The sequence below is a fragment of the Mus caroli genome, unplaced genomic scaffold (assembly GCF_978045245.1).
Source record: "Mus caroli unplaced genomic scaffold, Mus_caroli_1 scaffold_19, whole genome shotgun sequence".
Lineage (NCBI taxonomy): Eukaryota > Metazoa > Chordata > Mammalia > Rodentia > Muridae > Mus > Mus caroli.
In genome coordinates, this window is record NW_028227274.1 from 83035359 (window position 1) to 83106981 (window position 71623).

At 42.7% G+C, this 71623-nt stretch overlaps 2 protein-coding genes across 3 annotated transcripts; one reads left to right on the plus strand and one right to left on the minus strand.

The window, feature by feature from the left end:
• Window positions 1–16352: 16352 nt before the first annotated feature.
• Window positions 16353–22175, minus strand: Timm21 (translocase of inner mitochondrial membrane 21). Of its 2 annotated transcripts, XR_002376974.3 has the most exons (7): window positions 21610–22175; window positions 20017–20079; window positions 19821–19918; window positions 18481–18554; window positions 18290–18395; window positions 17976–18201; window positions 16353–16810 (listed from the first exon to the last, which is right to left on the minus strand). XR_002376974.3 is itself a non-coding variant. In XM_021150522.2 (6 exons), exons 1-6 carry the CDS (start codon window positions 21902–21904, stop codon window positions 18103–18105), a joined length of 735 nt encoding a protein of 244 aa, XP_021006181.1. In that variant the 5' UTR covers window positions 21905–22175; the 3' UTR covers window positions 16353–18102. The 2 variants fall into 2 exon arrangements, 1 of the variants encoding a protein (XP_021006181.1); XM_021150522.2 differs by having other exon boundaries at window positions 16353–18201.
• Window positions 22176–22293: 118 nt separating this feature from the next.
• Fbxo15 (F-box protein 15) lies at window positions 22294–50232 on the plus strand. Its single transcript, XM_085833420.1, has 10 exons — window positions 22294–22851; window positions 27384–27500; window positions 28312–28416; window positions 29058–29300; window positions 29788–29997; window positions 32268–32394; window positions 34582–34664; window positions 35921–36078; window positions 46020–46144; window positions 49836–50232. Exons 1-10 carry the CDS (start codon window positions 22727–22729, stop codon window positions 50088–50090), a joined length of 1548 nt encoding a protein of 515 aa, XP_085689546.1. The 5' UTR covers window positions 22294–22726; the 3' UTR covers window positions 50091–50232.
• Window positions 50233–71623: the final 21391 nt, after the last annotated feature.

Below are 71623 nucleotides of genomic sequence, written 5' to 3' on the forward strand. Positions count from 1 at the left end.
TAAAGGCGTGCGCCACCACGCCCGGCCACTTCTGCATTTCTTTAGAGAACAGTAAGTAAAGTAGTGAAGAAGACAAAACAAATTGTCCTTCCAAGCCCACCAGCTGTTCACACCCAGCACTTGCTCCCTCACTCCCTCTCTGGGATTTCCCCTGTCACTTCTAAGGATCAAAGCTCATTTGCTTCTAGGTCGTGCTAAAGAGCAGCCTGGCAAGCTGAAAAAGATCTTGCAAGCTCCCATCCCTAACCCAGAAGCTATCTCCACTTGACAACTGCTTGCAAAGGAAAAACTCAGTTTTCTCCAATTGAGTCTACAAACCACACACTTAAGGGCGGGCCCCCTGCCCAGTGGTAAATGGCCAACATAAAATGAACTCCACTGTAGTACTGTGTCCAATTTTCTGAGGAACCGCCAGACTGATTTCCAGAGTGGTTGTACAAGCTTGCAATCCCACCAACAATGGTGGAGTGTTCCTCTTTCTCCACATCCTCGCCAGGATCTGCTGTCACCTGAGTTTTTGATTTTAGCCATTCTGACTGGTGTGAGGTAGAATCTCAGGGTTGTTTTGATTTGCATTTCCCTGATGATTAAGAATGTTGAACATTTTTTTCAGGTGCTTCTCAGCCATTTGGTATTCCTCAGGTGAGAATTCTTTATTTAGCTCTGAGCCCCATTTTTTAATAGGATTATTTGATTTTCTGGAGTCCATCTTCTATATTGGATGTTAGTCCCCTATCTGATTTAGGATTGGTAAAGATCCTTTCCCAATCTGTTGGTGGCCTTTTTGTCTTATTGACAGTGTCTTTTGCTTTACAGAAGCTTTGCAATTTTATGAGGTCCCATTTGTCGATTCTCGATCGATCTTACAGCACAAGCCACTGCTGTTCTGTTCAGGAATTTTTCCCCTGTGCCTATATCTTCGAGGTTTTTCCCCACTATGAGTTTCCTCTATGAGTTTCAGAGTCTCTGGCTTTATGTGGAGGTCCTTGATCCACTTACACTTGAGCTTTATACAAGGAGATAAGAATGGATCAATTTGCATTCTTCTACATGCTAACCACCAGTTGACCCAGCACCTCATCCATCTATTGGATGGAACACAGGGCTCCTAAAGCAGGAGCTAGAGAAAGCACCCAAGGAGCTAAAGGGGTCTGCAACCCTATAGGAGGAACAACAATATGAACTAACCAGTACCCCCCAGAACTGTGTCTCTAGTTGCATATGTAGTCGGCTATCAATGGGAGGAGAGGCCCTTGGTCTTGGGAAGATCATATGCCCCAGTACAGGGGAATGCCAGGGCTAGGAAGTGGGAGTGTGTGGGTTGGGGGAGGGTATAAGGGACTTTCGAAATATCATTTGAAATGTAAATGAAGAAAATATCTAATAAAAACAATGGGAAAAAAATGAGCTCCATGCTATTAGTGGAGGTGTTTGCTTGTTTTTGTTGTTGTTTTTACCTTACAGGTTTTTTTGCTTACATATTATGGTTTCTGATTTTGTGGTTTTATAGGATTTCCTTTTTCTTTCTTTTTTTTTTTTTTTTTTATCCGAGATAGGGTTTCTCCGTGTAGCCCTGGCTGTCCTGGAACTCTGAAATCTGCCTGTCTCTACCTCCCAAGTGCTGGGATTAAAGGCGTGCGCCCAAAACACCCAGCTTTATGGGATTTCTGTTTGTTTTGTTCAACTCTGTTTTGTTGCAGTTGTTGGTTGTTTTTTTTCTGAGAGAGAAAAAAAAAAAGGGTTGGGTGGGTGGGGAGAATCTGGGAGGAGTTAGGGGAGGGGAAACTGTGATCAGAATATATTGTATTAAAAAATTCTTTTTCGCCGGGCATGGTGGCGCACGCCTTTAATCCCAGCACTCGGGAGGCAGAGGCAGGCGGATTTCTGAGTTCGAGGCCAGCCTGGTCTACAAAGCGAGTTCCAGGACAACCAGAGCTATACAGAGAAACCCTGTCTCGAAAAACTCAAAAAAAAAAAAAATTCATTTTCAATTAAACAACAAGAATAAAATCTCACAACTACTCCAGGGCACATCTAGGAGCTGCATTGCTGAGGACCCACAAGCCTTTAATGTCATTCCCTTCCTAAAAACACAGGCAAGGCGGGGCGTGCTGGCACACACCCTTAATCCCAGCACTTGGGAGGCAGAGGCAGACGGATATCTGAGTTCAAGGCCAGCCTGGCCTACAAAGTGAGTTCCAGGACAGCCAGGGCTACACAGAGAAACCCTGTCTCGAAAAACCGAAAACAAAACAAAACAAAACACAGGCACGCTGAAACCTGCATATGGACTCTCCAGAAATCAGAGCAGCCTCTGTCTGTTCTCACCATGGCAACACTGAGGCTCTGGGGGACTCTGGGGCTGCCTGAAGTGGAAAGAGCAAGGGGAGGAGTCTGGTCTGAATGCCTTGGAGAAATGAGGAGAGCATGTTCTTCCTACCCCACTGTCCTCTGTCAGCCAGGGTCTTGTGCCTTATATCCAGAGCTTAAACTTTAATTCTTTGATCGAAGATATTTCTCAAACACACACTATCACACTATGTTTTTTTTTTTTCATAATGGTGGGTAATAAGGAACATGGGTGTTATTAAAAGAATGAGAAGAATAATTTTAGCTTTGAGGATATTTCAAAATGAACAAGCATCAGAGGGAATAACAGAATATTTAAAAATTAATTTAAGCGAGTTTAAATAGTTACAATTGCAATAGTAACTTATTTAATTCAATTTTAATGCAATTATCTTTTAATTAATTTAACACCATAACTTTAAGAGACATTTTTGCACAGTTTATTCTGAAAAAAATGGCCTCCTTGGGCCAGCAGGGGCATTAAAGTTGTAAAGCATTATAGGTTATCTTTGCTTCTTAGAGACATCAGCTTTTGCTGGAAACAATGACAGGGACAGAGAAGGAAAGATGTCCATGCCTTCCTCTTAGGACCAAGAGCACTGAGCATAGTCTGTAATTTCTTCCAGGGACCATTTAAGAAGCAGACAAGCAGGCCAGGGGGTGGTGGCGCATGCCTTTAATCCCAGCACTCGGGAGGCAGAGACAGGTGGATTTCTGAGTTCGAGGCCAGCCTGGTCTACAAAGTGAGTTCCAGGACAGTCAGGGTTAAACAGAAAAACCCTGTCTTGAAAAAACACAAACACTAAAATCAAAAATTCAGGTGACAGCAGATGCTGGCGAGGATGTGGAGAAAGAGGAACACTCCTCCATTGTTGGTGGGATTGCAAGCTTGTACAACCACTCTGGAAATCAGTCTGGCGGTTCCTCAGAAAATTGGACATAGTACTACCGGAGGATCTAGCAATACCTCTCCTGGGCATATATCCAGAAGATGTCCCAACCGGTAAAAAGGACACATGCTCCACTATGTTCATAGCAGCCCTATTTATAATAGCCAGAAGCTGGAAAGAACCCAGATGTCCCTCAACAGAGGAATGGATACAGAAATTATGGTACATTTACACAATGGAGTACTACTCAGCTATTAAAAAGAATGAATTTATGAAATTCCTAGCCAAATGGATGGACCTGGAGGGCATCATCTTGAGTGAAGTAACACAATCACAAAAGAACTCACACAATATGTATTCACTGATAAGTGCATATTAGCCCAAAACTTAGGATACCCAAGATATAAGATACAATTTGATAAACGCATGAAACTCAAGAAGAATGAAGACCAAAGTGTGGACACTGTGCCCCTTCTTAGAATTGGGAACAAAACACCCAGGGAAGGAGTTACAGAGACAAAGTTCGTAGCTGTGATGAAAGGATGGACCATTTAGAGACTGCCGTATCCAGGGATCCATCCCATAATCAGCTTCTAAACGCTGACACCATTGCATACACTAGCAAGATTTTGCTGAAAGGACCCAAATATAGCTGTCTCTTGTGAGACGATGCCGGGGCCTAGCAAACACAGGAGTGGATGTTCACAGTCAGCTATTGGATGTATCACAGGGCTCCCAATGGAGAAGCTAGAGAAAGTACCCAAGGAGCTAAAGGGATCTGCAACCCTATTGTTGGAACAACATGATGTACTAACCAGAACCCCGGAGCTCTTGTCTCTAGCTGCATATGTATCGAAAGATGGCCTAGTTGGCCATCAATGGAAAGAGAGGCCCATTGGACTTGCAAACTTTATATGCCCCAATATAGGGGAATGCCAGGGCCAAAAGAATGGGAATGGGTGGGTAGGGAAGTGGGGGGCGCTATGGGGGACTTTTGGGATAGCATTGGAAATGTAATTGAGGAAAATATGTAATAAAAATATTAAAAATTAAAAAAAAGAAAAAGCACAAACAAACAAACAAACAAACAAAAAGAAGCAGACAGGCTTGACCCTCCCTGTTTTTCTATCCCAACACTTCATCTTTATTGGTGGTCCTTGGATTAACCCCTAAATAACCTAGGGCTTGCTTATATAGTTTTGTGACAAGGAACAGTCTGCTGCCAACTTGGGTTTGGACAATGGCTAGGCCCTCTGTTGTTGCTGTGTGGGGCTGATGTTTCCAGGCCCTTGTTCAAAGGTGTATTATTCAAAAGAATTGAATAGTGTGTGAAAATAGCAAAGCAGCAGGGATGTCATCCAAAGTCAAGGCAAAGAACAGAGCAGGGCATGGAAAGATGGGGTCACTGGCAAAGTGTTTACTGTGCTGTCAAGAGGAATGCAGTGTTCAGCCCTCAGGTAAAAATCACATGGTAGTGTATTTGTATAACAAATACAAGGGCTTAGAAGGCAGAGACAGGTGGCTCATGGGAGCTTGCTGTTCAGTCAGTCTTGACAAATTGGTGAGATCCATGTTCAGTAAAAACCTGTCTCAAAAGAAAAAAAAAATACAAGGTGGAAAGAGATAGAGGAAGGCATCCTCGTTGACCTCTGTCCTTCAGGCAAACATGCACACACACACACACACACACACACACGCACACGCACTCATTACTACACACTTAAGAACAGATTGAGGATATTGCAAAGGGAAGATCAGCCTGAGCAAGACTTGCTCAAGAGCCCCAAGTTCCTTTACAAGGCTCTCCATGGATCCGGGAGGAGGCAGAGTTGGTTGTTAGGGGAAAGAAGTGGGCGGTTTTCTGTTATGATTGAAAGGTTTGGGTTCTATTAGCCCTTGTTTACTGCACGTGCCATTTCCTGTGTTGTTTCTGATTTAAATCATAGGTATGACCAATCCTGCATAAGGAGAAGACACTTAGTATGAATTTCCCTCTGTAAATTCACTCAGAGGATACAGTTTGACTTACTGCACTGCCCCCTCCCCCCTTCCAAAACAAACCAGACTAGGCTAAAATGTCACGCTGCCTTTAGTTCCCAGATGTGCTTTATCATAACAATGGAATTACTACGGCCTAGCTAGATAACTGTTAGGGTGGTCCAACCAGCTAGCTAGTTTGGAAAGAGGTGTGTATAGCTCAAAGACAAGAATCCCTGGCTGCTAAGCAAACTGCCTCACCCTACTTTGAGGACTTGTAAGGTAAGTGGCCCTGCGAAGTCTCATACTTTGGGTCTGAGCAAGGGTGGTGTGATGGCTATTCTTGGTTGTCAATTTGACTATATCTGGAATGAACTACAAGTCAGAATTGGAGGGCTCACCTGTGATCCAGATCTTGAGGCTGAAAGGCACAAGTTTCTGATCTGGATCTTGGTTTGGAGATCTTGAGGCATAGTGGCTATGAAAAGCTTAGCCCCAGGCAAGGTAGTACACGCCTTTAATTCCGGGAGTCTAAGGCAAGGAGATCTCTGAGTTCAAGGTCATCCTGGAACAGAACAAATCCCAGATCAAGGTGTGGTTGTAACACCTTTAATCTGGGCCCTAGCTTCTTTTGGAGACTATATAAGGACATCTTCGCCTGCTTCCACTTACTTGCCTGCCCAAGATCTGTTGGGATCTGCTTCTACAGGAGACCAGCTGAAACAAATAGCTTCGTGGGACTGAGCACAACTACTAGATTCTTGGACTTCCATTACAGCGGACAATTGTTGGGAGTACAATGGAGAAGGAGTTGGAAGTGGAGATGTAAGTCATTATAACAAATTCCCTTACTGTATTGAGACTATCCATAAGTTTTGTGACTCTAGAGAAACCCTGACTACTACTGGTGGGATCTTTTGACCTAAAATCTTTTTTTTTTAATGGTTTTAGAGCTTTATTGTAAAAGAGCAGGGGGGAAGAGAAGTTAGAAAGAGGGAAAGAGGCCAGCCATGGCCACACGGAGAGACGGGGGAAGAGAGAGAGAGAGAGAAGGAGGGCTACAGATGAGAGTAAGGAAATTGAGAGCTTAAAGAGCTTGACATAAATTCTAAGGTAGAAAACTTATCATCGTCAGTTCAGCTGCAATTAAAGCAGAAGGCCTCCGATGGGCTGTGATCATTTCTAGAGTAGGATAGGAAGGTAGAAGGGTGTTCAGTGTCACAGCAACACAGCACCCCTGTCCTGTGGCCCCATGATGGGATGGATGTTCCATGAGGTTTTCTTGTGAGAATGAGTGGAGGCAGGGAGTAGGTCTACATGAGTTGAAGAGCAACAAGGGGTGGAAGCTGAGTGAGGGTCACAGTCCGAGATACTTGCTCTGGTGGGCGTCATGCCCAGTCCTGCCTTCCCACTCCTCAGTCTCTTTACAGTCCTCACCATCTGTCCCCCAAAGCCAAAGAACATTCACGTGCAAGCGGGGATCTCCCCCTGGTGAGGCAGAACAGACAGCAGGCTATAAATATTTTATGCTTTCCAGGATCATTTCCTTTCTGAATATTAAGAATTCATGCCAACGTTTCACAATAGATCATGCAAATACTGATTTGTGTAGTGAACCATTTACTTTGGAGAAGGGTGACAGGCTCTGAGTCAATTCAGAGCAGAGATTTCAAACAGCAGCTGCATCATTTGACTATAACAAACTTAACTAACCAGGGACAAAAATGGAAGAGATGTCCCTGAATGTCTGCTTTCCTGTAACAGGTTTTTGGAACAAACTCCTTATAGCAAAAATTGCAAGAGCCATGAGAGGCTTTTTTTTTTTTTTTCCCCAGTGACATCTGGAAACAGGCTTTGTTATAATCAGTGACACTGGCTCCCCTGTCAATGTGGATTTCCTACAAACTAAGATGCTCCTGTTTTTAGCAGGACTAAAGTTAGGACTCCTTCGATCCACCACGTTCAAGTGTGCAGTCTGAACTTTCTTTTTTTTTTTTTTTTTCAAGACAGGGTTTCTCTGTGTAGCCCTGGCTGTCCTGGAACTCACTCTGTAGACCAGGCTGGCCTTGAACTCAGAAATCCCCCTGCCTCTGCCTTCCGAGTGCTGGGATTAAAGGCGTGCGCCACCAACGCCCGGCTCCAGTCTGAACTTTCAAACCCTCACAAAATGAACATGTGTGGAGTCTATGCCTTCAAAGATAAGACATTATGAGGGACTTTTTAGCTCAGTATGGTTGGTGTTCGTACAAGAAAAAGTCATCCGGGTACATAGAGAAGCATAGTGATGGGAAGGTACAGTGAGCACTTAACTGTGTATAAGCCAGGGAGAGGGGCCTTTCACCTCCATCCAACTTCTAGTCTGTAAGTCTCTAGTGTGTCAGACACACACTTTGTGTTATTATTACAGCAGTTCTGGCAAACTAAACTACACCTATATGCTTACATTTCAGTTGCTAGAATCAGGGAACTGAAACTGACTGCCTCCAGTTTCACTGGTGGCTCCCACGTTATGTCTCAAAACAACCCTGCTCAGAATCTGGGTTGATGTTTGGTCGTCATGTCTCTCCTGCCTCTTTCTGTTGGAACACGGTCTCAGTTTTGTGTTCCTTGGACTTTTAGGACCTTTATACTGCAGACCACAGGCTTGTTATATTTCATAGCAGAGAATGGAGTTGGGAGGCCCAAGGGCTGCGAATAGCCCCAGGGTTGGAGGTGGGGGAGGTGTGGAGGAAAGGGAATCTCTGGCTTGTCCTAGTGGGTATAGTCCTTGACTTGATGTTGGTTTGGTCGTATTTGTGGCTGGGAGCTCAGAGATCCTTCTATAGGAGATTAGGCTGCAGCTCTGTCACAGAATGCCTTCATGGCTCCCCATGGTGGATCTTGAGGAAGAGAGAAGGTCCATGGTTCTAAACAGCTATTGTCATGGTAGAAAGTGAAACCATACCCTCCTCCTTCTCTGGGTGGGCCTGAGATTAAATTCCTTTTGCCCAGAGGAATGTCTGGGAAGGGGAGCTTATTGGCAATGCCCTCCACGCCTCTAACACGGAGAACTGTTTTGAGCCTTTTCTCCTTCAGAGATAACCTCATCCTAGGAGACTTTTGCTTCCATTCCAGGCCACATTTCACATCATCTGCTCATGGCTGGGCGGCAGTGGTGGTGTACACCTTTAATCCTAGCATTTGTGTAGAAGCAGGTGGATTTCAGAGGCCAGCCAGGGCTATACAGAGAAACCCCAAGAACCCTACACAGAGAATGTAGTCTCATATCTTCTGTGGAGGGGCTTGGCATTGCCCTTACATGACTGATGGCCACAAATCTACTTGACAGGGGCTTGGTGCTGGGAGCAGATGAAGCTCCTACCATCCCTTCATGGTCTCCCTCCCGGGCTTCTAACCTTTACCAGAATTCCTCTCATGGTCCACCGCCCCACAATCCAGTGTTGTGTAGTCTTATGTTGTGACTCTTGTAAAAGTTCTCCCAAGATTTGGCTGACTTTCTTGAGTAGCTTCTTGTGTTTGACATGATCTTAGCTTAGTCTTCCCCAGTCTTAGTGGGAACCCTGATATGTACACATTGTCAGTGATATGTCTACAACTATTTGTATGCATCGAGAGCTATGAGTTCTCATTAATATTTCAACTCAAATCCAGAAATCTAGAGTTAAAATTGTTTTGCCCTTTTCATATTTACAGCTCTTCTCCAACAATGAGAGGAATGGATTCTCCTATTTCTCACAGACTTAACTATTCTATAACATCTGCCATGTTTAGTCAATGTTCCTGTAGCCCCTCTGCAACCACCTGAACTCCAGCATGTCCTATAGTCACTTCCGATTTCAATCTCTTTCCTTGTCTGTCCAGCCTATGAGAACACATCCCGCTTGAGTTTTTCACCCCTTTTCTCCTTCAGAGATAACCTCATCCTAGGAGACTTTTGCTTCCATTCCAGGCCACATTTCACATCATCTGCTCATGGTCACTCTTCTCTGAGACACAATTCTCCCCCCTTTTCTAAGTTACAGGCATACCTGTCTCCTTTGGTCAAAATAATAGCTCTCCTTTCTTCATTTTGTTGATTTGAATGAATGAATAAGACTTGTACAATAACTCATAAAATGTCATGTTTCCAGATCTCACTTAAAACGAGAGTCTAGTGGGATCTAGCCAGTGGTTTGAGTGGTTTCTTAGCATGTGTAAACTCAGCTTGATCACTAGCACCACAAACAAAATAGACAAAAGCCCAGCAATAATAATTCCAAAGTAAACCAAAACAATCCACAAGGGAGGTTGGTGAGATGGCTCAGCGGTTAAGAGCACTGGGAGCTCTTCCAGAGGTCATGAATTCAATTCCCAGCAAACACATGGTGGCCTACAACCATCTTATAAGGGGATATGATGGCCTCTTCAGGCAGGCTGATATATATGCAGCAGAGCTCTCTTACATTAAATAAAGTTTAAGAAAAATCCAAGGGTATTTTGAGCATATGAAGTTGCTGGAAATATATGTACAGAGTGTACTAGCTGTCATGTATTCTGAGGCTCCTTCCTGTGGTAATAGAAATAAGCTCAGTTCTATGATTCAGTAACCACAGTTCCAAGAAAGAGCCAGCCATAATTGCTAGTGGCACCATCAGCCCACACGGTCTTACCCCTAGGTGAGAGCTATTAGCTACTGATAGCTGCTGAGGGAGGAAGAGACAGTTTTCTTCAGGTGCATAGCTTCTGGAAGGTTGTCCATGCTTTGCTGGACAGTATTACACCATATACTTATGGATGGCTCTAAGCGAACTCAGTGGGTTATAAAGAAAAGGAGAGGAGGATATGAAGTTGTTGGAAGGGAGCATGGAAGGGCCTGGAGAAACTGGAGGGTGTCTGTAGGGTGGTAGGTAAGATCAAGACACATTATGTGCATGTCTGAAATTCTCAATGGATGGATTTCAAAAACCTGTTCTTGACGCTTCTAACTCCTGTGTTCTCACCATGGTGGTTTGTCCTCAGAGTTGCCTACTTATCAAGAAAACCTCTGTGTGTCAATTGCTTCATCTGGTGCCCACCTTCCATCACTGTAATATCCTCCACGAACATAGTTCCCAGATGGCCTGCAGCTCTGTCTCCCTCGTTCTTTTCTCAACTCTTGTGAAGCACGAGCTTCTCTCCTGCTTGAGATTTCACCTGTGCTTCCTTGTTAGTTTCTTGGGGGCCACCATAGATGGTTTAAAGCTAGGGGAACTTATTCTCTTGCAGTTCTGGAGGTCAGAAGTACAAAGCTAAGCTTAGCCTTACAAGGCTTTGTTCCCTAGGAAGACTTCTCTTGGTTTGTGGCTGCATTTTAGAATTTTATTTTCTTTTATGAGTATAGATGTTTTGCCTGCATGTATGACTGTGCACCTCTTGTATGTCTGTGGGGGTTAGAAGAAGCCATTGGATCCCCTGGAGCTGTAGTTACATGTGTGGTTTGAGCTGTTAAGTATGTATGTATGTATGTATGTATGTATGTATGTATGTGATAGGAACAGAACTCAGTTAGCCAGTGCTCCTAACCACTATACAACCTTTCTAGTGCCCACATGGTTTTCTTCTATGTGTGTTCTATACCCTGTCTTAAAGACACTGTCACCGATGTAGTGCCATGGAATTCAGTATAATTTTCATTACCATTCTTATTTTAATTGCCCCTGGACAGGTCCAATTTACACTTGAGCTCACAATCTGCTGTCCTCTGTGAATCTGAATGTTGAGAGCACATGACCATAGCACCTGTGGAGGCTTGTCTCCTGCTTCAAGACATCACTATCCACTGTTGATTGGGTGACAGCTAACAGTGTTCTCTCTCTCTCCCCACCCCACCCTTCCTCTCCCTTTCTCCCCCCTCCCTTCCTCCCTCTGTTCCCCCACCCCTCTCTGCTCCCTATGCTGGAACTGAGGAATTGCTTTGTTTTGTCATTCCCTTCTGCCATCATGAACTGAAATGTTTGAAACCACGAGCCAACTCCATCTTCCCTTCTTTCCATTCTGCACTCCGGTTCTGTATCAATGGCGAGAACCCGGGCCAACACAGTAATCTGTCTGTTCAAGGCAGTCAAGATTTCTGAGAAAGGGGCATGGAAGGGGAATGGGAGAGTATTATGACCTAAATACATAAGAATAAAGGATGAAATAAACAATTTGAAAGGGTAAAAAGGCTTCTCAGAAGAGCTCCCTTCCTAAGGAATGGGAATGGATGTTACTTAATAACTGAATCTTATTTTCAAGATTTAGAATTTGTTTAGTTTGTGTGAGTGTGTGTGTGTGTGTGTTTGCATGTGTGCGTGTGCACGCACTCGTGCCAAGTGTGTGAAGGCTTCCTGGAAGCCAGAAGAGGATGTTGGATCTTCTGGAGTGGTAGTTACTGGTGGTTCTGAGCCACATTGTGGGTGCTGGCAACCAAAGTTCTCCACAGGAACAGTGCATGCTCTTAACCTCTGAGCCATCTCTTCACTCCTTAATGGATCCTTTAATGTTCATGCTGCTATGCACAGACAAAAACATAGGTTAGCATCTCCCTCCCTCGGCCCAGCAACCCTCTGACATTCAAGGAGGCTGAGTACACATGTCAACAGACTCTAGAGCAGAAGTCCTTCCAGAAAAATCCTAGTGATCCACAAGGGCAGTGGGATCAGAAAATTACCAAAGGGGAAAAAGCTACCTGGATGAGAAAAGGTTCTGGAGCAGAAAGAGTTTCTCCTTTCCAGTGACAAAAATTCAGAACATAACTTTTAAGACACAGTTAAACTCTGGCAGTTTTAAAAAGGCAAGGGAGTTTTGTTGTTGTTGTTTTTTTAAGTTTTTTCAGACAGGGTTTCTCTATAGTCCTGGCTGTCCTAGAACTCACTCTGTAGACCAGGCTGGCCTCTGACTCAAATCCCCCTGCCTCAGCCTGTTGGGATTAAAGGTGTGTGCCACCACACCTGGCAGGCAAGGAAGTTTTAACACCCTGCAAATAGTTCTGCACAATAGAATCTGAACAAGGCATTGGGATGACATACTAAAATTCCTCAGAGCTGAGAATCCATTTCCTTCTTGCTATCTAAATTATTTCAACCGAAAGACAGAATCTAATTAAGCTAAATCCTTTAAGCACATTAAACAATTCAATCTTTTTGTTCTGAAACTTTGCCCAAATTTTAAAACTGGTCTCCTGTGAATTGTAATGAACAGTTAGTTTCTATGAATACTTCTTCATAATGCTGTAATTTCCATAAAGAATCAAAGGGTATTTCCAAAATCCATTTCAGGTAAGCAGAAAAATCACATCTGGGATTTTCCTCTGGCACTGGTGTCAAAAACACTTCATAGCGACACCTGTCAAAAGTGTTAAGGTGAACAGAGATCCAATTTATATTTTTAAATAGGAAACTCAGAGTGCACTTTAGCAACCTGGCCATTTGGGCTGATTTGCTGACTTCTAACTTAGGCTATGTCTGGTCAGCCATGTCATCTTGTAGAGCACAATATCCCAGTATTATCATTCCTGGTTCTGTGGGTTATGGTAGGAAATGAGCAGTGCTATGAATGTCAAATTTGGGGGATGGCCTTTTAAAATTGCTTATGCTTTTGTGAAGTCTTGTTTGTTTTTGGTTTTTGCTTGTTTTTTTGGTTTTTCAAGATAGGGTTTCTCTGTATAGCCCTGGTTGTCCTGGAATTCACTTTGTAGACCAGGCTGGCCTTAGAAATCCGCCTGCCTCTGCCTCCTGAGTGCTGGGATTAAAGGTGTGCGCCACCACGCCCGGTTTTGCTTGTTTTTTACAGGGGTCATAAGCCATCAGAACACATTCTCTTAGATGTAGGATGTGCCCCTGGGGCTTGTGTTTGCTTGAACACATTTCCAGCTGTTGCTGGAGGGATTGTGAAACATTTAGGGGTGGGGACCTTACTGGAGGAAGAGGGCTACTTTGGGCAGATTTGCTTTTAGCTGGACCAAAGCTAGGCTCAGTTTTCCCTTGTCTTTCCCTGCTTCTCTCCTCCCTGCTCCTCTCTTCCTCTTTTCTAGGCATGTACACACTCACTTTCTTTCCCCTATCTGCTTTTCCCTTATTGTCCTTCCATACTGTGAAGAGATGAGGCATCCCAGCCGCAGGATCCTTCTGCCTTGGAGCCATCTGACTCTGAGTTCCCTGGTATGATGCCATATGTCCCCTTAAACCATCAGCCAGAATAAAGTCTTTCACCCTTAAGTTGCGTTGACAGGTATTCTTCCCTCACAGCTTCCAGAAAAGCAGCTAACATTCATTCTTTCTACATGTCAACACTAAGAACACTGTTAGTGTTTTGGCCTGGAGCACAGAGCTGCTCACCTGGAGGAAGGTGAGCCTGGAGTCCTTGGCCTCATCTTTTTCTCCATTTCCCTTTAGGCAAGGAGCCTGGTAAAGCTGTATTAAGGACATCTTTCTTTGCTCTCACCAAGGACAATCAAACAACTTGTCACTTCAGCAGGTTAAATGTGTCAGTTTTTATTAAGTGACGACAGATGTGTGTGCACAGGTGGAGGGAGAACAGTAGACCCGATCCGGGAACTGAATGCACTTGCAGCTTTGCAGAAAGCTTTTTGGTGCAGCGTTCAGCTGCAGAGGTCAGACATGGCTCTCAGAGTATCTACTGGCTCTGGTCCCTAGAGCACAGCCCATTTTCATGGCAGAAACAAACTGCAAGAAAGAATGTGGGAGCAATGACCTTGAACTGTTCGTGAAAGCACTCTTGCTCAGTAGCTCTCCATCATCCGCCTTACTGGAGAATTCCATTATAGAGCATAGATCCTTCTGTACTCTCAAGGATGGAACAGTTGGCCCTTTCCAGAACATGTGGCTGCACTCCCATTATTTTGTACTGCGTGAATGAATGTAAATGTAATCTGGAGACATCTTTGTGATGTAATTAAGGTTTTGAGATTAGGGATCATCATGGATCATGTGTGTGGACCCTAAATTCAATGGCAGGTGTTACTACAAGGGAAGAGTCGAGAATACCAAGGGCAGAAGGACCTAGATATGGAGGCCAAGGGGGCAGTGAGGCAGCTATACTAAGGCTCACTTGGAGCAATGAAGAGGTAGCAGGGACAGAAAAGATTCCCTGTGAGCACCTTGAGTGAGCAGTATCCTGTGAACACCCTGGCTTCACTGGTCTCTGGGGTGTAGGAGAATACCTCTTTGTTATGGGCCAGTTAGTGGACATTTTGGCAGCTGCTGAGGATAAAAATGAATGCAGCCCCAGGCCTCCTGGAGCCCAAGTTTAAGAAGGTTTAAAGTGATTTGACAGACAGGCTGTTCTGTTCACTGAAATGAAAGAGATGGGAATAGCTGAGAATGAAAATAAGAGAAAGGGGAGGCTGGGAATGAATTGAGGCCCCACGTCGACACTAGAAAGACCAGCAGGCTTCTCTGATACACTCAGCTGGCTTCATAAAAGGGCTTGTTTCTCATTCTATGCTTCTTCCAATGGGTATTCCAATTTTGGGTCCTAGTTAAGAATGGTTCTGAGCATTTCATACAAGTCTAGGTAGGACTTACCAGTTTTACAGTTAAGCTCCCTGTGACGTGTCATTGAGGCCAAATTCACGTTTGGTGTCATTTATTATTGAGGGTTTTCACTAATATATTCAGTCCTCAAATACCACAACATCTGTTAGGACTTGTGTTTAAGTTTCTCACTAGTGAGGGTGTAGGCAGCTATAGCACTCTTCTTGTGGTAGAATGGAGGCTGTGCAGCTGAGGGAAGAAGCAGACATCATAATTGCATCTGTGGTGGTTTGAATATGCTTAGCCCAGGGAGTGACACTATTTGGAGGTGGCCTTGTTGGAGGAAGTGTGTCACTGAGTGTGGGCTTTAAGACCCTTGTCCTCGCTGCCTGGAAACTATTCTTCCCATAGCTGCTTTCAGAACAAAAGCTGGAACACTTTCAGCCCCTCCAGCCCCACGTATGCCTGGATGCTGTCATGCTCCCACCTTGATAATGGACTGAATCTCTGAATTAAATTTATAAGAGTTGCCTTGCTCATAGTATCTGTTCACAGCATCCAACCTTTGAGCTATTGATTTAGCTTCCTGAGGACAATCTCCCTTGGAGAAGAAACATGGTACATCTTGGTTTCCCCCTATGCGAAGGGGTGAAATCTGACAGGTTTGGAGTGGTTGTAGAAACCTCATATGCTTTTATAGAGAGCGGTTGGGGTTAGAGGCCTTCAGGGTGTCTGTCTCACTATGAGGGTGATGAGAAGAAGTGAGGTGGCTTGTTCAGAAGAGTGACTTGGTACAGCAGTCTAAAGCAGGTTCCTGGATCAAAAAGCAAAGTAGCTCTGCAAGTGTTTTCCCGGGAGCTTGTGGAACAGGGCAAAAGAGGATGCATGGCAGACACTGGCGGTGTGGGATATGGAGAAGCTGGAAGTTTCAGAAGGGAGAGTCCCATCTAAAGGCTGGACTTAGAGGGGGCTGTTCTTGAGGACCCGACCCTTCTGGTCCCAGACAGATGTGGACAGTGTGGACCCTGAACCAGGATTGATGCCTTGGATCCAGACTCGCTGTTGTGGCCTTTCAAACTAGGACAGAGTTGGTAAATTTCACTTCTTCTATTAGATATATGATGAATCAGTTTTATAAAAGTTTATTTCTTGAGACATTTGCACATACACACACACATGTACATACCTACACACACTCACAACTTCAATAGTGACACCTTAAGCTCCCAAAGGATTTCTATTATCATTGATGGAAGTAGCTCTAAATTTTATGTGTAAACAGCTAATATTAGCTGAAATCTTTCTGAAAAGGAGTAGCAAGCAAGGATGGCTCTTAGACATTTACTGTGATGTGACTGAAGGGTGTGCTGCTGGAATTAGCATATGTTAGTTGAATGAATTGAACGACTTGTACATGCAGGAGGTATGCATGTGGAAAGGGCGAACTGGGAACAAAGGCTAGTCATCTGGAAAGGAGGCTGCCAAATGTCTCCCTTCAAGATGGAGTGTAGTTCTGCTCATATAGTTTTCTATTTCCTTACCAAATGTCTTTAGCATCAGTTATTCCACAGGTTCTTGTCTTGAGTTTACCTTGTGTCATTGTTAGGGTTTTACTGCTGTGAACAGACACCATGACCAAGGCAAGTCTTTTAAGGACAACATTTAATTGGGGCTGGTTTACAGGTTTAAAAGTTGTCTATTATCAAGGTGGGAACAAGATGAGCAGCATCCAGGCAGACATGGTGCAGGAAGAGCTGAGAGTTCTACATTTTTTTTTTTAAAGATTTATTTATTGATTATATGTAAATACACTGTAGCTGTCTTCAGACACTCCAGAAGAGGGCGCCAGATGGTTGTGAGCCACCATGTGGTTGCTGGGATTTGAACTCTGGACCTTCGGAAGAGCAGTCGGGTGCTCTTACCCACTGAGCCATCTCACCAGCCCGAGTTCTACATTTTCATCTGAAGGCTGGTAGCAGAATACTGGCCTCCAGGCAGTTAGGACAAAGGCATTAAATCCCATGCCAACAAGGCCACATCCACTCCAGTAAGGCCATTCCCTGGGCCAAACATATACAAATCTTGTCACTTAAAATGTGGTACCTGGAAGACAAAAGCTCTGCTGATATTTTCCATACTCCCTAAGTATGAAAATTTTCAGATAAGTCATTTAAACATGGGAGTGGTGATTCATGCTTGTAAATATAGCACCAGAGAGACTAAGGCAAGCAGATCAAGAGTTTACGGCTAGCCAGGACTATTTATTTAGCAAGAAACCAAAGTAGTTAAAAGTAAACAAACAAAGCAAGATCAACTAAGCTGAGTGGAGAGATGTCCAGGGGTTTGGGTGTGGGGTAGACAGACTTCTTTTCCTCAATAGGCTACCATATCAAGAATCCATCTGAAACCTCTCCACCCATTCCAAAGAAGGAATCCTACATTTAAGCTCCTCAGGATAAAGAAAGTTTTCTAGACCTTTCTAAATGGATAGAACACTTGTATGATCAAAACTTCCAAGAGGAAGGCCAAGTTTAACAAATGTTCAGAAAACACTTCCAAAAGAACAGATTATATATTATGTTTTGTTATGTTTGGACAAGCCAAATTAGTTTTTCTTGTGAAATGTTCTCGCAGATATGTAAAATTACAGCTTTGTCCAAACACATTAAAACAGTTAAATGAGCCTCCTATACATTTACTCAATACCACCAGGTCCATTCTTCTGAGAGCTGGGACATCCATGGTCCACCAACAGTTCTGGGTGTCTCCTGTAACTCTGGCAGCCACAGAATGGGGAGGTCTGACACGCTAATGACCGTGAGGGCACAGGCAAAGGTGGAGTGAGCCATGCCCTGCTTAGGCAGTGTGCTTTCTCCCTTACTTAGCTCATGGGGCCATGATCAGGATGACCAGTATATGCAGCCCTTCCCACATTTATCGTTTGGCTTACTCTCCTTAAATATTTCACATGCTTATCTCAAATTAGATTCCAAAGTAAATAAAAATGCTTTTAACATCTTCTAGTTAGTTTTCTTTATTCTGTAGATTGTATAAAAGCCACACAACATTAAACAGCAAAAATACTTAAAACTTTACTTATGTGTGTATATAAATTTTAGTAACAAAAGTTTATCATGAATGAAGGTAGAGCTGAAATACTGTCATGATTGGCAATTGAATATAATGTAAAAGTTGCTATAATATTTCATGATTTTTTTTTTTTTTTTACAAGAAAGACCTCAGTTGGTCCAAACTCATGAACACTCACACTGCACTTCCTTTCTGTGTGACACACTTTACTCTTGTTCTGAACAAATTCTGGAAGAGAACTGAGGATCACAGTGAGAATAGACCCCTTCATTCTTGGCAGGAAGCAGTATGCTGGCTTGAGGCTTTTAACTTTCTTGGGAACGGTTATCTTCAACAATAATGGATCTTGTAGGAGTCACTTCCACAAATATGTATCGAAATTCAAACTGGCCACTCCCTGGGTTCTGAAAAACACGTAGATGTTATTCCGCTTTCTGGAGCTTCCTGGACCCCATTGACCCTGACTGACCCTATGGTCTGAGGCTGGCATACCTCCTCCACTTCTGCATGTACCGTTCCTTGCTTCCCTGGTTCAGAGCCCTCAATGTAGAATTTCACCCGGATGCGCTTCAGCCCATTGTTTACGTATTCAGAAAAACTGTTGAGAAAACACAATGTTGCACATCCAAATTCCCTGTACTCAGAGATGACCCTAGAGTTCCCCCCCGGGGACACCACATTACCGGACATGCTGTCTCCGCCCACGTCTCGACATTTCCCCGTAGCCTTTCAAAGGCTCACCAAATACACCAATCACCTGCAGAATAGAGACTACACTTATTTAGTGTGATTCTTTTTTTTTTTTTTTTTTTTTTTGGCTTTTCCAGACAGGGTTTCTCTGTGTAGCCCTGGCTGTCCTGGAGCTCACTTTGTAGACCAGGCTGGCCTCGAACTCAGAAATCGGCCAGCCTCTGCCTCCCAAGTGCTGGGATTAAAGGCGTGCGCCACCACGCCTGGCTTTAGTGTGATTCTTTTCATGGTTCCTATGTAAGTATTTTCTGATGGTAAAGTGACATTATTTGTTTGCATATGGCAAGTGATTTTAGGAAAGAAATAATCGTGAGGGCCCTTGACTCAAACAAGAAAACTAGGGAAAGGGCATTATGCGAAAATCGTACTGTTAAAATAAATATGTCACACACCGGGACAGGGATGGGTCACCCCGTCACTGGTAGCTTTACAATGATACAGGATGAGCGGGGCTCTCTCCTTGACAAGAAACAATTAAGCAGAAGTTTGAAAGTATTTCTCTACTGATGCTCATACTGAGAAGATAAAATGGATGGGCAATAGTAATGACATTGTTAAAATAAACCAGGTGCAAATCTTTTATGAGAAAATCCATTTGACGTAGAAACTTTTGAATTTTCAAAGCAAATACCTTTCTTAAAAACATACATACAACTAAATACCGTGTTTTGTCTTTTTGCTGGGTGTCTTTATTATGAGAAGGAAAGTTGTCAGATATCTAAGACCTAAGAGCTAAAAAAGGAAATAGCAAAAAATAGGTTCATCCTAGCAGTGTCAGATTATCTATTGTAAGGCAGGCAGTTGACCTGGCAAAGTGGGACCTTTAAAAGTATGACAAAACATACCCGTTTAAGGAACAGCTAGGGAGCTATAACTCTAGCAATATTCTATTTTTTCATGTATTCTGTGCAGTTCTATTTGTCTCAATGTGAAAATGCCTGAGAGCCCCAGCCTGTGATTACCGCTGCATCCAAACACAGTTGGGATGCCTACTGAGGACCACACAGAATTCTCTGAATTCTGTATATAATATAGTGTAGTCTCTGCCAACTTTCAACTCTCTTGGCTACATTCTGGTTTAGGATACTTTTGTAGGAAGGATGCCTGAGACCTGATGCAGGGTGTACTTAACACCACGGTGGGGAGGAGAGCATACACAGTGCCAGGGTCAAAGTGCATCCAAGAACAGAGACCTGAAAACAGAAAAACAGCCCATCATGGGCTTCAGAAGGGATGCACACCTCCTTCCCAATACAATCCTCAGAAAACTAACCTCAGGGTGTGTTCTGCATTTTCCTAAGGCTTTCCCATATATGATATTAGGGCTGGATGAAAAAAACAGTTCTTTGAAGATCGCGTATAACAAGCCGCCTGAAAAAGCAGAAAGAGGTAGAGAGAGCGAGCAATGAAGTGAAGCAGTGGGGTGAGAGGCTGTGTAAAGGCATTCATGTGCTTGCTGGGTCTGTAACCTGTAAGGCCGACTCCAAAGAGCACCACTATCAAGTAGCTGACGTCTCTCCCAGCTTCTCTCACTGCAAAGAGAAAATGTCAACAGGTTACAAGTGTGTCCACAGAACCCTGGCCTTCGGGGGCTTCAGATGTTCCTAGCAGGTGACATGTGACAGTGGGTCCTGATCCAGTGTGTACTATTCTCAGTAGCTTATCTCAAATGCTCCTGAGCTTCAGGAAAACTCCTCACCCCAGGCATAGCTCACTAGACCAGAAGAGAACAGACCTGTTTAGTGTGTGTGGCATGGTTGTCCACAGGGCTTAGGGATATCTGGATTTCTGTAACTGATGGATATTGCTTCTGTTATAGTAACAGAAAACCCCTATCAGTCTCTCAGAGTGAGAATGGCCACAGATGAGGCCATGTACACAGGTCTATCCTGTCCAGACCGAGACAGGCAACTCTTAACCTACCCCACAGACCCCACAGACTCAAAATCAAAGAACTGAGCTTGGAATTGAAATGTAGTTGGCTAGGAAGATCAATGAATCAAATATACTACTACAAAGACTGTTCTTATTCTGCACTAAGTGTACATACATGGATTAAAGAACAGTTTGGGGAGATAAGGTAATCAGAGGTGTATGTAGAGACATTATTTACATAAATGCATGTCATACGTGAAAATTATATCGTCACCACTACACTATCACTGATTATGAGTGCACTTTACCTCTTTGGTAAATTTTTATACATATGGACAGTCATATGAGGAACCCAGATTTTTCTAACTTCAGTCCTTAATTTTATCTTTCCTAGAAATCAAAGTTTGACAGGTGGTATATTTTTTTCCCTACTTTCATAGATACAATGGAATATAATAACGATATAATACCATAACATACTTTCAGTTTTCAGTACAAGTTGCTAACTGGAAATGAGTTTAGGGGACGGGAGACATGACTCCTAGTATTTGCTTATCTAGCAGGCATCCAGAATTCAGTTCCCAGCAACCACATCTGATGGCTCACAACTGCCAGTACCTTTAGCTCCAGGGGATCTAACAACCAGTGAAGAAGCTTCCTTCTTCACTAGTACTCATGTACACAGACACACACACACACACTCACCCCCCACACACATAATAACAATAAGCAGATCTTTAAAGAAGAAAACACTAATTCAAATAATAGAAAGGTTCCCATCCCTAAAAATTGTGTAATTTATGTGACTGAACTTCACAAATCCAATCTCTTTACCAGGCTTTGAGGCAGAGGGCTGCAACACCAATCTATTCCATTGTCCCTTAATGTCATAAACTACGTGTCACTACGTAGACTACATGTCCACTACGGGGACACTGCACATGGTCCCAAATTGAGAGCACAATAACAGACTACATATTGGTGCTTTCCAAATCATGTCATTGCCCTGAACAATCCAAGTCCCTATTCCCTCCAACACTCTGTCCTGACCTAATATTTTCACAAAAAGATCCCCATTCCTTGTGTTCCTGCAGTTCTCCGTCTCTGGAGCAGGCACTCAGAAGTGGGGAACATCAAGAGCTAGCTGACAGTCTGAAGTTCTAGATACTTTTTTTTTTTACTTTTACCTTTCTGAGACGTTGAGACGCCGGTTTCCTCTCTTTGATTTCTGCGAATAGACACTTGCTTGCTACTATCCTCCTTTGCTTTCCGGGGTTCCGGTCCTTGTGTCCAGAAAGTTTTCTGGGTGAACCCAAGGACAGTTCTAGGTTGCACTGTTTTCTTCTGCTCTCGCAGCCCCCATCTCAAAGGCTGAGTTTTAAAGCAAGCTTTGGTGAACACAAAATGTGGCAACAACTGCCTGCCCAAGGACCCGTGCAGCTTCTCCGCATGCTGTACAACTCGTAGAAAAGCACAAATCATGTTTACAAAACCTGAGGCTTCGGGACTGCAACTTCTAAAGGTTTGTAATCCACACACTCAGGCGGATATTAAGCATTGTGTTAGGCGGATATCAAGATGAAAATAATCTATAAGAGAGGTTAGGTACTACTTTTCTTATTCCTCTCTTGAATTAAAATGCCCTATTTATTTAACCGTCTTGCGGACACTCACAAAGTGGCTGCCATGCTTTCGCAAAGCATCCCGGGAAACACCAGACGTGCTGGGTATCGCAGTTTAAGTGCTTCACACTTTCCTGTATAACTACAGAGAAGGAAGGGAGGATGGACTACATCTCCCACAATGCCACGCAACAGGGAAGCGCCCACCCTAGTTCCCCAAGACTCTTCTGTGCGGATCGCTGCGCGTGCGCTGTGTCCAGGATGAAGAGGGCGTGTTATTTGTATCCCTGGTTCTATAATGGCCTCGTGGCTTAAACAGAACTTGCAAAATCGGATTAGTTGCAAACTGAGTGTTCTCATGGCCTTTCTAAAGAGGACTGTTGTCAACTGAAGTTCTTCATGTGGCTTTTGCCATAACTATAAAAATGACAATTTCAGCTAACAAACGTAGTTGAACAGGGCCACAACAGGCTAACGGACCAAGAACCGGCGTCAGAATGACCCAGGCTTGGGAAAGGAGCCCGGCTGAGATTGTCCCGAATGTCGTTCGGGCAGCAAGGGCCAAGGTGTTCACAGAGCAACTTAGTCCACGCATGCGCGATCCCGGCCGTGGTTCTGCGCACGCGTGTGGGGCAGTGGCGCTGCGCTTTTCTGTCCGGCCGCTAGGTGTCTTTGGGTCTCCATGGCGAGCGGACGCGGTCGGATGCTGAGGGGATGTTGCGGCCTCCAGGCGCAGCGAGGGTCACTTCATGGTGGGGGCGCTACCTGGGGCAGCGCGGGACAGGCCGCGGGGCGCTCCGGGTTCAGGTGACGCTCCAGGCTCCCGTGTGGGTCTTTTCAGTATCCCATCCCACCGCTCTTTCTAGGATGTCGGTCCTACTCTGGCATGTGACTCCTACTTTTTAACGCGGGAAACCCCTTAAGACTGGCAAAGGGAAACTGCTCCATCCTGGACACTAGGGTATCTCAAGTTAGGACACAAAGTTACTTCCTAAGGAAGTGATGTGTATTACTAAGCATTCCATTCATTCATTGGTAGATCCTCTATGGGAAGGCGATTTCCAGTCCCTGGGGGACCCCAGCAGCGCACATGTAAAGACAGACTTAAACCTACTGCTCCCACGGGCACAAGGCTCTCAGGTAGCATTCTTGAATTTTAGTGATTTTTAAAATGAGAATCACCCATAGCCTTTTAAAACCTGGAGTAGGATGTATCCATCCACACCTAATGCTAACCAGGGCATTTTGTGCACCTCTCCGGAGCACCAAGCCAAGTTGTTTTCTAGACAGTCACATCTTGGTATCCAACTCTATTCTAGTTTGCTGTATTCCTAATAAGTGTAAGGACCCTCAGGGTGACTTCTTTTCTCAATGTTTTTCCATTTATCTCAAGGATGCCTTTAAGCCAAAGAATGGTCCTCACTTTCAATAATACAACGAGAGAACAGAATTTAGGACGTGGGAAAAGGGCCCCTCTGAAGAACCTTCATTCACCCCAATAAGTACTTACATTTAGTAATGTTTGGGATTGTTTAGAGCACTGTATCCATCACCCAAGTCAGGTCACCAGCTGGAGGAATAGTGCTAAGAATTTACTTCTTTTTATTTTATTTTATTTATTTATTTATTTATTTTGAGGCAAGGTTTATGTAGCACTGGCTGTGTCTTGGAACTTACTCTGTAGACTAGGTTAGCCTTGAACTACCTGCCTCTGCCTTGTTAGTGCTGGGATTAAAGGGTTGTACCACCATGCCTACCCTGCAAGAATTATACATCCCCGGGGATTTTCATTTCATTGCTAAGGCTTCTTGACTTATGGATGTAACCGTCATGTACATTTTGCTTTTTTTTTTGTGTAGGTGTAAAAACTTGTTAACAGGATATGTCAACTGGTTAAGCTATCCCTCCCCAACTAAAAGACCCTGTCCTGTATCCTTTCTAGGTTACCTTGCTTTCAGAAAGATGACACTTTGTGTTACAGTAGTTCTTGACTGAGCTTTTAAGATGCTGGAAAAGCCATAAGACGTGTGACAGAATGAGAATGGGACAGCATTTGTAAAAGGAAGAGAAAGACTGTCCGTGACTTTAAATGGGAAACTTTATTTCCCTCTATTCCTAAAATTACCCTTTAGATTGTGCTCTGTAGAACAAGATGAGCTTATGTCTCTGTTTCTTTCTAAGTTTGGTGAAATTTCTGAAAGAACAATGTAAATAAGGTACTTGCCATGATGGTGTGGGAACCTGCCAGTGAAATGGTCTTGTACAGATTCTGATTGGTAAAATGTCAGCTGCGAAGACTAGAATGATTGACTGTGCTTTAAGAAGTTATTAGTGCCTGGCTGTGGTGGCACACACTTTTAATCCCAGCATTTGAGAGGCAGAGGTAGGTGGAGGCCAGCCTGGTCTACAGAGTGAGTTCCAGGACAGCCAGGGTTATACAGGGAAACCCTATCTGGTGTGTGTGTGTGGGGGGGGGGATGAAGATGTGTTTTTCAGTCATGCCAACATTAAACTGGTAAATATTTGAAATGGTAATTAGAGCTCCAAAGTGGTTGATAGTCCTGGGGATGCTCTGCTGCTGCTTTGGGACTTTAATAGCCCTAATTATCTAGCTGGAGACATAGTGTGTATTCTGTGAAATGTCTCTTTTAAATGCAGAAATCAAAACAAAAAAAAATGCCACAAAGTAGCCATGCCACTTTTAGAAAAGTATTAAAAAACTTGTCCATAGTAAAATATTCTTGATTTTCTTATAAATGTAGGATACAATCACTTTTAAAGCATTTAATACACTCCCTTTGCAGAATGTCATTAAGATGGATTTGAAGCATAAATTGGTAAATAAGCTATAGTCAATGTTTTATTTACTCAAACACAGATGTATCAGTTTGGGTTAGTGAAAAGAATTTTGTACCTTTTTCTCTTAATGGTGCCAAGAAAGTACCTACCTGCATGGTCTTTAACTGGTTAGACAGAATTCCACAATACACATTAATCTAGTTTTTGTGCATATACTTCCAAAAAAGGGATGACTGCTCATCTCCTGAGATTCTTGGAGTGGGCTTTCATAAATTCTTAGCAAGTGAGTTAACCTTGTGTGAGCTGCCAGGCTGCTGTGTTCTGTGAAAGCTGGGCATCTGGTAGAGTTGTGCTTCTCAGGCATGCACTCAGAGGTGGGCCAAGGTCAGAGACATCATCTTTCTGATGTGTAAAATTGGGGATCATTCTTTGCTTCTGATTTCTTTGTGAATGGCTCAAAGCTTTTCTGCTATAGAAATTTTTGTTTAAACACAATTTGTACAGACCATAGGATTTTTTTTTTTTTTTCGATTAGAGCTATCCAGAGTACAAACTGAGAACCACTGTTCTGTGCTAATTCAGAGACTTGGACTGGAGTGAGATGAGATGAAATGCACACTGGACTTCATTTGCTCAAACTAGAGTGCAGAGGCCTGTGCTGCCAGGCTTTTCACTGTGCAGCTTATTACCTTTCTGGCTCTGGGAGACTTTATCCAACCCCTTTCATGCCATGCTGCCTGCCAGGGTGTGGACTAATATTTATAGGGAACTTCCCGTGTTCCAGCTGCTCAGCTGGTTGCTAACCAGGGGAGAGAAGCCCTTTGGGCTGCTGCTCAGAGGACATGGGGATGCTTTTTGGGCAAGGCAGCTGGGCCTGTGAAGGGTTTGGTGATAAGTGATACATATTTTGGTGTACGTCTTGGCAGAAGGTAATAGGCTACATTGCTGCCTGATCAATCCAGGCCTTGGGTAAGCCCCCCCCCCCACTTTTTTTTTTTTTTTTTGCTTGTGTCTTCCAATAGTAGGCTGTGCTTGGAGATGAGTTGGCATCTTTAATGGTTGCATTTGGTATAGATTTTGTATGTCAGCTCCCAGAGAGTTAATTAATTAGTTTTCCATTGAGATTTTTAGGATAGCTCACTTTTGCTTCTAATTACATCAATATATATATTATATTATAATATATATAATATAATATAATATATATATATTAACTTGGGAACTAAGTTATCCTGAGGGTAGTAAAACATTGGTGAATGAAGATTGGGTAATAAATACTTTATATTGCAGGGTATGGGGTTGTATGTAAGTTGTACACTGCTCAAAGAAGTAAAGTCTAGTAGGTTTTCTCTGCTGAGAAAAAAGCCAAATCAGGACAAATTAAAAATATAAAGTCAGTTTTATTTGGGGAACAGCTCTTAGAGGTGGAGTGGGTTGAGGGGGTTCACCAGTGTCAGGAAATGAGGTCAGAGGAATCATCAGGCAGAGAGAGAGAGAGTTGAGATGGCGGGCAGGCACTGCTCACAGCTGGCACACCTGCCAGTGAATTCACCTATATATTATCAGGGTTAGGGCTAGGGGTACCAGGTTTGAAGCCTATCAGCCTTTCTAAACCTTTCCAAGAAAAGTAGAGTATTCACTGGGAGGGCTTATTGGGGCTGCCTCATAAAAGTGGGACCTGTGGGCTATGATTTCCCATAGTCTGAGTACCACTTGTTTTGAGGACTGACCCTAATACAGAGTTGTTTTGATCTGCTCTATAAATCTGTTAATTATAAAATGCATTATTTTATGTACCATTAAAGACAGCCAATTAAAATGCAATTTATTTGAGTATAAGATGCTATAAAATGTGGGAAAACTTTGGATATAGGTACTTCTATGCATAATACAGGTGGAAGTTACTAAATTAAGAATCTATGGTTTGTACCTTCATTACATTTCTGTTATATTATTGGAACTGGACACTCAATATATCTGTTATAATTTAATTTAATTTGACCCTATTGTCAGCTTGACACAGCCTAGACCAGATTGCCATAAGGGCATGTCTCTGAGTGACTGTCTTGACTGTCTTGAAGAGGTCCCAGTCCACTGTGGGCAGCACCATAGGAAGGTGTGGTCCTGAGCTCTAGCTCACTCAACAAGAGCCAGTGAGCGAGTCAGCATTGCTCCATGGACTCTGCTTCTCAAGCTCCTTGTAGGTTTCTGTTCTCTCTGAACTGTTTTCTCCTAAATTGTCTTTGGTCACAGCAAGAGAGTGAAGCTAGAAAGCATGTGTGTCAGTTTCCTTTTGTTTCTCTCACATACACTGTGGAATACCCTCTGACAGGATGACAGCCTAATAACGAGAACAGTATTAGACGGTCACCTGCAGACTTTAGGTTTATATGTACTACACATTTGAACCTTTTCCCTTCTCTTTATTTTCAGAGATGAAGTTTTTTGTTGAATAATATTTACAGTTTATTGGTCCTTCAGAACTTTGTGAAGGGAAGAATAATTTGTCTCATTTTGTAACTTTAATTTCTCCCTTTCAGTTTTAGAGTTAAGTTTGTTAGAGGCTCATCTGTCTTGAAGCAGTATGCCAGGCGAGACCAGTACAGGGAGAAGCCTTCCTTTTCCTCTTCCTCCATCAGTTCTATATACCTGGACAGGTAAATAACTCTCATGGAGTGGTGGGCTTTAGGCATTGGGTTTTCTGAGAAAATTATAGTGGAGCATATATACCAAGTTGCTATTTTGAGCTTCCTAAGAATAGGATTGCGTAGGAAGAATGTACAACACAGTTTGACGTGAGTCATGAGCTTGTCACCGTTATCCTGAGACTGAACTTCTAAAGGTGACAAGTATGTTGCATTTTCCATTTATTAAGTTGTGCTTACTAACTACTCACTTCCCAGTAGACTTGGTGGAAAGCCAAAAGATCACGATCCTTCTGAAGATGAGCAGTTCAGTAATTTGGAACTCTGTCTCTGTGAGTTCTCTACTGAGACCTTTAGAACCGAAATCCACAGAATCTTTATTGTGAACTGATGCTAAGATGCCTATAGATGGGTGTTGTGATACCATTTGTGGGGCATAATCAGCATCCTCTGAGTCTTAGATATTTTACCCTAGGATGCAAACTGTGTCCCCCATCCTCCAGTTCCCGCAATTCAGCAGAGGGTAACACATGTTCCTGATGGAGGCATTGAAGCTCTGCCTGTTGATCCATTGTGGGCAGATGTGCTTGACATGCCGAGAGAGCCAGTTCTCTATGCCTTTTGCTCTCTTAATTGGTCTATGCAATGAGAACTGTAATAACCAGAAAATTACAATCAAGAAGTTAATCGAGGATGAGAGAACAGTTTGCCTATTAAATGAGACAAGTATGTCTGAAGCCCTCTCTTTAGGATGCGTATCCAGTTATATTCTGGGTATTTGTAGACTCAGTACTGGTTAACTTGTTTTTCTCCCCCGTCTCAGAATGCCCTCGGAAATCTTGGTGAAGATTCTTTCATACTTGGATGCCGTGACCTTGGTGTGCATTGGATGTGTGAGCAGACGCTTTTATCATTTGGCCAGTGACAAGTAAGGAGAATACTGTGTCATCTATTGTATGTGAAAATGAGTAGGCATTTTTAGCCATTTTCTAAAAAGTAACAGAATTAATTTTAGTACTATTTTTAGACAAATTTGCATTTATGAATGTAAGATAAAGAATATTCTTTGCATGTACTACAGATAAAGCCTATTACTATTGGAAGCTAGAGTAAAACTGTAGTCTGTGATCAGGTGTCCTGGGCTTGATAGACTCATCCGTTCACAGAGCCTTTCACTAAGTCCTGATTTTCTGGGCACATGGCCTGTTCTCTGCAGATCATAGAGAAGTGGTAGGGGGGATCCTTGTCAAATTTTTCACAATCACTTAGAAAAATGTAAATCCTATTTGTGAATTTGTGAAGATTCAGTGCTTTGAAAGATTGTATCTTACTTAGTGCTAGAATCTTTCTTCAGGTCATAGTAATCATGCATTTCTGTTGCTCTGTGTTTGCTTTAAGTGAGGAACCCACAGTAAATCCTCTGACCTCACTGAGGCTGTCCTACTGTCCTCACCATCCAGAAAGCATGTGTGCCTGCTCTGATTAGGAAGGGTCCTTTCTGTGTTTGAATTGAAAAGTAATATCGCTGCTATAGCCTCCACACTGATGTGTTCTACCTTTTTCTTACAGTCTTATTTGGGTCAGGAAGTATGCAGCTGCGTTTACATCAAAAAGGTTGCATTGGAAAGCTACTTCAGTGGAGGAAACAGCCAGGAGTGTGAGCTTGCTGTCAGTTTGTGATAAAGAAGATGGATACTGGAAGAAAGAATATATTACAAAGCAGATCTCCTCTGTGAAAGCAAACCTCACCCACATTCTCAGTTCTGTCAACACCCGCACAGGGCTTCCTTTGAAGACCAAAGAGTCCCTCAGGTGTGTAGCTACATTCCTCTTGAACACTCTTGGACAGAACCACAAAATCGTCCAGTCTCTAACCAGATGTTGTCATCTCAAGGTGTATGCAGAGAGTGCACAGGTTTTGTTTTTGTTTTTTTTTTTTTTTTTTTTTAATCAGTTTTGCTGGTCTAAGGACTGAAACTAGGACCTTACATATGGATACCATAAGCTACACTCCTAGACTACAGGAACAGTTTAGATCAGAGGGAACTGTCTTTGATAGTTCTTTATTGTGTGTGTTTTGGTGTCTTCCATGATCTTGAGTAAAGACAGAGTGTTGAAGTGCCATCATGTCATAGAACATCACATAGGGAGAGTTTCCTGGAAGGAGGGAAGGTTCAGAAAGCGCTGTGGGTAAAAAGCACTGTGTCAGAGATAGGCTGAGGATTTGACTTTATGGGAATGATGTGTGAAGTTGCTGTTGTGTGTTGTCGAGTTTTCAGCTTTTCTTTTCTTTCTCTAGAATATCTGGCTTAGGTTGGACAATCATCTTAAGAGAAGCCAGTGGCAAGGAACACATGATGCAGCATTCTGATCTTTCCGTAAATGACAACTCTGTCACTGTTTTTTGGCATGACAAAAATTGGCCACATGTAGACACATTGTCCACCCTGGATTTGTATGGTTCCACACCAATTTTTATGGAGCAGTATAAAGGCCCTAACACAAGTTGGTAAGTTCTGATTGAGCAGCTTGTTGGTGAGGATTCCTGGAACCCCACTATTAGGTGGTGTATTTTATTAATTTGATTGTATCCTAGAGATCTTCCTGTCCTGCATTGTTCCAGAAGATTCTGGGTGTGTCACACTTAGCTCTAAATTTCTTGAAACTTATAATAGTAATACTGATACTCTATGTTAAGACTTTGTTAGATGATTTGTGGATTTTCTACCTATTTCTACAATTAACCAGTGATATATAAGCCGGGCACGGTGGCGCATGCCTTTAAACCCAGCACTCGAAAGGCAGAGGCATTGGGGGCCAGCCTGGTCTACAGAGTGAGTTGCAGGCCATCAGGGCTACACAGAGAAATCTTGTCTCAAAAAAAAAAAACCTCCAAAAAACAACAACAACAAAAAACAAAAAACAAAAAAACAAACAAAAAAACCAAACCCAGTGATATATAGTTATCATATTCTTGGTGCTGGAGAGGTGACTCAGAGGTTAAGAGTATCATCTGCTCTTCCAGACATTCTGAGTTCAATGCCCAGCAACCAGATGGTGGCTCACAACCACCTATAAACGAGGTCTGTTTCTCTCTTCTGGCTTGCAGACATACATGCAGGCAGAATGCTGTATACATAATAAATCTTTTTTTAAAAATTAGCATATTCTTAATTATACACTAGTTATAATACTTCCTAAATACAACTATCAGTTATTTTTTGTGGTTATTTTCCCAGACTAGATTACTAAGTATATTTTGACAGTTACTTTAAGTGATTTTTATTTGGGTAAATCTAAAATTTGTATATGAAATGATGAACACCAAGGTTTCCTACAATAGTTGTGTATAGTAGGAGAAACTAAAATGCACTGTTTTGACAGGATGGTATTTTATTGGCATATCATGACTAATTGTTTATAGATACAGGCACAGGAGAGTTAACATTCATTAAACGATCTTGAAAGATTGTGTTATGTTGAAATGCAGAAGTTACTTAAAGTATGTGTGTCCCCAAAAATTGCCACAAGGGAATACTGGATACAACATGGTAATGGAAAACTGGAGCAACCTCTGAGGAGCAGCCTTTGACCAGCAGTGATAAACAGACTTCAGTCTGTGGGCCGTGGCTTTCATCCTGAGGAAAGACCCTCACCTGCAGGAGAAGCTTACTTAAGCCCATACTTAAGCATATAGTTGTTTCTTCTGCAGAAGTGTTCATGGTGTTTGCAAATAATTTCCCTGTAACTTTTTGTAACTTTGTATGCTCAGCTGCATTTCCCACATGTTATTAGTTCATGTACTCCACATTGTCCAAGTTTGTGAGGACCGTTATTTTCAGCCTCAGGCTATGGCTGTAGGGTACGTGTCCCCAGAGCCTGTTTAATATTGCCATAGCCAACATAAGAATGTTTTTACAGCTTTGGTAAATTGACGATGAAGAGGTCTACCTAGCTGCTTCTTTCTTTGTTAGCCACAACAGTGAAGGTGACTGCCAGCTACTGAGTATCTGTTAGATGTGCTCTCATGGAGTTTGGGTGGGCATCCTCATATGTTGGGACCCAGTCTGGGATGGTTGTAAAGTCATTTTCAGTTAGAGCTATGGTTTCCTGTTGGGTTTTCTTGAGACTATACTTGTTCCATTAATTGGTCATGTGTTCATCATCTCCCAGGCATGTCCTGTAGGTGCTGAGTCTATTTTTAGTCACAAACTTCTCACCAACCAGCTCTGTCACCTTGCCACTGTCAGCATAAAAGTTCCTTATGACTGGTTCTGAGAATACTGTGACAGGAGAGCTGCAGTGTCGTAGGTGGCCCCGCTGGGTTTTACTTGGCACCTGTAGACTTATCACCCAGAGTAAACTCTGGATCCAGTGTCCTAGCACCTGAGGGACTTGGGTTCTGAGGTGACCACAGGTCTCCTCTCCTTTCTCCTTTCCTGAGCAACCTGTGCATGTGTTGTCTGCACATTCTAGATAATGTGTGCCCTCTGCATGGCTTCATCAAGTCTTCCCGGAACACAGTGAAAGTATCTCCTCCACAGAATTTACTCTGGGGCATTGAAAGAAAGGTACATTTGCTCTCATAGGAAGGGGAAGAAAAACAGGGTTATAAATGTCGTGTTTGTAGAATTTATAATCATCCCACTTTGTTTGAACATGTGTGTATAAATTGGTCTTCAGAGGCACTTTCAGTTATGCTAATGTGACTCGACAACAAGACATAGTGGGAAGTTCACATCTCTCTCTTCTCTCTTGGCATGCTGCTGTTGTTCAAAGTCCACGATGGCTGTCTTTAATTGAAAAGTACGATCTGAGTAATCTAAGCAAGTCTACTATGATTGGCTGCGACAGACATGTCCGGGTATTCTGTGTAAATCCTGGCCTCCTGGTGGGGCTGTGGCAGGTAAGATGGCGTTCATACATGGACTGTCATTTCCCCTTCACAGTCCCATGCTTGCACACTGCATATCAGACTGAATGTAGACTCCTGGAACAGTTCATAGCTGTGTCTGTGTGTCTACTGAGTTGTTGTGTTCTCTGCTGATGTGGATGGCAGGCACGCAGTGTCTTCAGCAATACGTATTTACCTTCAACATTTGAGAATCAACCAAAGGGAACAGCAATAGTCTCTGTTTTGGGAGTCACTTAGACTTAGACCCTGACCAGCCATTCAAAAGAAGGTTATATTTTGGAAAATCAAAGTACAGCAGGGCAGTGTGGTGTACATCTGCATCCACAGTTAGCACTGTGGCTTTGGCTCTTGGCTTTTCACAGATTGGTTGAGAGTAGTAGTGTACCCCTATGCACAGCCACTATTTTCTGCAGCACCATCTTTTTGTCCTTTGTAGCATATGGTAGTCATTTCTTTCCTTTTTTACCCTCTGCATGTGTGACTTGATTGAGGGTAAAGCAGCACTGGTTCATCCTTGCTGGTCTGATTTGCTTGGAGAGTAGCACCTTCACCACTTAGGGGTGGTTATGGCTGTCACCATCAGTTCCCTACAATCACATTTCTGCCATTTAATCTGGTGGCCCAAATGAAGAAGCAAAAGTCTAGTCATTCCCACCAGATCTTCCAAACCATGCAGTGATCTGCAAAGTAAACATTGTGATCTCTGTGGCTGTGATAACCACCAGGATCACACATATCTTAGACCTTGTGACCTTTCCAGGTCACAGTACATCACTGAGGAAAGTCAGGGCAGGAAGCCAGGTCACCTGCAACTCGATGGGAGGAACTGCGGAGGAAGGCTGCTTGCTGCTCAGCTTGCTAGCATAGGCTGTCCAGAACCTCAATCAAAGAATGCTAGACATTCCTATGTCAATTACTGATCAAGAAAATTCCCCAGAGACAGGCTCACAGGCCAGTCAGATCCAGGCAGTCTCTCCATTGGGATGTATTGAGTTGATAGCTGAAGCTAACTAAAATTTACCAGACATCTGTAGGGTCCACATCTTTCAAAAAAGGTGAGATAGCCTGAATTCATCTCCCCCCACCTCTCTCAAGCATGCACAAACTTATGTGTGCATATGTATGTATATGTATATGTATATATTCATATAAGTAACGTGGCAATCATTGTGTAGAATAGAGAATTTTGCTATTTCACAAGTGCTAGGACATTAGTTCTTGGAACTGCATATTTTGCATTGTGGGTGAGTGATGGTCCAACATCTTGTTTGGTTTTTTTTTTTTGGTTTTTCAAGACAGAGTGTCTCTGTAAAGCCCTGGCTGTCCTGGAACTCAGTCTGTAGACCAGGCTGGCCTCGAACTCAGAAATCCGCCTGCCTCTGCCTCCCGAGTGCTGGGATTAAAGGCGTGCGCCACCACGCCCGGCTAGCTTGTGATTCTTGTGTGGGCATGAAAAACGTTTTGTGACATACCATGTGAACCAGAGCCAAACCAAAGGATGTCATCATCCTATTTTGCCACTGAAATATGACTCCCATGATATAAACCTTTTACTTGGTATGAAAAAAAAAAGAAAAAAGACAAAAGAAAAACAACGACAATGGACTCATCTCTTATTTATTACTGTGTTTATTTAGAGCAGGACTCATCTCTTATTTATTACTGTGTTTATTTAGAGCAGTGGTTCTCAACCTGTGGGTCGAGACCCCTCTGATGTCCAAAGGCTCTTTCACAGGTGTTTCATATCAGATACTGTGCATGTCAAATATTTACAGTAGCAAAATTAGGCTATAAAGTAGCATCAGAAATAATTTTACAGTTGGGAGTCACCACAACATGAGCATCTATATTTAAGGGTCGCAGTGTTAGGAAGGTTGAGGACCACTGAATTAGAGTGTAGAGTGGTTGATAGCCCCATTGCAAATCATTTCTCACAATCATGAAAGTTAGAGTAGCAACCAGGACTTACCTCCTTAACAGCCCTAACTCACTAGTGGGATAAAGCCCATGCTAATAAAATAGTTTAAAGGATTAAAGGTGTGTGCCACCACGCCCGGCCGATGGTCCAACATTTTATACGCAGTAATAATGCATGCATCCTTACGCTGGGATTTTCATGATGAACTTCTGAAAAATTAAAATACTGCTATTAAAAGTTTTGTTCTTTTAAATTTTCAGGAGAATGGTGGACTAGCTTTTGTCATGGCAAATATTCATTCCCATGGCCTTGTGGAGAGAAGCACAATGGGCTCAGACACTATGTATGTATCTGTCTGTGTCTTGTCTGTCTGTGGGCGGGTTTCATTTTTATCTATCTGTATGTGTGGTTGGGATAGAGGGCTAGAAGGCAGTTCCACCTTAATATTATTTCTATAGCCATGAAAGTATTTTATAGTCAGTAGGTACAAGACAACAGATATGATCTTAACCATTGCTAAATAGTTACATTATTTATAAATATGTATTTGCTTGATTTATAATAGTTTAAGGACTTTATTCCTGGTAGAATATTATTATAGAGTCAGGGGTGATCTTTTCTGTTAGCATGGTGCCATTCTCCCTTCATTCATATTTCAAAGTTTTGAACTTTGAAAAGTGCAGACCTTTGGCCCTTCTGGTTGACTCTGTTCCTGTGGGTGTCTTCTAATATATTAGAATGTTTTTAGGCTCCCTACAGCTTTTCCCTTTGTCTTTGGCCCCTGCCTTAGTTATTTTTGTTAATATCTGAAAAGCTCCTGGATGCTTCCTTCCAAGTATGTTGCCTTCCATGGTGAGGCCTTCCTTACTGAAACAATTTATTGGGCTTGTTTATTTATTTTTACTTGTTCACTTTATATCCCAATCATTGTCCCCCTCCCAATCACCTCCTCCCTCAGTTATGTTCCACCATCTCCTTTTCCCTTCTTCTCTGAGGAGGTGGGGGGCCCCATGAGTTCCCCTGCCCTGGCACTGAGGCCAGACAAGGCAGCCCAGCTAGAAGAACATATCCCAGATACAGGCAACAGCTTCCCCCCAGACAGACCCACATGAAGACCAATCTGCACATTTGCTACATAAGTGCAGGGAGGCCGAGGTCCAGTCTGTGCATACTCATACAGTCTGATTGTGGCTCAGTCCCTGAGATGTTCAAGTATCAAGGTTAGTTGACTCTGTTGGTCTTCCTGTGGAGTTCTTATCCCCTCTGGGGCCCCTCACTCCTACTGGAGTTTTTGCTGAGTCTCTGCCCTGTAGATTTGTGTTGATTCATCTTTTGCTGGGCAATTGAAGACAGAGTGTTCTTTGTAGAGAACTACTGTCTCAGAGTCAATCTCATAGTCACTGTGGTGGTCTTTGGTTGCCCATGGAACTCTGCCTATGTCCCAGTTTTTGTTGGTGAGGGATTCCTATAGCATGTCATTTGTGGGAAGTAGTGTTTTTGGATAGATAAGTTTTAGTAGTATTTTCTAGCCAAATATTCAAATATTTTATCTGTGGCTTTGACAGATTTGTGCACATGTTTTTTTCTTTTGCCTTTCAGTCCCTATACATTGTCTCCCAACAACACTACATTTGTGCATGTCTGCCCAGACCAATTAACCTTGTATGGACAGAGAGCCTTTCAGCTGCATATCGACATTCATGGCAGTAAGACTTACTTCCTGTGCAGCACCTTCTACAATCTCTTCTGCAGGAGAGGTAAACCTAAGTCAACTTGTTCCTTTCTGAAGGTAGTGGCTTGTAGAGAAGAGAAATTATAATCCAGGTTAAGAATTCTCCTTCCAGTTTATAATCTGCCAGCCCTGCTCTGTTCCCTGACCCTTCTCTTTGCATGAGGCTTGTGAAGTACAGACAGTCTCTCACTCTCTCTGTAACTTCAAGAGAGAGGCTTGGCTCGTCTTTTCTGATATTTACTTCCAAATCTCCCCTTTCTATTTCCAGGAATTTGGTAAATGTGGTAACAGGGTGAATGTCACAGCTTGGATCTAGTTTTTCTTTCATGTTTGCATTGCCTCAGAGTTTGCCATTTGACACGTTTTCGAAACTAGGAAAAGGGCTGGGAACACGCAGAATGCATGACCTGCCCTGTGCTTTGGGAGTGTTTCTTGGTTTCTTAATGCCTAGGGTATGTCTGCTTGAGTGCAAGTTTAACATTGTTGGTGAGTTGTATTTTATAGGAAAATGTAACTTCATTTTGCATCATTATGAGATGCTATGTTCGGTGGTCCTGTCAGTAGCACTAGATCTCGTTTGGCTAGGAGGGTTATTGTACTTCCTCACTGCTAAGGCATGCTTTTTCTAAAGTGATTGCCCATAATCCTCTTCCACCAGGTGGCTTGATTGCCACTAATGATCCTTGTCCAAATCAGACTTCAGATCGATCATCTGCAAAATACATTAACTACCCCTCCCCCGCCCCCCTTTTTGTATTTGCATCCCTTTTATTTCATTCTCTTATTACTGTGGCTAATACTTTGAGTACTATATTGAGTTGGAGCCGAGAGAGTGAATGAACATGGTAGTGGTTAGAGGTTGCTTCCTTCATGTTGATGTGTGCTTTGTCCAATTATTTCTTTTTTTACTTAAAGGCTGTTAGTTTTTGCATCTGTTAGGATGAGAATAATCATTTTCCCTCTATATTTGAGTCCAGTTTGAGTGATTGAGACTGGAGCCTTGAGAGGGGCTCTTCTCATAGCAAAAAGAGGAATGACTTGCTGCTGAAGAGGGCGATGCTGCAGTTTAATGACAATGCTAGGCCACAGCAGCAGGGTGGCAAGGGTTTCAGGAACATTCTATGGAGGAAAATTCTGCCTTCCAGGCAGGCCCCCAAATGCCATCAAACTTGCTTCTCAGGCAGCCTTGCAGGTCCAGTGCAACCACTCTGGTTGTGCCCTGGCTTTCTTATTTTCCTTTTTCTTAAAGCCTACAGATGGATAGAGCCCGTTAACTGCTTCACATATGTCTTGCTCTTTGGAAGGAGGCAGCCCCACAGACTGCCCGACTGTCTGTGCCTCATTACATGTACAGTTTCTTCACGAGCTGCATGTAGCTGGGTCTGCTGCATCTCCTCACTTTCTCACCGCAAGGAAAACATTAGACGTGGTTTCTATTTCTGATTGGTCATGGTTTATACAGATTACCAATCATTTTGTTAAATAGCCTTTTAAGTTTTTTTTTCCAATCATTTTGTAACATTTGTTTCTGTAACATTAATTGCATTTTGAACTTTTACAGCTTTAGAAATGTGATAGTATTAATACAGAGAGGTCCAGTATTGCCTTATGTTTATAATTCCCTTTTCTTATTTGTAATACCCTTATCTCCTTGTGTGTGTCTGTATATACACATATGTGTACACATACACTACTGCTGATTAGTCAGTCAACTAGGAGCCAGGACTGTCTGGGGGAATGAATGCTCATGAGGAGGTGCAGAGGAGAGGGCTCCCACAAGTGCAGCATACATAGCTTTCTCATTGGCTATACCTGAGATGCCGGATTATGCTGGAGTTGCTAGTGCTCAGATACATTTACAGGTAGTTAATTTACCTGCTGTTCTTACTCATGACATCATGAGAGTGTTCTGATGTGGAATCTGCAGCTATTAGCTAATCACTTTCTTGATTCCATAAGGCATCCCTAACCCTTGATTCCACAAATGTGCACAAGTGCAGAGGTGAGGTTCCCATCTGCACTTGAGCCTGCATCATCCCAGAGAGAGCAAGCACTTGGCTACATAACCACTGGTGTCTGTTTGCATTTTAATAGTTTGCAGTTTAGGGTCTGCCTCTGTGTATGAGTGGAGTGGGGGGAGGGGAGAGGTGTTATTGGTTTCCTAGGTGTGAGTCTATTGTGCTGATATGCTACAGTAGATTCAGTCTAGCTTCATATAGGGTGACTAAGCCCTGTCAGTAATGAGGTTGTTACAACCTGCAGGAGCTGAAGTTAATGTGGGGAAATGTGGAATTAGATAGTTTGCCTTTTGAAGAATCAGCAGAGGGAGCTGTTGCCATCAGAGTGCATAGCATTTTCACAAGTACGATTGTCCTTTGAGAAACTCTCTTGGTACCGTGTAGTCTATTTAGTAAATTTCAGCTATGTCATTGAAGTTTGAGATGACAGAACTTTATCCCTATAGAAAAAAACCCTTTGTCCCTACCAAGGATGAAATGTTTTATCATGTCCCCGGAATTTAGGTTACTCCTCATTTGTCCTCCTTGAGACATGAGAAACCTGGCCAGACACAAATGAGACAGCCTCAGTGAAACAGCATGGGGTTAAAGCATCAAGGCCAACTTGTCAGGTCTTGCATTAACAAATAGTGTCGGATTCAAGGATGAATCAGGCACAGGAATACACAAGATTCTTGAACGTAGGCGGTGAGGCCAGAGCTTGCTGAACCAAGTACTTATACACACTGCATGCCCAGAGGGTGGCTTACATAGCTCTCTGAATGGAGTTTTTATGGGGGAAAATGAGGCAAAGGAGAATATGAGGCAGTCTTGATGTCTAGAGTGGTATGTTCAGTATTTAGATAATAACTGAAGCATAGGGAGGGTGGTTAAATATGACATAACAGCCTGAGCATGGTCATTTCATATGGCCATTTCTGGTATTCTCTCTCTGAGTAACGATCGTGTGTTCATCCACAAATCAGCTGCAACATTTGGAATACCTTTGAAGGGGTTAGGATGTTGCTCAGTGAGTGGTAGAGCACTCGCCTAGGATAAGCCCATAGGCTCTATTTTCACCATCACGGTGGACAGCTAGGAGGGTAGGTAAGTGCATATGAGAAAGTCCTTTTAGAAAACTGCATAGAGGGATAGGTGGCAGAACTTGGGTATGCAAATTTAATGATGAGTTACTAGAAACTTTTCTGTACATGATGTTGTCCAAGCTTTAGATAATATAATAATCAGGGTGCCAGGACAATTTAAGAAATATACTGTTAGAGCCGGGCCTGGTGGTGCATACCTTTAATCCCAGCATTTGGGAGGCAGAGGCCAGCCTGGTCTACAGAGTGAGTTCCAGGACAGCCAGGGCTGCACAGAGAAACCCTGTCTCGAAAAAACAAAAAAACAAACCATATATATATATATATATATATATATATATATATATATATATATATATTCTGTTGCCATGACATTTGAGGTCCTTGTTTGACCCTTGCTACTGCTCTCTGCTTTTCCTTCTGCCAGAGGCAGCCACCATTTCTGTCTTCCTCTATCCTTTTCTTTGTATTGTGAATTGATAACAGCAAGTGAGACATCTGATTAGCATAAACTAGCTACTGTACTCCTATCACTAAGGAAGTATGGTGTCACAAAAGAGATGGAAACCCAGAGGAGTGGGAAAATATCACTATTCATCACAGTTCAAATTAGTCAAAAGTTATTTGAAACCATTCAGTTACATCTGATAAACCATTACTTACAGAAAAAAGTCATCCCATAAGTGTAATGTGGCATATCTTTACGTCTGGGTGTGTCTTCATCCTGTAGAGTGTAGTATTTCTTGAATATTGGTATAGAACAGGTTGTGTAGTTTGCTTAACTGGCATCAAGGAGTTGCCTCTGCCATTCATTCTGGTTGGTTTGACGGTTTTTTTCCATGGAGCTCACTCATAGTCATCTAAGGAGCGTTGTCCTCCTTTGAAGTGTGTGTGTGCTTGTGGAGGGCAGACGGCGATGATTGGTTTTTTTTTAGTATTTTTATTTATATTTTGAGACAGGGTCTCTTATTGAACCTAGTATACTCATGGTTGGCTAGACTGACTGGCCAGATAAATCCCAGCACTTTGTGGAGACATTACAAGGGCATGCTGTTCTTGTTGGCATTTTTCTTTTTGGTTTTTAAAGATGGATTCTGGGGATCTGGACAAAGGCACTGAGCCATTTCCCCAGGAACACTTTCTTTGAGATTTTATGTGTTTTTTCTTAAGTCATGGCTATAGTAAAAGTTTATATCTCTTTAAATAAATTTATGATCCCTAAACCTGCACACAATTGACGACTATTTGTCGTCAAGAGAAGTGAGGAGGTATTTGCTGTCTGAATTCAATGAGAGGATACGAGAGGAAAAGGTATAATAATCATAGCACAGGAAATGTTTCCAGAATACAAGAGGTGAGTTTATAAAAGTATGGGTTTTTTTTTTTTTTTTTTTTTTGTGTGTGTGTGCAATTTGTTTTTCTTTTGCAAATAGACTGACATCAGATATGACTAGTCCTAAGTGAGATCATTGACTCAGTAGGATAATTCACAGTAGTTGGGATATTGATGTATTAGTGGATACAATCCACAAAGAGGAAAGGTATATGAGGTGAATGAAGTTCAGTGGAAACCACCCGGTGCTTAGCACCTTCACTGTTACCATGCAGGCGTGCCTCGTTCCCTCAGAGCTGGTAAAGGTTTTACTGGGACTAGTATGTGGGTCTGTGTGACCTAGGTACTACTGTATCTCCAGACTTCTATAAGGAGACAGGTGCCCAGCACCAGTGTTAGGCACAGGGAACAGCTGCCTGGACTTTCAGAGGCTCAAACAGACCTTTGTGAGCCAATGCTGCAGGACTCCAACCTGCCACATTAGTTCCTTTCTGCACAACTGTCCATTAACATTTTGATTAGGTTATGGCAGAGCCTGGTGAACAGAGGAAATAGTCCAGTTGTGCCTTTGAAGTGTAAATTGAGATTGCCAAAGGGCCTGATCAGCAATGCAGAGGATAAAGGAATGTATACTTATTTGATCCTCATATCAAGCTAATTATTACCCATTTTCAGAAGCAGAAGGAGAAAGGTTTTGCACAGTATGGTATGTTGTAGTCTTTTATCAGTATTGAGGAATAGTTAGGGAAAGAAGAGAGAAGTGATTTTAATAGCAAAGGGCACTGTCCCAGCCTTTGATTTTTAAGAAAGTATGCTTCACTTTTTAGAGCATTTTTTAAGGTCTGTAATAAGACTGAGAAGGTAATACAGAACTACCCCACACCATAAGCTACAACTGACGACCACACACATCAACATATTATTATTGCCCAAAGACATCAGTAGCATCAGTAGATTGCTCCGGTAAACTTCTCAGAGCAGCCTGTACATAGCAGCCTGTACACAGCAGCCTGTACACAGCAGCCTGTACACAGCAGCCTGTACACAGCAGCCTGTACACAGCAGCCTGTACATAGCAGCCTGTACAGGACCTTGGCCACAGTGGACAATGAAGAGGAGCTTGCAGTCCTCCATGCTGTCCCTCCATGCTTGTGATAGATTCTAAGTGAGGATGGTCGTCTACCCACTCCTGAGCCCAGCAGGCTCTAATGTGTAGTTGGAAATGTTTGAGTTGAGACATGTTTGGTCCTGGTGGATAACACAACAAAAAGACACAAGGATGAAGAGGAGATGGGACCTGAGAGGGAAATAGGAGGAGGATGATGGTGAGAATAATGTACTATAGACATTTATGGAGTTGTCTGAGAACAAACATAGTCAACGAAAATTGCCCAACTGTCTTCCAGAATGGCTGTAGCACTTTGAATCTCCACAGACAACAAGTGATTCTTGTTGCTCAGGGTTTTTGCATCATTTGGGGGCATTCTTTCTGCGTGTTTGCATCTTCTGCATGGATATCATCAGTGAGGGTACTTTTAGCCTTAGATTGGATCCCTATATGTTAAAAGCTTGATTAGGCTGTTGATGTAGTTCATGATGTAAACTTTAAGAAGGGGATCTAGTGGGAGGTCTTGCATCTACTGTAGCTATGTCCTTGGTGTATTCAGTAGTCCTCTGTCCCCCTTCTGGCCACGAAGTGAGTAGTTTTGCTGTACTGTGTGCTTCTGTTAGGATGCACTACCTTCCCATAGGCCAACTGGAACCTTCAACATTATTAGTCAAAAAGAATCCCTTTTCTTAAACCATTCGTTCACATATTTGTTACATTGATAGACTCAGTATGTTTTATTTCTTACTGCATCATCCCAGACTCCAGCACAGTCCTTTAAGTCTGCAGAGAGAAGACACCTTACCTTGTCTGTTTCTCAGACCTCAGTGGGAATGCTTTAACTATCACTGTTAGTTTTCCTTATTGGCCTATTGATAATGTAGAAGGTTCTGAGCAACCAGATGGTGGCTCCCAGCCATCTGTAATGACCCTCTGAAGACAGCTACTGTCAGTGTACATACATATAATAATAAATCTTTTTTAAAAAAATCCTTGTTCCAGGACAGCCAGGGCTACACAGAGAAACCCTGTCTCGAAAAAACCAAAAAAAAAAAAAAAAAAAAAATCCTTCACAGGGGTGTCCGGCTCCTTACATTTTACCCCACTCCAGATGCCACGATCCATCACCGCACCTTGCTGGAAACCGGTTTCTACTGTTCCCTTGCTTTACTCTCTTGTGTTGCTGTTATGAATGAATAAGCTCTTTGGGGTAGTGTTTGCTTTTTCTACATATTAGGGTTTGTTAAGTATCTACATAGTTATTGTGACATGCTTTCCATTGAACACTATGTTAAGCGTCTTGGGCTTTGTAAGACACCACAGACAACTTCAGAGAATTTAAAGAGGTTATCAAAGTTACAAGATCTCTTTTATTCCTTGTACCAAGAGTAGACTCCACAATAGTTGAGAGTGAATACTTTTGAAGTGTTTTTCCTTTGTAGATCTTGTGCATATATCATATTATCTTATTTTTGTGGCCATGATCCTAAAAATAGGTAGGTTTTTCATCTCCTGTCCCTGATATTAATTGCACTATGTTTCTAGGTCAAGTTGTCCTCAGTAAGCATTTGTCATGACATGTGAGGTACTGGAAGTAGTGTTGTCCTTCCTGGGTGGTGATTATTAGAAAAGCTTAGAGTGGGTACTGCACTTATGGTGTCTTCATCAGGAGCACATAGTACATTTTTCCTGGTCTGTACTTCTTTTTTTTTTTTTTTTTTTTTGGTTTTTCGAGACAGGGTTTCTCTGTGTAGCCCTGGCTGTCCTGGAACTCACTTTGTAGACCAGGCTGGCCTCGAACTCGGAAATCCGCCTGCCTCTGCCTCCCGAGTGCTGGGATTAAAGGCGTGCGCCACCACGCCCGGCTCTGGTCTGTACTTCTAATGACAAATGAGATGTAAACTTTGCAAGTGATTGGCTTATGTGAGAGCTTACCCAGAGGCAGAGACTAGCTATTGAGCACAGCTCTTTAGTTTGTATGGCCTGTTGCAAAATTACTAATAAAATCAAAATGGCATTAAGAGCATTAAGTCCAGGTCTTTGGAACTACACAGGATGTATCCCCTAAAGACCTGGCAGCCGCACCTATGATTCTGATGCCGAGCGCCCGCTTCAGCTGCTGGTCCAGATTTAACTCCAGCCTTTTAGCTCTTTCTGGTGACTTGAATTCTTTAAACCCTATTTGTTAAGAAAATTTGTTTCAATGTGATTTTATATAGTAAGATATTTTGTAAGGCAGTTATGGTATCAGGATGTCTTATCTAAAACAAATAATTTAGAGCATCTAAGTGTAAAATTTGTAACTTTCTCCATGGTGTGAGTTGACTTGCTGTTGATCTCCAGTATGCTGGACTTAGAGCTTCTCTTGGCTTTGATCACACTTTTTTTTTTTTTTTTTTTAAAGATTTATTTCTTGTTATATGTAAGTACACTGTAGCTGTCTTCAGACACAGAAGAGGGCATCAGATCTCGTTACAGGTGGTTGTGAGCCACCATGTGGTTGCTGGGAATTGAACTCAGTAGTCAGTGCTCTTACTCACTGAGCCATCTCACCAGCCCCCAGAGCCTTTCCTTTATTGCTCACCCTTTCTCTGGAGCCTCTCCCCCAGGACTCTGACCCAGTTGCTATCAGGAACCTTTAAGTCAGTTTCTAGTTGCCCTTTATGTTTTGACTAAGGTCCAGCATCTCCTTCCCAACACTGTCCCCCGTGTGCTCCTGAGCATCCTGCCCCCCTCTGCCAGCACACCTTCACTTGTCTGCCTCAGCTTTTCTGTTGTTTCAGAGGAAAAGATGTATGTCCCACTTCTTTCCAAAATTTCTGCTCCTATATATAGCCACTCGCTTCGCCTGCTTGAGACCTGTAGTTAGCCATTTGTCTCTTGTCTCTTTCATTGCCACAAATCAGCTTCCCTATCGACTCCCCTTAAGAATTTGTCAAAAGTTATTTTAGAAGATCAACTTCTGTGCCACGTAATTTTTTTAGTGTTAAAAATTTTTAAGTTTTATTAAAAGCTACAAACCCCACAAGCTAAGAGAGCTTGACAAAGCCATTTCCTGTCCTGGCTTGTCAGCTTTCTTCCCTGGCTCTCATGCCCTATGTCTGAGGTTCCTTTTACATTTCTGAGAGTCTCAGTCCATCTCCTCGGTCGCTGTGCCGTGACCCATTGTGCAGCCACATGAAGAGGGTCATTTCTCTTACCCTGCAGCCTCACCATATTGACTTGTTGCAGTTGTGAATATATAAAAGTACCATAAGCAGGAACAGACTAGGACTCCAAACTACCTGTGTAGGGAAAACTTGCACAGGAAAATCATACTCAGGTAGACTAGGCTGATATGGAATTGGACCAATGCCATTGAAAATAGAAATGGAGAGGCAGGGAAATGCTAGCTGGAACCCTTAATCATAGCAAGCTCCACACTATTGAACCAATGGTAAGTACATATGTTATTCCCTTTAACCTGCAATTGATTGTCCTGATGCATGTGTGTGTATCTTTCTCTGTGGGCCTAGTTAATAGGACAGATCACATATTGACTGACAGCAGGTTTGACTGACACTGTCGTTTGACTGACACTGTCATGTCGTCACTGTGCCACTGAGTGAAGGTTGTCCTTTTGTGCTACAGCCTTACTTGTAACAAAAAGGACCAGGAGGGACCATTCCTGATCCTACTGTGTTCCATAACAGCTTCTCTTTTGGGGGTTTGGAAAATCAGGGGTGGGTGGAGGGTATAGGGGTCCCATGATCCTAAACTGCCTGCTTTGCCATGAAATAGCTGAAGTGCAACCCAAGAACATTTGCGTTTTCCTTCTGGCATGCAGCTGTCTGACTCTGCAGTCATTGTGTACAATGACTACTGCAGCATCACTCTGCTGTACAGTCTTCTTCATGGTGTGCGAAATAACTGGGCAAGGGGTGTGTTTATAGGAACTGGGAGGCGTTGCAGGCTCTGTTCCCAGAATCTTTGGAAAGCATGCAACACTTTGTGTGGTGGCAAAGTTGCTAGTGCCCATCTTTGGGCTAGGACATTTTGGACTCAGACTTTTGGGCTAACATTTACAGGGTTTTTTCCTCATTTATGAGCATGGGCCTTTGTGTTTTATACATCTTGGTTTTCAGCTTGGCACTTTTAAGAGGTTGTGGTCCTTACATAAGAGGTGGGAATATGGGGACGCCTTCAGGTCATTGGGGTGCACCCTTTCTAGCAGTGACAGGGCATGTATTTCCTCAGCCATCTTCTGATTCATTTCTCTAGAATCCACACCCATTTTCCAGTCACAGGTTCATGACTCAGGCCTCATGATAGAATATCATGTCATCAGTGAGTAGAACTTTGCAGTATGTGACATCCCCCTGGAGTAGCCTGCCTTTTTTCTGTCCTGTATTGAAATGTAATAATTAAACTAACCTTTCATTTCAGCGGTCATTAACAATGGATATGTGAACTTCTTGATGATAAATTTAAAAAATAACAGAGAACACCTACCTCTTGTTGGAAAAGTTGGCCTTGAATGGAGAACTGACAGTTTAAATGGCCTTATTGAGGTAAAAACTATTTTATTTTTTGAAGTAACTGTTTGTATAATTAAAAAAAATTGCCTCCTTAAAAGTATAACCCTCCTTAAAAGTATTGTGGTTTCTGTGAAGTGAGATTTTCATCAAGTGTTTAATATTTTGCCTTAGTCATGGTTCTACTGTGGTGAAGAGACACCATAACCAAGGCAACTCTTTTAATTTGGGGCTTATTTATAATTCTAGAGGGTTAGTCCATCACCGTTATGGCAGAAAAGCAGACAGGTGTAGTCTCTGTATCAATGAGCAGTATCTGAGAGTGTGCATTCAGGTAGCAGGCAGAGGGGACCTAGGAGGAGACAAAGACAGAGACAGACGGAGAGGGAGGTACTAGGTTTGATAGGCTTTTGAAACCTCAAAGCCCACCTCCTTCAACAAGGCCACATCTCCTAATTGTTCCCAACCAGTTCTACTAACTGGGGACCAAGCACCCAAGCATCTGATCCTATGGGGCCATTCTCATTCATACCACAGCAAACCTTTGCTCTCCATGGGAAGCATTCCCTGTATCCTCCATTCCCTCACACAGTCAGCCTGTTCCATGAAGAAAGCAGGGAGCCAAAGGTTGGGCCCAGTTCACAGGTCAAGAGACCGTCTTGAATATTTTTCTATTTTCTCTGTAGCCTAGGCTTATGAATCTACATGGAGCTTGACATTAGTTTGATTTTAATCCAGACCATGCAGGATTAGTGGTGGGCTGCATGCAGGTGGATGGTTAGGGCAAGAGAAACAAGGATGGCACCAGACTTCAGATACAGCTGATGTTCAGTGATGCCACTCCAGAGCCCAAGGTGCAATTCTGTGCAGTTCTGCTGGGATAATCATAGGCCTGAGTAAGTTGTACCAAACCTCTGGGTCATCCAAAGTGTTGAGTAAGACCTTGGATACTTAATTCCTGAACCTTGAAGTTCAGCCTGGAGGTATACTTTGTTGTCATGGACACCTAGATTATTGTATGAGTTGTATATGTAGAAAAATTCTATCTAGGGAGAGAGTGATTATATATAATAAAACTGTTGCTTTAGGACCACTATTAGTAAGGTCTGGTGGAAGTTATGGGTGGTTCTGGAAGCACTGGAAAAGGTAGTATTTGAAGCAAAGAATTATAAACAGTGCTAAACCTTCCAAGGTGAAGGAGACCTCAGAGTGGGTTGAAGTATAAGCAGGAAGTAAGGCTTGGGACAAAGGGAGGAGAGAGAGCTCTACCTGCCAAGTGAAGAGAGAACAAGGTCACTCGGAAACTCCAGGATGGTTGTTTCTCTCTGGGTGTCTGTGTCTGTTCTCCTTTCCCCTCTCCTTTCCCAGCTCTTCTCTCCTCTCCCCCCCCCCCCCTTCCCAGCTCTTCTCTCCTCTCCCTTCCCCTCCTAAGCTCTCCTGAGCTCTTCCCTTCTCATTCCCTCCCTCTGACAACTCCCCCCTCTTCTCCACCCAAGAGTTGCATTAACATGTTGGAAAGTTAAGGGCTGGACAAGGCTTGTGTTAGAGGCTACCTCCTTTTGATAGAAGCACACATAACACAGACATGTAAGGAAGGAGCTGGTGAGGACAAACTTGTTTGGTGTTGGAAACAGGTGGCCTTCCTTCTCAAACTTCTCTGAGAAGTGTATGTGAGGTGTAGGAGCACCCTGTGAGGAAGCAAAGGGAGTCTTGGGAGAGATGAGGTATGACAGTTGGGAGGGTACCCCACAATGCATAGCAGACTGAAAAGACTTGAAAGCATGGTTGTGGCTCCCTGGGGATAGCTCCCTGTGTGGCTCTACTACCATGCTGGAGATTTTATTATGGACTTGTTTTGAATACTTTCTAAAAATGTCATGGCTACTTTGTGGTGTTTTTTGTTTTCTGCATTTTTCTCTCATTTCACAGAATATACACTATGTCTCCAACTAGATAATTAAAGTCCCAAAGCAGCAGCAGAGCATCCCCAGGACTATCCATCCTTACAACCACTTTGGAGCTCTTATTATCATTTCAAATATTTACCAGTTTAATGTTGGCATGACTGAAAAACACGTCTTCATTCCTTAACATTGGCATCACATTGGCACAAGCCAATCTCCACTTGACTGGAAAGCCACTCTACATTGCTTCTTAATACTAATGTCTCATTGACACAGGCCATTCCACTAACAATCATGAGTCGAGTAAAGCCCCCTTGACTCATGCAAAGCTGGGTGTGGGTAGACCTGGAACCAGGTGAGATAAAATGTTGATGAAGAGGTCAGCCCAGTGAAGAACAGGAGTGACTGAGATGAGGCCTGAGGAGAGCTAGGGGTGCTGTTAGGTCAGGGGCTGTACTGGCTAGTTTTGTGTCAACTTGGCACAGCTGGAGTTATCACAGAGAAAGGAGCTTCAGTTGAGGAAATGCCTCCATAAGATCCAACTGTAAGGCATTTTTTCAATTACTGATCAAGGGCGAAAGGCCCCTTGTGGGTGGAACCATCTCTGGGCTGGCAGTCTTGGGTTCTATAAGAGAGTAGGCTGAGCAAGCCAGGGGAGGCAAGCCAGTAAGGAACATCCCTCCATGGCCTCTGCATCAACTCCTGCTTCCTGACCTGCTTGAGTTCCAGTCCTGACCTCCTTTGGTGATGAACAGCAATGTGGAAGTGTAAGCTGAATAAACCCTTTCCTCCCCAACTTGCTTCTTGGTCATGATGTTTGTGCAGGAATAGAAACCCTGACTAAGACAGGGGCCATGGCACTCTCCCTCCATTCACTCACTCACTCACTCACTCACTCACTCACTCACTCACTCACTCTTGTTATCTAAACGGAATTTACTAATGTGGCGCTTATGCTTACAGCATATAATTTTCTTTAACACATAGGATGCACTAGTAGTAATGGCTTGCTGTGACAAAATTCTGGCGAATCTTTTTTTTTTTTTTTGGTTTTTCGAGACAGGGTTTCTCTGTGTAGCCCTGGCTGTCCTGGCACTCACTTTGTAGACCAGGCTGGCCTCGAACTCAGAAATCCGCCTGCCTCTGCCTCCCGAGTGCTGGGATTAAAGGCGTGCGCCACCACGCCCGGCAATTCTGGCGAATCTTTGTCTAGTTTGCTGGGAAGTAGTAGCTGAGGAAGGAGGAAGGTGAAGGGACAAGTTAGAAAGCAGGGCCCACAGCCCAGTGTTGACATGGAAGTGCTGTGTCTGGGGGTAAAAGTGTAGGAATGAGTAACAGAGGTGAGGTTGATCATTTCAGGGTCAATGGGCCGATGCCATCATGTCCCCTGGGATTCCTAGGGTGGTTGGGTCACTCAGGAGATGGGTAAAGGAGGGGGGTGCATAGCAGAGAAAACCATGAGCAAGGGTGGGAGAGCTGGAAGTTTAGACTCAAGGGAACTGGTTGACAAGAGTGGAAGGCATTGAGAAACTGCTGTCCAGGGCTGGGTGACACCCTCTTGGAAACAGGAACAAGGGACTCTCTCTTTTGTGGAAGACCAGTTGCCTCTAACTTCTGCTTCACACTGACAGCGCCTTGGTCCTATGCAGGGGTGAGGAGACACAGTAAGGCCGGGCTGAGTAGCTGTGGGATAAAATGTAGTCACAAGAGAGACTTGAGGGGTGGGTTTTGGAGTGCATTATTTCCAGTCTGCTGGACAGTCGCAGTTCCTGTGGAACTGAACCTTTACCCTGAAATGTGTTCATCTTCTTTGTGAATTACAGAGTTGCATTGTAGTGGATATGACCTTGCTGGATGACGACAAGAAGCCCGTCTGGTGTGTGAGTTCTCCAGTGTGCTTGAGATCAGCCTGCCTCTCTGATTTCCCGCAGCCGGCTTACTCTTTCGAGTACATGGACAACGTAGGAAGAGTGTGCGCAGACCTAGGGTGGTTTGAAAATACCGATGAATACTTCATTGTCAGACTGGAGATTTACCTCAGTGTAACAAAAATACCACAATGGTTTGGGAGGCAATAAATGCTGAGTTAGCAGTAGGGAGTCTTGTTATTAGTAAGCTGTTTGTTTTTTACAACCTTTTTTTTTGTTTTGTTTTTTTTTGGTTTTTCGAGACAGGGTTTCTCTGTATAGCCCTGGCTGTCCTGGAACTCACTTTGTAGACCAGGCTGGCCTTGAACTCAGAAATCCGCCTGCCTCTGTTTTTATTGAAAGTTAAAATAAAGCATATTTGTGGTAGTCTGTTTGGTGTCTTATTTTCTAATACAAATTATGGTTTGTGACTACAGTGTTTAGAAGTTGACATTTTTAATAGAGCATGCCTCAGTGAAGATCAATATAAATGTATGCAGTAAATTAGTACAGTGGCTGTTTTTCTTATTCCTGGCTAGCTCCCCAATAACAACACAGAGAGACCAAGTACGATAAGTAGGCCTTATAATTCTAATCTAGATCGAATCCTTTAATCTAATATGGCTACCTCCCAGCCTAAATCAATCACCGAGATTCTTGTATTTTAAATTAGTCTTGCTCTCTGGGCTTCAGGTTTGCTCTGGACCCCTTCCTCATGCCCTCTTCTCTTTTCCTCTTTCTCTCCCTCCTCCCCTGGTTGGCAGGAGTCCTGCCCTATTCCCTCTATTGCCTTGTTGACTTCTCCAGGTTTTATTGACAAGGCAGAGAATAAGTGGCGAGCATTGTTTACACAAACATGAGACAGGAGATTCTGGACATAAACATCATAGTGCCAAGTCATTGAAACCAGATAGGGGGATAGACAAATCAGCACTTGAATAAGACAAGGGTCAACCTCTGGGGTGCATGGTATCAAGACAAGACAGGTGTTGGGATGTGGAGACATTAGAATGCTATTGCTGGGAATGTGACATTTTGCAGCTGCTAGGAAAAACAGCATTGAAGTTCCTAAAATTATTGAAAAAATAGAACTAGCATCATACAATCTTATTTCTAACAATGTATTCAAAGGAGTTGAAACCAGGATATTGAAGGGACAACCACACGCTCATGTTTATTGCAGCATAAGTTTTAGTCATGATAAGGAATTAGCCTCCATGTTCATGGATAAAGATACACACACACACCCACACTGAAATATTTTTGGACCTTGAAAAATACATGGATGAACTTAGAAGACATTATGTTGAAGTGGAAACTAGGGTTCTTTGGAAAGTCAGTTGTATTGGGTGTGTTGCTGGGAGTGTTTCCTGAAGCAGAAACAGGAGAGAGGATGTTCTGCTAAAGCAAGCATGTGAAAGGACATGTGATGAAGGATTCTTTGTGACACGCATGTATTGGTTTGCCTTACATTTTGTAGTTGGTCTACATTGGTTGGGACTCCCTGAGAGAGAAATGCATCAGAAAACTTCAGGTGGGTGCTATGGTTTCTTGCTACTTCCATGGACTCTGATTGGCAGAGTGATGTCAGCTGAGACAGACATACTGAGGCAAGACACCGGCTGAGGCCGTGGAGGACATGTGATATTTGGAGGGTATAAATAAGACTCGACAGAGTGGCAGAGGCTGAGCTAGGCTTATAGAGCTAGATGTACAATGCTTGTTGGTCTTAACTGATCTTTGCTTCTCTGAGAGAGGCACAGTCTAGAACTTCTGGCGTTTCTGCTGGTCCCTGCGGCTGACTAGTGCCAAGGCTGAGGCCTGTCTCTGTCTACTAGGTAGTGCCACCTATTGCTGATTTCTGTTCGCTATCCCAACTCAACCAAATTGGATTGGTGGTGTATCTGGGAAGTGTTTGAGTCGATGGAGCTGCAGCTGCCAACCTGTGAGCTGAACTGCTGATATCCAGAGAACATGGGTGGGAGTTGCTCCAACGGACCATTTCTGAATGGGTCCACTTCCCCCATATCTTTTCTTTTCCACCGGTGGTAGGTAGGCTACAAGGGAGGTTTAAAGCTTTGAATAATCATCATTAAAAATAAGCTTTGTGGAAAATTAAAGTTACATTATGCCAAGTGAAATAAACCGTAGATGGACAAGTTCTGTGCTGTATTATTTTTTTTTACCTGTGAAATATAAAAGATGAAAACCATAGACACACTAGAATAGTGGTCTCCTGGAGCTGCAGGGAGGAAGAAATGGGAACTTCTTTTTTCAAGAGCACAGAGTTAGAGTTCTGCAAGATGAATAGGTTCTAGAAGTGTGTTAGGATAACAACCCCTATGTAGTGATGCTGCATCAAGCACTCACAGATTTGCAGAGATTCCATGTTAAGTTCAAAAGAAAGAAGCACTGCAGTATTCCCACGTGCCAGCATTTCTGATGGGATATTCAGATACATTCTCTCCCTCTCCTGGTGCATGCAAATGCGCAGGCCTGTGTGCTTGTGCATATGCAGAGGCTAGAGGATGACGTTGAATATCCTCTATTGTCATCTGACTTTATTTTTTTCTGACAAGATCTTCACTGAAGCTTGCTGGTTGTCCAGAAAGATCCCAAGAACTCTCTATTTCTGTCTGGGTACAAAGAGGCAGGCATCACCATGTTGGCTTTTTGTGTGGTACATAGCAAGCACTCTTATCCGCTGAGCCATCTCCCCAACTCTCTTTTACTTTAAAAATCCCAGGGAAATCGCTTTTCTCAGGAAACACCCTCCTCTGACATCTCTTGCTGGGATTCTCACACTGGGCCAACTTAGAAATAAGATCTGCCTCTCATCTGTAACATTCAAAACTATGAGTCACCAGTCAAAACTCCTGCTTGCAGATACATAAAATATCTGATTCCACTTGGTGCTACCTCATCTTTTAAAGGGGAACCTGGGGCAGGTTCCAAGACTTCAAGAAGCAGGTGACTCTATGCATTCCCACTCGGGACATCACAATGAAGGAAAGCCTTAGGAGATTGTGTGAAACACTGCAGAGTATTTTGCCTCTCCAACCACCACAATGATGTTTGCTGTGTTCGTCATGAGTAAAATTGACTACTGATATGGACAAGAATTGGTTCCAGTGAAATATCTATATATGTGTGTATGTGTGTGTATATTTACATAAATAAATAGTGTATTTAGATAAATACATAATATAGTATATAGAATATATGATGTTTTATATATAATTGCATACCATATATGTATTTTATACATTATTATACATTTTATATGATTACTTATAATATATATTGTATTACAAGCTATTTACTTATGTGGTCTAGGAACCAGGTCAAAGAGTTATGTTGGTTTAATGGTATTAATGTTGCCGTAATTCTGAGAATGATGCTTTACTGGTGAATTGTCTGAACATCCTCAGGATTAAAACAGTGGGGTTAAGAATGACTGAACTTCTTCATATACCTGAAATGCAAGTACTTAAGTGTAGTGTGCTATACGCTAAGTAAAAGTTACATATTTTCAATAGGGGCTAGACAGAATAATGACCAAATAAATGTAATTAGATTTGTTGATGTCATATAATTATGAATTTTTTTTACTTGTAATTCTATTAATATTACTGAAATGTGATAATATATTTAAAATCAGACATTTAGTTCATGGATATATTAACTCTATTACTAAGTTCTGATACGGCTGGACTGTGGGTCCTACAGTAAGAGCTGTTAGAAATATTCACATACAGCCCACATCCCAGGAGTTCTTAATTCCCCTGGTTCGTTCTTGTGCTTTTCCTGAACAAGCAGATCTTTCTGCATTTAGGCAAGAATTGTGGTTGTCATGGAACGAGATTTTCAGTGATAATATGCATATACATTTACAAACTGCACCTTCTGGTTTTCCTGGAACAAGACACCTCCTTTCTGTAATGAGATTTTGTTGGCCACCTGTCTGCCACTGAGTTACTAATTTCCCCTAATACTGGTTCTCCTTAAGTGGTGGATGGCCATTCAGGAGAACTTTGTGCCTGAAGAGTCTCCAAAGTGGCTGCACTGACATTTTTGTTTATTGCTTGTTCCATCGGCTTCAGTTATGGCCCATGCAAGGCTGACCTCTGTGTGCTTTTCCCAAGGAGCTCATGGGAACACACAGACAACTGATTCAAGGAGGTTCTCAGACCCCTGTAGTAGGAAGAAGTCTCAGGATACTGAAATATGTCTCATGCAGGGGCAAGATACAAAACCTTCCAGACTGGCATTAGAAGTACATGACCTTGGAGCAAGTTACCTACACACAGTCTCTGGGTTTATGTGAGCATTTTTGGTTATTCTTTAAGAATTCTATCAATTAAGACGCATGTCAGGATTCTCAAGAGGAGCATAACATAGAATGCATATATAAATACACACACACACACACACATATATACACACACAAACATATGTGTATTGGCTAGTTTTGTGTCAACTTGACACAGCTGGAGTTATCACAGAGAAAGGAGCTTCAGTTGAGGAAATGCCTCCATGAGATCCAACTGTAAGGCATTTTCTCAATTAGTGATCAAGGGGGAAAGGTCCCTTGTGGGTGGACCATCTCTGGGTTGGCAGTCTTGGGTTCTATAAGAGAGCAGGCTGAGCAAGCCAGGGGAGGCAAGCCAGTAAGGAACATCCCTCCATGGCCTCTGCATCAGCTCCTGCTTCCTGACCTGCCTGAGTTCCAGTCCTGACTTCCTTTGGTGATGAACAGCAGCATGGAAGTGTAAGCTGAATAAACCCTTTCCTCCCCAACTTGCTTCTTGGTCATGATGTTTGTGCAGGAATAGAAACCCTGACTAAGACAATATGTATCTATATATGATACATATATACACACTGGATTTCTATCTATCTATCTATCTATCTATCTATCTATCTATCTATCTATCAATCAGGGGAGGAGATTCATTAGAAGGGTTTACAGGCTGTGGTCCAGCTAGTCCAACAATGACTGTCTAGCAGTAAAATGTCCAAGAGTCCTGTAGTTGTTCAGTCCATGAGGCTGGATGTCTCAGCTGGTCTTCAGTATAAGCCAGAATCCTGAAGTAGGCTCTAATGCCAGTGAAAGAAGATGTGAGGGCAAGAGCAAGCAGGCAAAATGTTTCCTTCTTCTATATTCTTTATATAGAGTATTAGCAGAAGGCGTGAACCAGATTAAAGGTGGATTTTCCCACCTCTAAAGATCTGGATTAAAAACGGTTCTTTCCACTTTAAATGCTTTAACTAACAACAAAAATCCCTCACAGGTTTACCTAGCCACTTGTGTTTTAGCTAATTCCAGATATAGTCAGACTGATAACCAAGAATCCTGCTTTCATGAATTGTAACTGTGCTTTTCAGCTACTGCAATTTATGTTTTTAAAAAACATGTGTGTGTGTGCATGTGTATATGTGTATGTGTATTAGAGAGAGAGAGAGCGAGCATTTAGCAGGCAAGATGAAAGGGCTTCTCTATGGAAAACTCTGCAATCCCCCAAACACATAGAAACAGAGCTTTAAAGTCCCATGACACCAGTTTCTTCTCACCAGGAGCCTTGGGCACTGGGCATAGCCAAAGTTCTGTCAGTGTGGTATTGTCCCTTTTTTGTGTGGAGATACTGACTGGCAGACAGGACCTGGGCAGAGAAGGCAGGAGGTGGCTGTGCTCTTGACTTGTTCCAAGTAGAATAATTTAGTCATTTACCTGAGGACATGAGAGCATTGGCAGCACACGGAGGAGCGGTGAAGCCCAAAGGGAATGAGACAGGCAGCTAAACATTCATTACCATCTGAAAGTTTCCCTAAAGCATGGCATGAGAGTTCTGTTTGCTCTTGAGACTCAGAAAGTGTTCATAGGTTAAATACATGATATTTCCCATCAAATCTGCTTTGGATGCCAGACTACTTGGATGTCATGGCTACCTGTCAGGAACTATACATTGCCTCACACTTGGGAACATGGTACCTGCTTGGCTGGTGTGTATGAAAGTGACCATCCATGTGTTCGGTGCCAAGAGTGGTTTCTGTCCTGCCCTTTGGTGCTGAACAATGACTAATGTTCTCTGGATGGGTGATCATGTACTTTTGAAGACAGTGGGAATTCTCACATCATATGTAGCCCCTCAGGGAGGTGGGTGGGTGATGACATCAACGTGCCTGCTGGTACCAGCACCACTGCACAAGACAGGGCCACTGCTGCAAAACATCTTCATGGAGGTGGTGGGGCATGGCTTTAGCACCTTGGGATGACAAACATACTATGAATGCAGAGAGATGTGTTGTACTCTCATGTGCCCTTCCCCTTTCTTTCCTTCAGCAGGGTTATTATCCTAGGAAATCAGTCTTAAGAGTGCTGAGTCATCCTGAGTTGTAAAGATTACCAGGAACTCTCCCCGAGGTAGATCACTGTGTTCTTACTGTCCCATGGGTGCCATGTACAGTATGAGAAGTCACTCAGTAAGAGGGGTAGAAATCTCTGAAGGAGCCGTCCTTAAGACGGTTGCTAGAGGGCAGTACAGATGTATGATAGAAGACAAGACCATCTGATAGTGATAGAGGTGCTAACTCCTTCCTGTGTCCCTAAAACCAAACCTATAAACTTTTACTGAGTAGTCAGTAGGTGGGATTGGGACCTGCCTCTGGGTAGCCTCTACCCTAGCACACTCCACAAGAGCATTGATCCAAATCAAGCAACAGGTTCCCTATTTCTCCCACCTCTACGGAAAATTAGGGAAATTTCTGAAAAGCTTAGACCCCAACTTAAAGTCCCAGGATAACTCAACTTTTAAGGAGGAAATAGATACCTCTCAGAAATAAAAACTTTTTTCTTCACTGGCTGCATTGCATGTCTATCCAATTATGTCTATGTATATATGTGTATATGATGTATATGTATATGTACAATGTGCATATAGATCAGCAAGCAGCTGCAGATGGCGTTGAAGGTAGTGGTGTCACTTTCCTCTTCCTCAGCAGCTAGAGTGTGGTGAAGGAAGACTTCAGATGTGTATAAGAGGAAGACAGATATAGCTGAAAATGCTCAGTTTCATAAAGTTAAGATCATTGTGGTTACACAGAGGGTACTGTTTGCTACAGCTATCTGAGCTTGAAGCAGAAAGCATGGGTTGTATCTTGTATCCTTTGCAGTTTACTCCAGAATGACCTTTAAGATTGTCATTTAGTAGATGATCTTGCTGACCCCTTTGGCATGCTAAATAAAGCCCAACAAGAGGACATATTGAATTGACAAAGGTTTATACTTCATTAAAGTTTGCCCAGGGAGAGAAGTCATGCTAACAAACTGATGTCATTCTTCACCAGAACATCAACAAATGGCTACCCTACCGAGTTTGTTGAAGTGAATGCAATCACGTATCTTTTCCTGAATTGACTCAAATAATTAAACAGTGAAAAGCCTTTGTGTATGTGATTAAGCAAGTTATTTTTAGAGACAAATGAAAACTAGAATTGTGCTTGCGTCTCTGCCCACAGAACTTTTTACAACCGTGTGTGTTCAGGTATGTTAACAGCTTCATTTTGGGCATGTAATTTTAGCAAAATTTCTTAGCTAGAGGTCAGGATATTTATTTATTTATTATTATTATTTTTGTTTTGTTTTGTTTTTTTGGGACAGGGTTTCTTTGTGTAGCCCTGGCTGTCCTGGAACTCACTTTGTAGACCAGGCTGGCCTTGAACTCAGAAATCCGCCTGCCTTGGCCTCCCAAGTGCTGGGATTAAAGGCGTGCACCGCCTCCACCACCACCTGGCAGGGCATTTATATAACAGGAAGGAAATCCACTAACAAACACTGGCTCTCTTCTATCCATCTGTGAATGTCATAAATGACAAATAACCATGTCTATCACTTGTAGAATTACTATTGTGTTCACCTCTCAACAGTCACGTGAAATGGGAAAGGAGATGTGGACAATGTATGTGTCTTGTGAGAAGTGACAGCCACATGCTGCCGTGAGAGGATGACGGTTTTCATTTCTGTGATGTGCAGTTTAAAATGCAAGATGATGATAAATTGAGACCATGTCACTATTTGCAATAATACCAGAGTGCAGCTAAGTGGCATGGCAAATATTATGTCACATATTGATAAATGACTTCTGCTTAAAAGCAAGTGAAATAATTTTACTTATATATTGTATTTCTACAATCAATTACAGAATAATAGGGTGTGGTGAAAACAGCTTAACCCGCACGTTTCCACTGGGAAGAGTTACCTTTCTAAGTACGTTGTCAAATTCCATTGCAGACACTCGACGCTTGTAGGATCCAGTGGTGATTGAAACAGTGTGACATTTGATCTTCAGAATACTAAGCAAGTGAGCACAGAGGGTGAGGAGGCTCACACTTTCCATTTCAATCCAGGGAGCCTAAAAGCGAAAACATGCATATCAAACACAATTATGACAGAATGGCATCATCACATGGATGGGAAGTGGTGGCTCATTCCATTAATGGCTCTGGATTTCCATAATTGAAATATTAAAATTGTAGTTCACGTTTCACACAAGATGACAAAATGCACACTTTAGGGAGACTGATATGTAAGCAAGCATACGAACATGGAAGCAAGATACCGAAGAATATCTCCCTTAAACATAGAGAGGTATTTTTAAGGTAGAAACAGTGATCAGAACAAACAAGAAAAGGAAGCTACAAACCATGGGGAAACCCATAGATCTAATTGAGTATTTTCAAGCAAAAGTTCACCTAAGCAAAAGTTGGGAGGTATTTAAAAAGCATGCAGTCGATAAACGATCGGTACTCAGAATGTATTTTCAAAGCACAAAACTACTTCAGAGCTTATAAGCCAAAGACCAGAAATTTGAGAAGATGAGAAAATAAATGATCAGGTAAGTCACAGGGAAAGAGCATCGGTGGACATAAACCAGGAGATAGCCGCCATTCTCATGTCTTCAGGGAAGTTCAAATGAAGTGGGGACACATCAGTTTTGCATTCTCAAATTGTCAAAAAATATGAAATCCTGATGATGAAATCCAGGCTGGCTGTACTGTGGAGCTTATCAGTTGCTGCAGCCACTCAGTACAAATCAAGACTACCACCTTAGTAAATATTTTCACATTTTCTAACAAAGTTGAACATGCATGAAATCTAGAGTCTGGCAATTCCGTCAGAAAGTGTTCTTGTTTGCTTTCTGTTGTGGTGATAGCGCATGCTGACCAAGTGCAGCTTGTGTTCCTGATCACAGTCCAGGGATAGATGCCAAGGCAGGAACTGAAGCAGAAGCCACAGAAAGCTGCTCCTTGCTGCCTTGGTCCTCAAGGCTTGCTTAGATCTTGTTATGCAACCCAATACTTCAGTGGGCTAGGCTCTCCCACATCAGCCATTAACCTCTTGCCTACAGGCCCCTCTGATGGAGGTATTTTCTCAATTAAGGTCCCCTCTTTTAAGATGACACTAAGTTGTATTAAGTTAACAAAAAACTAAGCATCACAGTAAATATGGACCAGTAAGTATTATGTACATGCACACAAAGACAGATAGTAACATTTATATATTTTTATTTGATTTATGGTATAGATGTTAGACATGGTATACTCATACATCACAAATATCTTGTGGGGGGGCATGTGGAACAGGAATAGCTAGAGAACTGGTATGGTCCTACGTGAATAAGAGCAGGAAGAAACTTAAATTTTTGTGGCAAACAGACAGGATGATATATGTGCATATACGAGAGTTTGGAGAGAGTGGGAGATAGTTGTAGATGTAAAAGCAGAGGTTGTAGGGAAGAGGGAAGGAGCTGAGGACAAACAAAAGACAGATTCCAAAAGTACTGACTGCAGCTTTAGTAGCGAAATTTTTTTTTTTTTTTTTTTTTTTGGTTTTTCGAGACAGGGTTTCTCTGTGTAGCCCTGGCTGTCCTGGCACTCACTTTGTAGACCAGGCTGGCCTCGAACTCAGAAATCCGCCTGCCTCTGCCTCCCGAGTGCTGGGATTAAAGGCATGCGCCACCACGCCCGGCTTTAGTAGCGAAATTTATAAAAGAATAACACCCATAGAGTTTACAGAGCAGGGAATGCAAGTGCCCCATCACACTGCATGGATAGGTCAGTGGTAGAAAGTGGAGGCCGAGAGGAAGGAACTAAGAAGGAAGAAAGAAGGAGGAAGGAAGGAAGGAGGGAAGAAGAAAGGGAGGAAGGAAGGAAGAAGGAAGAAGGAAGGAAGGAGGGATGGAAGGAGAGAAAGAAGGAGGGAAGAAGGGAGGAAGAAGGATGGAAGGGAAGGAGAAAGGGAGGAAGAAAGGAAGAAGGAGGAAGGAAGGAAGGAAGGAAGGAAGGAAGGAAGGAAGGAAGGAAGGAAGGAAGGAAGGAAGGAAGACTGTTTTTTAGGTCTGGGGACACTGCCTCTCTGGCAAAGTTCTCTCTTGTTGCCAGCATTGGCTGTGGCACAGAGATAGGAAGCCATCTTGACTGCTGAGCCTGTGGATTTGTGGTCAAAGTCCTCATATTATTCTATGTCTGGGAATTCACAGCAGGGCCTCATGTCTGGTCTTGGGAGTGTAGAACTGGTTAGTGTAGAGAACTCCGGTAAATAAGCTGTGTCTGCAGAGGACCGTTGACTGATTAGTGCTTCTGTGAAGTGGAGAGGAGGCAACGTTACAGGGCCAGTGGCTGGTTACCCTTCCCAGGTTCGCTTTAGTCTCCTGAACAGCTGTTCTTACCCAGGAGAATCAGCACTAACATCCTGTGACTAATAGGTAAAACCTTAGTGGACCACTAACTTTTACCAGCCCCAAAGCTGAGGATGCCATCAAATAGCGTCTGAGGCTGAAAGAAAAGCTTCCTCGTTTTCTGTAATAGTCTTCCTGATATTCTCAACAAACCATTTTAAATTTGCCTTCATTTATTACATTCTTTGTTCTGCAAGAACAATAAAATTTCATAAAACAGGTTTCAAAAGTCTTAGAACATTGTATTTAGGGATATCTAAATTTAAGCAAGTTCCTGGGCCATACCTAACTCCTACATCCTCCATCATGAACTGCGTTTTTATTCCTTCGAGATAAGACCTGTTTCTTTCCATGACATCAGCGACAGGTGGAAGACTGAGTCACATACTCCGAGAATTCCTCATGAGGGGAAATTAAAGAAAGGCACTAGGGAAGTGTAGGTCAGTTCTTTCAGGGACGCATCTCAGGGAAGCTCGCCTTTAGAGGTCCAGAGAGGAGAAGGAGCGAGCTATTAGATGTGGGAGCTAAGGTTTAGAAAGCCAGAGCAAGGAATGGGTGGACACCTCACAAAAGATGAGGTACGTCTGCTGGTAGATACACAAGAAGAGGCTGGACATCCTCAACCATCAGGAAGATGACAATCAAAACAACTCATTCCTATCAGAACGCATATCATTAGGTAAGCATTTCCGGTGCCAGTGAGGATGCTGGGAAAAGAGAACCCGTACACACTGCTGGTGGGAACATAAGCAGCCCTGCCGAGGTGAAAAGCAACACGGAAGTTCCTTAGAAGCTAAAAGTAGAATTGTCCTATGCTCCAGGTCTGCCCACCCTGAAAATATATCTAAGGATCGGAGGCAGCACAGCGCAGAGACATCTGCCCGCCCATGTCCACTGCAGCACTATCCGGAACCCCACTAGTAATTCCCATGTTGTGAATCGGCTGAGGCATTGTGGGAAACATAAAAGAAATGCACTTTTCTACTAAAAGGGTTAAGTAACACAGAACCTCACTTTAAGAGTGTAAAGAAGCTGCTTGGCAGAAATTCAAATTCCTCCAGGGTCAGCACCTCTTGGAATCAAAGTAAGTGCTCAAGGTTGTATTTGCCTTGTGTGTATCACCTGCAGCTCTTAGCCAATCACGGAACAGTGTGAAGCGAGCTGGGCTTTTCTTTCTGTCTCTTTATAACTGGTTATTTCTGAGAATTTCTTACATAGGACTGTATTTGCATCCCCTTCCCACAACTCCTCCCCTGTCCACCCCACTCCTGCATCATAACGACACCAGTTCACATTCCAACGTTGATGGGAAAAGTCTCATAAGGTGTTACCTGTAAATAAAAAGACACAGGAAAATAATGACTGCTGACAGAGAGAGACGGGGCATTGCAGTGTAGAGGTTTCTCCATTTTGTATTCTTGCTGAGGCCGTCTCAGTATGAACTAGAATTTATTCTCCTTGAGTGACAATCCACTTGAAAGCTTGTAAATGGCTTAAAAACATTTTATGTGAACTATATTAAAAAATGCGAAAGCAAAAGAGAGCGAGAGAGAGAGAGGGAGGGAGGGAGGGACAGAGGGAGAGAGAGAGAGAGAGAGAGAGAGAGAGAGAGAGAGAGAGAGAGAGAGAGAGAGAGAGAGAGTTGTGCACAAGTGTAGTGTGCACATAATCCAGAAGAGGGCGTCAGATCCTCTGTAGCTGGAGTTACAGGCAGCAGTTGTAGGTTGGCTGCTGTGGGTGCTGGAATTTGAACTCGGGTCCTCTGTAAGAGCACTACAGATTCTTAACTGCTATGCTCATTAGCAGCCCTGCTAATGACTTTTATTTATGAATACACCACAGCCTAGTTTACTTCGCTTGGCACGCTCCTTAGCAGTCTGCTGTTTTATGTAGGCCAGGGAGGTAATTGGTGTTTAATATCTGAAAAGCAAACAGATGTCTTAGATAGTGAAGGATGGCACTGCTGCTCTTGGTTTGTTCCTCACTCTCCTGTGTCCGCATTTTATTCTTTGACTCATCCTTCTGGTTCTAATCATTGCGAATCAGAAAGCTTAAGGAGCCCGCAAGGAATAAATAAAATGCTGTCTCCCACGGCTAAGTGCCTTGGAGACAATAAAAACATTTTGTAAATGAAAGGTTTGGCCTTACAGCCGGAGTTGCTTATTGCATTTGCACTGATAATAGAAGAGGGATTACCGGCCGTTTGTCTTAGTCTTTCCAGGTCCTGCAAGAGAGCAAGCGTGAGGAGAGGCAGTCCTCTGCCATCAGGCTGGGCGTAGGTGTGAGGAGACCATGGCCAGGTAGAATTCTGATGGAGTCTACACTTATTGAAGAGCTTGACACCCCAATGGAAGCTGTCCTTACCCTTGACCTCTGTCTGTTGGATAGATTGAACAGTCATTTTTGAGACAGGAGTGTCTTAGACTATGCAGGGGTGGCAGGATGACACAGAGCAGACCTTTTAAGGTCTGTTCAAGTTTTACATCATGGCCGGGCCATCTGCTAGAATGTGACCTGGAACTTACTTTTGATTTCTCTATCCCCCCCCCCCCCCCAACTCTCTTCACTTGCAGAGTGAGGACAATTCCAGCCTGAGTAGTGCATGGCCAGCTCAGAGGTCTTGTGCCTCCACATGTGTGACACCTGCCATCTGTGCGTTTCTGACTTCTGGGTGCAACTTTATCAATCAGAATGGAAGTGAGGCCAGGTCAGTGATGTGGATGGGATGGGTGCCTGCTGGGTGCTGGCGCTGGCTGCAAGCTCTGTGCACTGAGCTCTGCATTATTGTGGGGTGTGAGTGCACACCTTCATTGTCACTTCGTTTCCCGTTTTATCAGAGTGGCAGTAATGGAGCTATGTTTTCCTTTTGGGCCTTGCATTTTTCTACACTTCGTTCTGATTATGTAAACTGGAAATGGACCACTAGCTACTTGTGCCTTGGGGCACAGAAAGAAAGATGAGGTAGAGGGTTCACAAGGGGTACAGTAAGGATCCCGAAGAATTCTCTAACTGCCTGGGACATTCTGTGGTTGCAGTTAACATTCTGGAAACATGGAGGGTAAGTTTTCAAGAGACATTTCTTAAGATATACTAACTTCGAAGCTGCCGTTTATGTGTCTGTGTTTAGAGTCTTCTGCCTGTCAGAGTTTAATTCAAGGCTTGTGTGTCTTTAAGAGACTTCCTGTTTCTTTTCAGGAGAGAAGATAAGAAATTGAAAATAGAAAGTTGGAGAGATAGTTCCGTGGGTGTATGGGGAGTGAGAGGAAAAAACAGGCTGAATCAGGCAAGGTTGCTCCCTCCTATAAACGTTTTCTCCCTACATCTTAAAGAGAATTTACCATTTTAATAATAGTTTATTTAATGAGGTTTTAGTGTAGTGATGCAAATGAAAATCAATAAAGGAAAATCCTGATAGATATCTGATCATCTAACAAGTCGAGCACCCTGACTCCTTTGGAAGCAGCCACAGTTCATCTTTCAGATTTGGTGTCTGCCTCTGACCTTCAGCATGGGGGTGGTGTGTGTGGTGATGTCAGGGACAAAAGCATTGGTTTTTGGCACAGGACCAACTTAGTATCTGTCCTGTGTGCTGACACCCGTTAGCCGCATCACCTGTATGTGAGGTTTTATTCTCTGGTTCTCAGTTCTGTCACTTGTGAAATGTCAGCGGCAGACTGACAGTGGATTCCTCACAAGATCACTGTATCAAATAGGGCGGTGGCACAAGCAACCAGCAAACTCTGCTGTGTTTATAATGGACATGCTGGTGTGCTATTCTTTACAGTAGGGCTGCAATGTGAAAGGCAGAGTGGGCCTGGGAACTTGGGTGCAGAGGCCCGGAACGGATAGAGGCTCGGAAAGGAGTGCGGTAAGAACTGGCAAGCTTCTCTGTTTCCTTATTTGTTTGTCTTTGCACGAAGCTGAATCATGCCCTTGGGAGACCGGGGATAACATAAAAGAGAAGCTGCCTCTTTAATCCTAAGCATTCCTACTATGACACCGATAAAAAACAAAAAACAAAAAACAAAAAAAAAAAAAACAAAAACAAAAAAACAAAACAAAACCCTCCCTCCCAGTCTCCATTTCTGCTGATTTTAAGCAAGGGATCATGAAGAAATGTGTTTACTCTGTTTTCTTAGTTCTTTTGGCCATTCTGACGAATCCTTTCAGAGCAGTGGACGATAGCACTGCCCTTCGTCCCGGCCACCAGGTTTGGGCCAGCAGGAGGGAACACATAAAATAAGACAGAACCTCAGTCCTGAACCTGTGGACTTGTGGGGGCGTGGTCTCCGAACCTGTGGACCTGTGGGGGTGTGGTCTCCGAACCTGTGGACCTGTGGGGGTGTGGTCTCCGAACCTGTGGACCTGTGGGGGTGTGGTCTCCGCGTGGTGTGAATAGACCTCAGACTGGGGAGACCATTGAGGGAAAGGAGAGGCTGCTGCCTTGCTGGATGTCTGCAGAGACAGTGTCCACCATGAACAAGGTACAGGATGCTCATTAGAGAAGGGCAGACAGCGGGAACTCAGCTCCATCAGAACAGAGTTAGAGACATTTTAGGGCTGGGAAGCTGTTCACTAAATTGATCCAACCTGGAACTGTGGATGTTTGTTTGTACGACAGCAGCCGCGCACGGGTGCTGCTATCCTTCATACTTTCTCCTCAGTAGGTAGCACGTCCTTGCCCTTTTGATAGCTGTAAGATGACACAGTATTTTCTAAGGTAGTGCTCGCAACTAGATGTTTTAATAGGTGTCCTGTAGTGATGTTAGCTGTTAGCCCGACTGCTAGTGCTAAAGATTGAATGAATAGTCTGATTATTTTGACAATATTTAATATAGGAATTAGTGAAACAGTCAAAGAACAACTTTGTGGTCGGTTCTCTCTACCCTCCTCGACACAGGATCTGGGAATTGCGTCCAGTTGCCCTAGCACTGAGCTCTCTCCCCAGCCTCACAGAGGGTGTGGATAATTGACTTTCATTCACTTCAAGCTTCACCTTTTATGTGCTGGGTCATCAATTTTTATGTGGTGTAAAATATAAATCCAAGTATGAGTACACCGAGTTTTCCATCAACGGTTCCTTTTCTTTTCTTTCTTTCTTTCTTTCTTTCTTTCTTTCTTTCTTTCTTTCTTTCTTTCTTTCTTTCTCTCTCTCTCTCTCTTTCTTTCTTTTATAAGAATTTTTTTATTTAAATATTTTTTATTACGTATTTTCCTCAATTACATTTCCAATGCTATCCCAAAAGTCCCCCATACCCTCCCCCCCCCACTCCCCTACAATCTTTCTTTCTTTTTTTAATGGGTCATTTTCAAAAGTTTATTATATATTTCCCTTGTAAAATACTGGGCAGGGGTGCTCTTTCCTTGTATCTCTTCGGACTGTCCGTGTTCTGCACCGGCGTGGTCTTTGTTCATAGCTCCATAGGCTGTTTTCATTTCTGGAAGGTGAGGTAGCTCTGTTTGATCTTAATTTTTAAATGTGAAATCTTTAGCTACATGGGTGGCTTCTTTTTCTGTGTATATTTTAACGTAAGTTTGTGAAGTCCTTAACACAACTTCTGGAATGTTGATTGGGATAATGTTGAACTAGCGGGTTACTTGGGGCCAAATTAACATGCTATGAAACCCATAAAATAAAACAAGGTTACAGTGGCAAGAAAACAAAATATGAAGTAGTAATCAAAGCCACTAAGTACCCGCCATGGTAGGTTCCTGATGCTCCAAGCACATAGGCTGACGCCTTCTGCTTCTTCATGACCAGCTCAGGCATCTTCTGTTTCCCTAGGGATTCATCATGTTTTCTCAGATAGTAAATGGATTAGCACAACCTTGACACTGTTCCTTTTTCTCTTATTGAAATATATTTTCGTCGTATAATATATCCTGATTATGGTTTCCCAGTTCTACTCCCATCTGGATCCATTCCCTCTCTGTCTCTCATTGGAGAACAAACAGGCTTCTAAGGGATAAAAATAAAATAAAAATAAATAAAATAAGTAAAATAAATAGAACAGAATCTAACACATTAGAATAGGAAAAAAACAGATCAAAGGGAAAGAGACAGCACAAGAAAAGGGACAGAAAACAGAGATAGATCCAGAGACCCACTCATTCCCACACTCAGGAATCCCATAAAAACATTATACTGGAAGCCATAATATATATGCAAAAGATATATAAAAAGAAGGAAAATAAATAGGCAAATAAAAACAAATATAAAAATAATAAGTAAGATAAGGTTAAAAAAAATGTGAGAAAAGAAAAAAAAAAAAGCCCCGACAAGACATTATAGACCAAGGAACCTGCAAACAGGCGGTTGAGTTTGTTTCCGCCCGACCATGGGCAGTGGTTGAGTTTGTTTCCAACTGACCATGGGCAGCCAAGAAACTACTTTAAGAGTAGTTTGTTTCCCCAGTGAAACTCACTTGGAGAAAACAAAAATTTCCTTTTGAAGTGGTTATCAACTGGAGCTAGATCTGGGTTGGGGATTGGGTCATGTGTCCTCTTTTCCTTTCAGCTCTGGAATCCCAGCTGGTACAGACTCGTGCAGGCCCAGGGCATGCTGCCTTAGATTCTGAGTTCACATGTGCATGGATTCTGTTGACCAAATAATGCTAATAAAAAAAGGGGGGAGGAAGGAAGGGAGGGAGGGAGGGAGAGAGGGAGGAAGAGAGGGAGGGAGGCTCTTACAGTCTTTCCCCGCTCCTCTTCTATAGGGTTCTTTAAGCCCTGATAGGAGGTATTTGATGAATACATTTTGTTTACGACTGAGTGTTCCAAGGTCTCTCAATCTCTGCATGATGTCTGGCTGTCTCTGTTTGCTCTCATCTGCTGCGGGTGCAAACTTCTGTGATGATGGCCAAACAAGGCACTCATCTATGGGTATGGTAGAATATTATTAGGAGTTATTTTATCATTACATGTTTTCTTTTCTTTCCTTCCTTCCCTCCCTCCCTCCCTTCCTTCCTCCCTCCCTCCCTCCCTCCCTCCCTCCCTCCCTCCCTCCCTCTCTTCCTCCCTCTCTCCCTCCTTCCCTCCTTCCCTCCCTCCCTCCCTTCCTTCCTCCCCCCTTTTTTTATTAGCATTATTTGGTTTGACCCCAGGATCTTGGGCTATCTAGTGTCAGGTTCTTGGTCATCCTAGCTGTGTCAGGTATGGGTTCCATCTTATGGCATGTTATGCCTTAAGGCAAAACACTGATTTTCATCATGGCTGTACAAATTTGCACAATCCCCAGTGATGGATGAGTTAGGACTCCACATCCTCAATGGCATGAGCTATCACTTATTTTGTTTCTCTTACCTATTCAAATGGGTGTGAGGTGAAATCTCAAAGTAGTTTTGATTTGCATTTCCCTGATGACTAAGGATGTTGAGCATTTTTTTTTCATTTTTTTTGTTAGATATTTTCTTTATTTACATTTCAAATGTTATCCTCTTTCCTAGTTTCCCCTCTGAAAAATCCCTATCCCCTCTCCCCTTCCACTGCTCCCTAACCCACCCACTCCCATTCCCAATCCTGGCATTCCCCTATACTTGGGCATAGAACCTTCACAGGATCTAGGGCCTCTCCTCCCATTGATGACCACCTAGACCATCCTCTGCTACATATGCTGCTAGAGCCACAAGTTTCACCACGTGTTTTCTTTGATTGGTGGTTTAGATCCAAGGAGCTCTGGGGTTACTGGTTAGTTCATATTGATGTTCCTCCTATGGGGCTTCAGATCCCTCCAGATCCTTGGGTACTTTCTCTAGCTCCTTCACTGGGGACCTTGTGCTCCATCCAATGGATGATTGTGAGCATCCACTTCTGTATTTGCCAGGCACTGACATAGCCTCACAGGAGACAGCTATATCAGGCTACTGTCAGCATCCACAATAGTGTCTGGGTTTGGTGGTTGTTTATGGGATGGATCCTCAGGGAGCATTTCTTTAGTCTCTCACCATTTGAATTTCTTCTTTTGAGAACTCTCAGTCTCTGTACCCCATATATTAATTGGTTTATTTGTTTCTTTTCTTTTTTTTTTTTTTTGGTTTTTCGAGACAGGGTTTCTCTGTGTAGCCCTGGCTGTCCTGGAACTCACTTTGTAGACCAGGCTGGCCTCGAACTCAGAAATCCGCCTGCCTCTGCCTCCCAAGTGCTGGGATTAAAGGTGTGCGCCGCCACGCCCGGCTATTTGTTTCTTGATGTGTAGTTTTTTGAGTTCTTTATATATTTTGGATATGAGCTCTCTATTGGATGTGTAGCTAGTAAAAAACTTTCTCCATTCTGTAGGCTTCCACTTCATGCGAATGATGGTGCCCTTTGCCATGTAGAACCTTTTTAGTTTCATAAGATCTTGTTTATTAATTGTTGATCGAAGGGCCCATGCTAATGGTTTTCTGTTCAGGAAGCGTTTCCCTCTGCCAATAAGTTCAAGGTTATTCTCCATTTTCCCTTCTGTCTGGTTCAGTGTATCTGGTTTTATGTTGAGGTCTTTGATCCATTTGGAATGGGGTTTTGTGCAAGGTGATAAGTATGGATCTATTTGGATTCTTCTACATGCAGTCATCCAGTTGACTAGCACCATTCATTGAAGATGCTGTCTTTTTCCCAGTGTGTATTTCTGGATTCTTTATAAAACATAAGGTACTCATGGGTGTGTGCATATATGCCTGGGTCTTCAGTTTGATATCATTGATCTCTTTGTTTATTTTTCTGGCAGTACCATGCTGTTTGTATTATTTAGTTTTGTAATACATTTTGAGGTTGGGGACAGTGATACCTCTAGCAGTTCTTTTATTATTCAAAATTGATTTAAATATTCTGAGGTTTTTGTGTTTCCATATGAAGTTGAAAATTGTCCTTCCAGGATCTGTGAAAAACTGTGCTGGAACTTTGATGGGGATTGTATTGAATCTGTAGATTTCATTTGTTAGGATGGCCATTTTTATTATTTTAATCCTACTGATAGTTTCTCCAATTTATTTCTTCAGTACTTAAAGTTTTTATCATACAAGCTTTTTTTTTTTTTTTTTTTTTTTTTACTTGATTTATTAGAGTCTATCCATTTTTATGGAGTTTTATATTATTTGAAGCTATTGTGAAGGGTGCTGTTTCCCTGATTTCTCCCTCAATCATTTTCCTTTTGTATATGGGAAGGCTACTGATTTTTGTGAGTTAACCTTGTACTTACTTATGTGAAGGTATTTATCACTGTCAGAGTTCCCCAGAGTAACTGTTAGGATCACTTTTGTATACTATTATGTCATCTGCAAATAATGATGCTCTGACTTCTTCCTTTCCAATTTGTATCACCTTGATCTCCTTTCATTGTTTTATTGCTCTAACTAGAATTTCAAGTGTTATATTGAATAGATATGGAGAGAGTGGACAGTCTTCTCTTCTTCCTCATTTCAGTGGAGTAAACTTTGTGTTTCTCTCCATTTAAATATGTGTTGGCTATTGGCTTTCTGTAAGTTGCTTTTATTATGTTAGGTAGGCCCCTTTTATCTCTAATCTCTCCAGGACTTTTATCATAAAGGGATGTTGGACTTTGTCAAAGGCCTTTTCTGAGTCCAATGAGATGATCATGTAGATTTTTTCCAATTTGTTATATGATGAATTACATTATTGATTTACATATGTTGAGCCCTCCTTGGGTCTCTGGGATGAATTCTACTTGACAGTGGTGGATGATCTTTTTGATGTGTTCTTAGATTTGTGTACAAGTATTTTATTGAATATTTTGCATCAATATTCATAAGAGAAATTTGTCTGTAATTGTCTTTCTTTGTTTTGTATTTATATACTTTAGACATCAGAGTAACTATGGCAATGTGGAATAATTTAAACAAATTAGGCATTAACTCTTTTTTAAAAGTCTGGTACAATTCTGTGCTGAAACTATCTGGCCCTAGGCTTTTTTTTTTTTTTTCCTTTTTTTTGATTGGGAGAACTTTAATGACTGATTCTATTTCACTAGAAGCTATAGGTCTGTTTAAATCATTCATCTGATCTTGATTTAACTTTGCTAAGTGGTACCAATGGGGAAAATTATCCATTTCTTTTAGACTTTCCAATTTGGTGGGGTAAGGCTGAGAGAGAAAAAGTTTTTTACTGTTTTGATTTATTGAAAATTAAAATATTCCATCAAATTACCTGAGAACTCAGGTAGCAGAGACATATAACATGTCCATTTCTTCACAAGGTTTCAAGTTAGTCCTATAAGGACATAAAATGATAGACATATGTGTGCACGCTATGCCATTTTAGCCACTCCTACTTTAAGTACCTAATAAGACAAGTATAGAATCAGCTTTGTGGTACTGAGGTAATATCGGGGCCTTCCCTCAATATGACTGTATATGTGTTTAAAGTCAAATGTGAACATTATGTGAGGTCTCAAATTAATCAATCCCATTTGAATTATGGATTCAAAGCACCATATTAGACATGTGTCCAACGAATTGCCTTCACGGAGCCATACATGGTGTATGTATGAGGATGTGTGTGTGTGTGTGTGTGTGTGTGTATGTGTGTGTGTATGTATGTATGTGTATGTGTGTGTATGTATATGTGTGTGTATGTATATGTGTGTGTGTATGTATGTGTGTGTGTGTGTGTGTGTGTATGTGTGTGTGTGTATGTGTGTGTATGTGTGTAAGGAGACAATGGAAGTCAGATGTGGGCTGGCTGAGCCACACTGAGAACTATGAGTCTTCCTCAGTCGGCAAGACAGAACATACATGGTCTTCATAGTCAGTTTCTTCACTAAGTCTCATTCACAAACATAAAAACCCATAAACAGCTTTAGCTTCTTGCTCCACAGTCCAAACGCCTAAGCTACCCCATATCCATTCTGGTGGGTGAGTGTGTACTGTCCAAGTGTGTTCCAAGCAGGAGGATGCCCCATAGTTCCCATCTCATACCCTTGCAGCTCTGCATTTAGCAGATACTAACACAGCTCTGCAGGTCGCTATACTAACA

Excerpts from the sequence above, each read along its gene's own strand:
- Timm21 (XM_021150522.2), bottom strand. The coding sequence starts at position 21,904 with ATGATTTGTGCTTTTCTACGAGTTGTACAGCATGCGGAGAAGCTGCAC. Across the intron at positions 20,080-21,609 it reads CGTCTCAACGTCTCAGAAAG|TGAGAGAAGCTGGGAGAGAC; the intron begins GTAAAAGTAAAA and ends TTCTCTTTGCAG. Across the intron at positions 18,555-19,820 it reads AATGCAGAACACACCCTGAG|GTGATTGGTGTATTTGGTGA; the intron begins GTTAGTTTTCTG and ends TCTATTCTGCAG.
- Fbxo15 (XM_085833420.1), top strand. The coding sequence starts at position 22,727 with ATGGCGAGCGGACGCGGTCGGATGCTGAGGGGATGTTGCGGCCTCCAG. Across the intron at positions 29,301-29,787 it reads AAGACCAAAGAGTCCCTCAG|AATATCTGGCTTAGGTTGGA; the intron begins GTGTGTAGCTAC and ends TTCTTTCTCTAG. Across the intron at positions 32,395-34,581 it reads TCCTGGTGGGGCTGTGGCAG|GAGAATGGTGGACTAGCTTT; the intron begins GTAAGATGGCGT and ends TTAAATTTTCAG.